This window comes from Tyto alba, unplaced genomic scaffold (assembly GCF_018691265.1).
Source record: "Tyto alba isolate M040663 unplaced genomic scaffold, T.alba_DEE_v4.0 Super-Scaffold_32, whole genome shotgun sequence".
NCBI classification, from domain to species: domain Eukaryota; kingdom Metazoa; phylum Chordata; class Aves; order Strigiformes; family Tytonidae; genus Tyto; species Tyto alba.
In genome coordinates, this window is record NW_024881307.1 from 5,238,645 (window position 1) to 5,310,733 (window position 72,089).

Below are 72,089 nucleotides of genomic sequence, written 5' to 3' on the forward strand. Positions count from 1 at the left end.
GAATTGAAGGATGCATGCATCTGAACACCAAGAACAATGAAGATGAGAGCAAGCAGACAAGCCTCCCTTGGGAAACCCTGTTCCTTCTCCCTGTAGTGCTTCAAGTGGCCATGAGGAAGCATCGACAGGTAGGGCTGAGCTCGCCATATACTAGTGCTGGCACATGCAGCAGTGCCTGCTGCTTGCATATGGTGGAAAAATCATGATGCGTCTCCAATTCCTCCGGGCAAAGAAGATGCTGTAAATAGCATGGCCAAGTTTCAAGCTCTCACAGTACAGTGGGAAGCAATCCAGGCTTTTCTGGTGTCAGGAAGGAGAGCAAAAACGCATTTTATGCATCCTTGGGGGAAAAGAGAAGCAAAGCTGTCCCAGCTGGAGTTGTTAGCTCTGGGAGGGGCGGCCATTTGGCTCTCATTAAAAGTGGCAACATCTGAAGCAACAATAGTTCCCGGTTGGATCTTGGTGAACGTGCGTTGGTGGGCTCTGTCGTTCACCCGGGGAAGGACTGATGCCACGCCAAAGACTGTTTCAAGTCTGTGCCTTAGGGCACAGCTTACTGGTTAAACAGAAAATGTGGGCAGCATCCCAAACCCCAAGCAGTTTCTCTGTCCAAAGCTTGTACCCTTCCCTATAGGGTTTTCACTTATCCAGGCTTTCCCCAGTCCTTGTCCTGACTCACAGATGCCTGAAGGAGACTGTGTTCTCCTCTCTCTGTTGCTAATGGTCCAACTGGGAGACATCTGATAGCTTCTACGCATAGGATACATGTCTTTTTTTCTGCTCCTTTGCAATCCTCCCCAACTCTTTGCTACTTAAAGGCCCCAGTTGCAGAGTCCAAAGGGTGTTTAAGCACATCATTCCCACCTAAACTCAGCGTGGACTGTTACCTCGTATGTCATCCCGAAGTTCCAGCTGAATAGTTACAGGTAGGACTGATCTCAGTTTCCCTCAATGAAATCAGGTAATCCCATGTCAGGACAGAATATATATCACTGATCTCATCTTGAGGTACAGACATTGTAGCCTTGACATGCAGTGGTCCATATAGTTTTCAAATAATTCACAAGAGAGAATAGTTCTGTGGACTTGAATGCCCTGCATGATTTTTCTTTCAAGAAGAAAACTGAAGGTAGAGTGTTTTCCATTTGGACACAGGACTCGTCTGAAAGCTAGGCCAACGCTGTGCTAAATAAATCATCGTGCCAACCGCTTATGGGTAATTAGGCATGAAGGGAATCAGCAGTCTGCTCCCTCCGTTGTGACTCACAGGCGGCATATTTGCAATGTGCCTTTAGCTTCCAGGGCTTCAGCACTGTGGTACTTGCAAGGAAAATGGATCCTGAGCATGCAGCAGCCTTGAGGTACTCAGCAGGTCTCTCATGAGCGTTGCGGGGAGGAGACCTGCAATGGTACAGCCTGAATACCTGAAGCAGTTCATGCAGTAGTTCCCTTGTAAGTGCCAGGGAAGGCTGAAAGTGCATTTTGGGGGCAGCTGTGGTGTTCACATCTTACTGTCTCTCTAGCACGTTACTGTCCTGGAGTCGTGCCACAGTGATGAAGCACACATGCATGCTCCTAAGGTGCTTCAGTGCCCTGTCCATTGGTTTGGCTCTGACTTCTGGTGGCAATTCAAGCTCCTGGGTGCCACGTCCAAGTGTGTATGTGCCCTGTTCATCCAGCTGGGCTGCAGAAATGGTCATGAACAATGTAGGGAGACATGGCTGTCTAAAACCACCACAACTGTTTCCTAAGCGATCATGTAGGTTCATCAGTTCAGAACTTTAGGGTAATTCTTTTTCATCATGAATAAAATGCACTGACTACCTGCTTTTGATGTCTCAGGCTCAACAAACACCTAATAGGCTTAGTTCATGGAACAGCCAGGAAAAGCATCTGAGAGATGGTCCAGAAATGGTTCAGAGATAAAATTCCAATTTAACTGCCTGTTAGGAAAGTCCCCTGTTAGGGACTTTCCTGACCAAAGGAAAACTTTGGGATATGAAATGGAAACATACCAAAGGGAAAAGTCTTTTTGTTGGTGCATTTGGGTTTAATTAGCTGAACATGGCTGCTTCTCCAAATCTGCAGGAAACTTTCTCTGGGAATTTCCAAAATCTCTTCAAGTTCAGTACGCTAGAAATACAGCACGGCTTGCTTTTGTCATGCAGTTTTGGGACTTTTCCTTTTATGATCTTGAATGAAACCAGGAAGAGCAGGGATGTGTGGGCAATGAAACTATTTAAAAAAAAAAAATGCACTTGGTTGCACTTAGGAGCAAAGGACCCACAGTGATTCTGAAACATATCCATGTGAATACAGTCCCAATGTGCACTATTAAAATTTGCAATATAAATTGGGTATATATTCTAAACATCTGGGCCATTTGGAATCCAGAGATTTAATCTCTGTCATGGTCTGTCCTGTTCAAATCAGGACCCACAGCCTTGTGAATTCTGGAGTTACTCAGACACTGAGGTCGCGATCAAGTTCTAACCTATTTGAAAATGCAGTGCAATATTATTTATCTTAGAGGTCTTAGAGTGATAACAGCCCAGCCAGTTGTAATTCTGATTAGTGCTCCTTACTCTGACGATATTATGGCTTTAGTTATTTCATTACAATTCTTACAACACTTTGTGTTTTTAGGAAGGCTGCGATGTGGCAGTCGGGGCCAGCACAGACTTCATTACAAAAAGGCTAAATTTTTAGTCCTATTGTGGAAGAGAATTGAGATGTGAGAGCTAAGTGTAACCTCAAGGAAAAATCGGAAAGCAACTGAAAAGCTTGAAATATAATGAAATGCTTTAAAAATAACACATACAATTTTGTAGAATTGCCTTTCTTCAGCAACTCCTGTGAATTTGGTGAGGAGCGGTATTTCTGCTGCCCAGTGTTAGAACACAGACATGGCAATATTGTAAATTGCAAATTGAAGTGCCAAAACCAGTCTGGCCTGTACAGGTCACTGAGGTAGACACAGCTCTTGCCTGTAAGCATTTGTAATCTAAAACCCCAGCACTATTCCCATTGAAGGTAATGACAAAACTCCATGTGATTGTAAAGGGAACAGGATTAGACCTTAATGAAATAAAAGGTGCTTTTTTTTTTTTTTTTTTTTTTTTTTTGATCACCAGATACTCCTTACCTATGACAACTTCAAATAACTTTTGTTCAGGAATCTAATGACCTAATTTTGTCTGAAAAAACTTCTTTATGCAGCGTTCTTTCCTCACTTTAAAGCAGGTTTGGAAAGGCAAGATTTGAAAGAGAATTCCCATCTGTTATTGAAGCATTTAATCATTCTTTAAAAGCCAGTGCAGTTTTATTTTCTCTGGGGAGTGAGTAGCATTAGCTGAAGCATAAAGCAAACTATACCAAGTGTAGAAAAAACTCACCCTGATGTCCTGTTTGACAAACTGACCTGCAGGTCACAACCTGAGTTTATTGATCTGTGGGGCCTTGTCTGGGTGTCGGGCATGTTTTCTGGACTTTGGTTTCAGCTGCATTCCTGACTTCTGAAAGAGTAGGGGGTGTGGATTTCTACTAGGAGTAACCACTGGGAAGGAAGTAATGTTCATTAAGTGTGCAGGCAGTGCAGGACTAAGCATGCTCAGTGAAAAAGCTTTTCTCCCTTGCCTGTCAAGCCCTATGTTTGAACTCATTCCAGAATGCCGGATTTACTTTTCACGAAGAAACAGTACCTGGCTGGACTGCATTTTTCTTTCCCTCTTTAGTCACCGGAAGATTGGAAACAATATTCTTTTGATGCTCAGTGCACTCTCAGTAATGCAGTGTGCCTGCATGCAAGTGTGAATCTTGCAGTGGAGGAGGAAGACAAAACTTTGCTACCTGTGAAATGAAGACTTCTTAGGTCAGTAAGAGGGGTGCAGAGAAACTAACTTTTCAAGCAGCTTTTTACTTTTAACTAATGCTTTTGTTTTCTGCCCTGCTGTATCCCTTCCCAGCAGAGCTGAACTTTTAGAGAAGTTTAGCAGCTTTCTGATTCTTCAGCCTCTCTGATAAGGTAAACTTGTTTTAAGTGAAAACTTTACGAGATTTATGGGAGCTGAAGTTAGTTTTTAAAAACTTGAGCTGCTGGTAACACAGAGGTTTGTTTTCTGTACTTTGCCTTTTCTTTCTTCTTTTTAGTAATTCCTATAAATGCAATCCTTTGCTTCCAGTGTGTGTGTTTTAATAGACTGTTCCCCCTTCTCTCCCCGCCCTCTCCCTCAGAGCTGAAAATGAGACTTGTTCTTGAATAATAAACTCTGTATGTTATCAAGCAAATCTTGTGGCTTGTTCATGTGATCATTTCCAGCCTGAGCATAGATGTTGTGCCTTTTAATACGTTCACAGTTCTTTCTGGAAAATGAATTGCAAAACTGTTAGCAGAGAGGTGAGAGAAAGTGATTTTGCTTGATAACAACATGTTTTAATGTAATAGACTATTGTGCTTTTAAATTTTTAAGTGCTCTCTACTTTTTGGTTTTAAAGGCATGTTTAGAACTCCTATCTCTGGAGGGTTTGAAATATTCCCAACCTTGGAAGGGGGAAGTAGGATACATTTTTTTTGAGACTTTGTGTTGCCTAATGGAGATTTTTCTGAACATAGGCCAAATGGTTAAGAAACAAAATGACCACTGATTAAGAAGTGAAATGGACTCAAATAATTAGAAACTGTCTGTAGTTAATTAGAAACTGTCTGTAGTTTGAAGTAGGTCAGAAAGATTTGATAGTTTCTGGTGTTAAATTTTGTTCTCTGATGTTCTTCATAATGGTTATATTGCTTATCAAAGGTTAGCATTTATTTTGGAAGTGTGAAGAGTATATATAGCCTTCAGTATTTGAATTACATTAATTTTATGAACTTGTAATAATTGAAGAAATACAGGCAAATGTAAAATCCTTGTGTTTAAAAGCTGTATATTTATTATTTGGTTATTTTAAACTGGAAGTTGATCTCCCATGCAAAAGGTCTCAGTAAGAAAAAAAGGTAGCAGGTTATTCATGATGCATTCTACTAGTTACAGCATTAGAAATGTATAATGCCTTCGCAAACTACAATAGGTTCTGCTGCTGCTCACCACTCTCAGCTGAAAACTCTGCAGAAAAAAACTTCTCAGCATCTCTTCTTTGCAAAGGGTGAGAGCAGAGCAAAAGTAGAAGTGACTGGGCTACACTAGGTCTCTCGCTTGATTCCCACCGGGATTACCTGCCGCGTGTACGTGGAGCAGCTAGGCCAAGCAGAAGGAATCTGCAAATGACCAAAGCTGAAGCTCTCTGATCTTTCCTTACATTTATCCCCTGAGATGCAAGGAACTTTCTGATGAGAGAAGGCTGGGAAAACGTCTTGGCTTTTTTCCTCCTCTTTGATTTAGCAACCTGGAGGGGATTATGGAGGCAGTCAGGGTTGCGCTGCAGATGGACACGAGCTCAGTGTGGCCACAGCCTGGTCTCGCCCCTCTTTGCATGCAATACCTCCATTTCCTTAGCTGTGAAATAGGGAGGGTGATCGGGAGGGCCTTTTGTAAGGTACTTTGCATATTTATAGAAGAAAAATGCCTTGTACTTTCAGAGAAGTGGTAAGCGCAGGCTGCAAAACTGCACAACCTGATTTGAGTTTTGAACACTAACTTTTGGACCGCAGGTCCACAGATTTAGCTTAGATCATTTTAGTGACAGTGAAAAGTCAAAATATTGTCCTTGTCCAGATGCAAACCGCATGACATCCCCTATGCTATTGTTCATTTTCAGGTATCCAAATTGGGCAGTTTTGTATGCATCCACTTCACGTGCAAAATATAATTAGGGACAGGAAATGTTTTTGGATTATTTCATTTCCCCTCCTGGCGTTGAGATTTTGCAATTTATAGGCTTGCAGAAGTTATAAGTGGAAAACAACTCTTAGGCCGCGGAGCCCAGATCTTAACAACCCTACCAGTGATGTATAATAATAAAGTCCATTAAATGAGTATCAGCAATATTTTGGCCAATAAGCCAGTTAGGCTCTTGCCCATCTTTATTTTCATCCTTCATCCTCCCAGACGTTCCCAAAGCAAGTCCGCTACTGTTCACTAATTGAATTTAAATCCTTCTTTATTTTTAAAACAAGGAATTCCATAGTTCCTGGAAAGGCCCAGGTCTTTCTAAGGTTTCATTTACCTCCAGCATGGAGCAAGCTGTTGCAAATGTGTGTAGCAGTTTTCTGTCTGTCTGTCTTTCATTTGTGTGCCACATCCTGGCTTTTTGAACAATTTAAGTGGGGAAAAACTGATGGTGCGTCTCTCCTCTCAGAGTTGTGTGTGTCATCTTGCTCTTTGAAACGGAGGTGTATCTTCTGAAACCACCCGTAATCAACAGACAGAGGTGAAGTTTGAGTAGAGAAAGAAGGAGGTGCAGCAATGGGATATATTGTATCGCCTTGAGTTGTAGGTTACCTTTGTTTTGAGTCTGTTCCTGTCCCGGGATGCACAAAGTAGAAGCAAAATGGTCTTGGGTTTCTGGAGCAGTGAATTGTGGCAGCTTCCTTGTTTCAGTGCTTACACAGAGACATCCCACTAAGGCCTTTTTTGAAGATGATTGCTTGGAGCATTTTGAGTATCAGGATGTCAAGACCCATCTGAAACACCCTGGCTAAGTCACTCAGGAAAGCAAGCCAACTGGTATCCAGCACTGCTGTAGAAAAACAGACCCCAAATGGGTGTGTATCTAATGGGTCATTCTTGACCTGCAGATGCTGAGTGTGATCAGTTCAGATAATGTACCCTTGTGATTATTGGAATGTTCTCCAAAACCGGGCAGGACTTTCCATAGCGCTAAGCGTGATGAAGTATAAAACAAACAGGATGATTTATTTTAGAGAAAGCTGCACTAAATGACATTGTATCTCTTTTGAGGAAGCACAGAGTTTGCACTACATGTCAGAATGCACAACTGTGTTTTTTCATGTCCAGCATAGACATGCAGGGCAAACGCTGATGGTGGTACCTCAGGCAGTATTTTGGAGCATCACAGACTGTAATGTGGATTATCGCCCTGTGCTTTTGTCCTGGAGAAGAACCAAGGAACAGCAGGGCAAGTCATTGTAGGCTGTTCTGTCTAATGTTTGCTTTGAGGCAGATGATCTTGGTCATTCTTGGGAAGATCTTGGAAGTGCCTTTCTTTCCACAGTTTCCCTGTCCCCAAGAGCAGCATGTGCGAGTAGCTGCAGGGAATGAGCCATGCAGGAGCTGGAAGCCTCTGCTGTAGCTAAAAACGTCTTTACAAGTTCATAGTAAAACTGATTCCCTCTCCTGTAACTTCTGGTGGATGCTGCCTGTCTACAAGTAACACCTTTTCACCAGTGGAGTTGTCTCAGCTCCACCGCTCAGGAGGAACCACACCTGAACGTGTCCCCCCAGTCTCCCCCCGCTGCGGTCTGTTCCTGAGCCAGTGACAGCCACACGCAGGGTGTCAGTGCCTGGGATTTCTGTTGGGCTGGCTGAAGAGCCTGGGCTCGGCTCTGCTGGAGAGCTCAAGTGGTGCCTCCTCCTCTCTGCTGACCAACATGAAACAGTCTCTTTCTTTCCTCTGTGCACTGGTGGGTTCAAGATGCAAAGGCCTTCAGAGCAGAAGCAACAAAACATGGATGATTGCTGAGGAACACTTTTCCGCAAGGTGTTGATTTTACTCTGATTTTTCCTAGAAGGCAGAGAGATGCTGCAGGTACTGCCACATCGTTGCTACGTGTTTGAGATATAGGACAGTGTCTGTAAGCAAAAGACAATCCTTTAGTGCAGTGCAGTGGTATTAATGGTGAATTCCTCCATTTATTTTTACAGGTAGCAGTGGAAATCAAAACAATTTTGTTTACGATATTGTTCACAGACTCCACGAATGTAAGTACAAATATAGTTCAAAACTTCACTATATTTCACCATAGGTGGAAGTGTGAGTCTAATGATCAAAGAACAATATGCATGTTAATGTTGTGTGGGTTTTATAAGAGCAAATAAACAAGGAGGCTAGGAGAACGTTATGTATTTGCCATTCTCTTGCTGGCTTTGCACAAAACCAGGGTTCATTTAGATCCTGCTGTATTTGGGCCAAAGTTGTCTCTGGAGAAGTCTGGGAGGGACAGAAGAGGAGAAGAGCTCTTAGCTGTGTCTATTGAGAAACCTCCTGGGTAGCAATTTCAAAAAATCCTGCGGGACTGAGGAGTCTAAGTCCTATTTTTAGAAGTATTGTGGGAGCTTAAATCAGTCTTTAAACCTTTTAGGAACCTGAAAACGCAGGTAGGAACCCCGTGGGATCTGTGAAGTGTCTGAACAGGTTATGTGCCTCACTCTGAGAGTTAATACTTAACTCACCATAGAGGCGTTAGTAAAAGTCACTAGACTTCTGCATGTATCTTCATATATTCCATATCCTTATAAATCTTATATCACCTCATTTCAGAGGAACTGTGATCCATAAATACTGAAGCCTGTGTTTAAGGTTCTCAACGGATGTAAGTGGTTTTGAATATATTATCCATTGCTCTGAAATCACAAGTGAAAATAATGAATGCAACACATAGTAGTAGTGTCTGTTGGTGCCTCCTGGATTCTTTTCTGTGTTCGCTGACATTCAGGGGATGTTTTGTTCGAGGCTTCAGTTTCTGCCACTTGAGAGGTTGGAGAGTGCTGCTATATTTAAGCTAGAGTTCAGTGCAGATTCTGGTTTCTGTGAAAGTTTGTGGGAGTTGCAACCTGGGCCAGAATTCAGCATCTGGATCTCCTTCCCAGGCAGAGATGCAAACAAACAGAATTTTCTGCATCGATATGCAAATTCTCCAAAGAAATGGGTGCTTTTCTGAATTGCCTCTGTGTTGCTGTTGGGGTTCAGGTGGTTGGAAAATTGAGCTTTGTGCTCACAAGGCAGCAGGGACTAGGGTTTCTCCAAAGTGCCTTTGTTTGGGTATATGTAGAGCTATCAATGCGTCATTCTTTCTGCTTCAGCTGTTAGAGACTCCCATCTTCTCTATTGATTTTACCCAGAATGCTTACTGCCCTTGAAGGTGTGACCTGTACCTCAGGCTAATTTATTTCTGTCATGGCTGCAGCATTTTTTAGAGGGCAGCGGGGGTAGGAGAGAGAACAATGAATTCAACATGGAATATAAATCCCAAGTCTGTAGCCTTTAGACATTCCAGTACATACCCTGCTCCATTCTCCCATTTGGCATTCTGCACGGTCTTGGATTAGAAGAAGAAAAAAAAAAGGCAGGCATTTGTATAACTAATCAGGTGAGCCATTCTGGGGTAATCCCTTTGGTCACACATACTGGCATGTATATTAAAATTTTGCTAGGCTTCTAAACCATTTACAATGACGTTCTAGTTTATAAGCCTGAATGAAAAGTCTCACCTTGATGGCCTAGAAGTGTCTTGGATCTGAGCACTGTTGCTTTAGTCTATTGAAATTTGTGTTGTGGAATGTGGATGGAAAAAGACTTTGTTTTTGTGCTGAAAACTCAATTTGGACCATAGTGGTGGGGAATGTGATGGGTATTTTGTTTTACATTTTATTTTATTTTATTTTATTTTATTTTATTTTATTTTATTTTATTTTATTTTATTTTATTTTATTTTATTTTATTATTTTATTTTATTTTATTTTATTTTATTTTATTTTATTTTATTATTTTATTTTATTTTATACTGTATGGCATATTCTTTCCTGTTCAGTTTTTACAGACAGTAATGTGAAACTGAAATGATGTGTAAGCACAGAAGTTTAAACTACAACTACTGAGCCTAAGCACCTGGCCCCTTTCATTATTCTACTGAAATAAGTGGGTTTTGCTCTCATGACCTGCCTGTGTAGCTGAAAAGGCTTTCCCTTCTGCCCCAGGCAGTTCATCAGTAGGATAGGATTTCTCTAGGGCGAAGATGTTTCTTCCAGATTCCCCCAGGAAGGCTGAGCATCGTGTGCTGCAGCGGGTTGTGGAGAACTCTGTCGGAGAACTTTGTTGTACCTCAGGATGTATGCGAGCGCTGGGATAGATTGTGCAGTGTTTCACGGGCCCCTTCCTCCCATCAAATATCAAAAATTGGCTTTTTGATCAGTAGCCACTGAGGCCTCTGAAACTGGAAGCACAAAATAGCAAACTGGATCTCCGGTATGATGATGATGATATTGAATGATTTCCTGGACTGACTGGTTGAACTCTGCAATTCAGACCAAAGTCTGGTGTTCAGGTTTGAGTTCATTGAGTTCTCCAGCAGAGGAGAGGCAGCTTTAAGGAGCTACATCAAAACACGAGCTTCGCATAAAACAAAGTTACTGCCTTCCTTGAAAATTTAGGGCTCGTGCTTCAGGACGGTTGACCCGGGAGTACCTGGCCCGGGGTTACTGCTGTGGGTCAGGGCAGTGAGGCCAGCAGGGAAGGTCAAGCTTCAGAGGAATGCAGAGTGCTCTGGAGTTGAAGCGTATGAGTTTTGCAGGTGATTTGCTGGGAGCCGCTGCCACGGAAAGCACTAAATTAGCCTGGGATAACTGAATTTAGTGAAACTTCAACCGGTCTGGCCTGAATTCCAAGTTTATAGTTAAATCTTCTTACTTGCCATGTGATTTTGGTTCCAAATGGGTCCATGTCACACAGCCATAAATGTTTATTTTAATTCCTCCAGATATTTTCTGCAGTGAATCACTCAGAAGCATTTCTGTAGCACCTGCTGTTGTAGAGAGGAAAAGTGGAGCAGAGGATATCAATTCAGAGGAGAAATGTGAATAAAAAGAAGGTTTATGATTTGTGCAAGGGGCAAAGGGATGCTGTGCCATAGGAAATTAAATGGTCCATTGGGATAAAGTGTATCGCTGTGCAACTCTACTTTCTGCATTGTGGCAAATGTACATATGTGACCTCCTCCAGCGTATTGGTTATTACTCATGGAACAAAGCAGCCAGGCCTGGGCATTCAAGCATGTAGTCTCCTTGTATCTTGGCATCTTTGTGTTTATAGGTCTCACTCTTTTTACTTTGCCCCTAATAGCAATAAAGTAAAACAAGATCCGGTCTTTTCATAGCATTGCCACTCTCCTAAAACAGAGGGAGGGAGGAAAAGAAAGGCAGTTCCAGCACAGAAAAGACCCTGTGCTCCTGTAAATGATTTCTTGGGCCTCCAAGGAAAACCTGAAAGAGAGACGGAGAAACACAAATGCTTAAGTGAAACATGGTAGCAGCCACCCTTGTGATTTAGCACAATGCCTTAGGGTACAATTTATCTCTCGCTAGTAACTGATTCAGAGACTAACGCTGGATAGAACCCACCTTGTGGGGTTTTTTTTGGTAGCAAATCACTGGAGAAGAGTTGCCAAAAATGTTATTTCCCCATTTTTTCCATGAGGGTTGCATTTTTAATTGCAATGGGAAAATATTGGGTAGTTTACAGCTTGGAGGGAAACCTTAAGATTTCAGTGTTACTTCCTCTCTTGTGTCACCACCATCAAAACACTATTGTGCTTCAGGTAAACATCAATGTGTGCGGATTGGTTATGGTTGTGTGCCTGTCCCTCAATGAAACTCATGTCTTCACAGAGCCCTTCATTTTTTACTGCAGAGGGGGGTGTGGGATAGGATGAAGGTTTCTGCTGTGGACAACTTTGGCTTCTTCTGAGTCTCAGTTTCATTTTAGCATTGTTACGGTCTTTCGTTTCATTTGTGTTTTCTCCCTGCCGTGTGGGATGGCACCCACTGGGCAGGTTTGGAAATGCAAAACGGACAATATATTAATTAGAATGCCTAATACCCTCAGTTGAGTTTAACCCCTCACTGTGTTAAGTGCTGTATGTACTGAATAAGAGTCCATGACCATGAAGACATGGCAGTTGGGAGGTGGAAAAAGTGAAATGTTATTGCCAGTTTGCAGATGAAGAATTGCCCAGCAGGACTGATCCACACTGTTTTGTTGCCAATGGAGTGAGGGAGGGAAAATCGGATCTCAGGTAGGAAGATGTCTAGGTTTTTTGGTTTGCTGTGAGCCTGTAATGGGCCACCCCAGTGTTGGAGTCTGCAACCAGGCAGTGTTGCAGCTCAGCTTTCTCCTGTGAGTTTTCAGTAGGAATGTGCTTGTTGTCCTCTCTTGAGTCACTGGTGGTGGCAGTGCCTTCCTGAGGAGCTGCTTGACAGTAGGAATTCTCCTCCTTTGGTTTTAGAAAGCCCTCAGAGCCATCAGCACCCAAAACACATCTGAATCCAGTTCACATTTGCTTCATGTCTGCTTGCTCCTCTAGAAAAATCTTGTGTTTTTTCATCTTTTACTGTCTGTCCTAGAAAGGTATTTGTGTGCCCAGTTTAAGCCCAGAGGCAGCCTTATGTCAGTGATGGTAGACATGAGTCCCAGGGCTAATGGCAGAAACAGAGAGTACTAGCATGTCAAAGAAATGCTGCAGATAAGATGTATAAGGTGTAGTGAGAGATTTTAGGAGTGAAAAGCATTCCAGTAATGCAACTGGGTGGTTATTATTTAATATCTTATAAACCAAAAACATCAGTCAAATTTTTCAGCGTGCAAATGAAGGAAAAATACCTAAAGCTGGATCTGAGAGAGATGCTTTGCAAAATAATTTTATATATGTGAAGGCCTCTCATATGCTTCCCAGATGTACAATCCCATATGTCTGTTCTGTTAGGCTGATTATGGAATACATGCATTTATAGCTCAAAGCAAAGGGAGAATTGATTTCTTTCTAGAGTGGTGTGGATATCACTGTGTTCAAGATAATTAAACATTAGAGCTGAAATATGCATGCACAGATCCACCCTGGTGTTTTGGTGTGAGAGATTGTGAATGAAACTTTTGGGTGTACGTAGTGTGCACGTGAGAATGCATTGCTTGTGATGCCAGACGGCTTAAGGTTTTCATTTGTTGTATCCAGTGCTGCAGGTATGTGTGTGAGCAACTTGACTCACAGGAGTGAAGGCCACTTACGGCTTACATGCAGGAGCTGTGCACATCTGAATCACAACAGATCCTGGCCTGTGTGTTGTATATCTTGTACGTTCAGTAGAATTGCTCCAGAGACCTCACTGTTCAAACCAACAAGACAAAAGGGATATTATTACACATATATATGTAAAGAACTGTGAGCCTGTCTACACTAGAATAGTCAGAAGTTAATTTGTATTAAACTAAAGATGCATACATAAAATGCATTAATTAAACCACACTGAACCCCTTTGTGGTTGCTCTTGTTCAGGGTGAAAGTGATTTCTTTTTGTTTAAACTTGATTCGTTTCCGAAGTAAATTTAGTGAAACTTATTTGAAGCCACTTCGACTGTGAGGTAAAAAGTCTATATGGGGATTTAAACGGTGCTCAACTAAACTCAGAAATTAATATGGTTTAATTTTTTAGAGTGCTCTGGTGTAGTTGTTATGAGTTGTCCAAACTCCACTTTTGATTTTATCGTTTGCTTCTTGTTGTATTTGGATTTTTTGCCTTTAAGACTGAGCTCCAAGATAATGTGCTAATTTCAGCTTTCATAAAATAAAAAAGGCATGATTTGTTGCAGGGAATATCTTTGAGAATATTAACTCCAAAGGTGTCAATATCTGAAGTCAAGTAATTTTAGACTAATTTTAAAGGTGTACTTGCTTTTGAAAGTTCGGGTTTGTAAATGGTGAAGATTATTCAGTACCCTGGAGGGAATGATGATATTGAATTCTAGTCCATGTCATAACTGGAAATCGAATCTCTGTAAAATCGAGCACATGGCTTAGCACTGAATTATTCCATACATAGAAGAAAAACAGCTTGGCTGAGCCATATCCATGGTTATGATGAAATTCAGTTAGGAGTGGGTTTGAACCTGTCCAAGTCCAGCTGAAGCTCCCAAACATGAACACACACGGGAAACTGAGTCCAGAGCATTTGGAAGCTTAAGCTAAAAGTAAAAAAATGGAGCATATTACATGGCTTAATGTGAAACAAACTCTGTTCCATGCAGTATACAGGCTTTGGGCTACAGGAAGTGGATAAGCAGTGGCCCCTTCCCATTAATACATACCTTGAGCTTTAGAGGCCGCATGGACCCCTTGAGCCAGAGCTAACAGGCTGAAGGCACACAGGACATGGCGATGAGTGTTCCTGGCTGCAATTAAACCATAGAAATGTGTAAGCCTGTGTAATGGATACCTAAAGTTTTGCTATTACTACTGTATTTAGAAATGGAGGTATTTGACAGACCTGTGATGGATGGGAGGTATAATAATTTTATATAGATTGAGACCAAGAAAAACAGAAGTGTGTTGGGTTTCATTTCCACTCGTGTTGCTGGCTTCCTCTGTAAGCTTAAGGGGCAAGTAATTTAAGAGCTCTGTGTGTCTCAGTTTCTTCACCTGTCAGTTGGGGGAATTACTTCACAGGGGGATTGGAAGTATCATTATAATGATACTTGCAATATGCTTTCATATGCTAGGTAGAAGAGTGGGAGCGTTAACGTGTATAAGAGAAAAAGAAAAAAGTAGGCTAGCTTGTCTGAGCTTGTCATGCTTCTACTGTGTCAGCAAACTCAGGGAGACAAGAGAAAGGAGAGAAAGAAAGATCAAAAGAATATATTAAGTTAAAAAGTAAACAGAGAAAGTTAAACTTAAAGTGGCAAGTAAGGAGTTGCATCGGACCTATTCTGTGCTTAGCTGCATTAACCTTGCATTTCTGTCATATTCCAAGATCTTTGTCATCAACAGCACGCCACCAAAATTCACCAGGCAATCCATGTGTCTACCATGTGGTTTTGGGCTCCCATCAGCTCCAGTGAGCTGGCCGAGCTGAGGCTGCTCTGCATGGGAACAAAGGCCTTTTGAGCAAAGTGGGGGATTTCTCCCCTGGAGACAGAGAAAGCAGAGATCCCTCTCCCTGGGCTGGTGTGGGACCAGGTACCGCTCAGGTGCTTGGAGAGCTTCCCTTCCCTTTTGGCAGGACTGTCGTGTCTGTTGTTTGTGGCACATGAGGATGTGATGTGCAGCTGCTCCATGTTGCGGTGATGGTGGCAGCAGGAAGGTAAGGATTGAGATCCTGGGTCCTTGCCTTGTATCTTGTCACTGGCAGTGGTGAGTGGCACGTGTGTAGGGAAAAACTGTGTAAAAGGGGGGTTTATAGGTCCTCCCACCTTTTAGCAATCTGTGCTTTAGGGACTCCCTAAAGCACAGGCTGCATCTGGTGTGATGTGTGAGGCTAATGTTGAACTTTATACATTCTTACATCTATCAGACGTGAGGGAGTTAATTTACCTTTCTGTGCTTGCAGTGATACTTCTCTGAAAGCTGCTACAGTTACACAAAGCAGCAGTATTGGGAAACCCTTTCAGAGTCTGCATTTTTTTCTTCCCTCTCTTGGGTGGGAGCAAAAAGTCTCTGTGCGGGATAGCTGTTTCCTCTGAGCTTTGTCAACACGTTCACACTAGGTCGGGCTTCTGCACAAATGTTTCCATCAGCTTCAAAGTCCATGTGTGAAGAAGGCAGCTCTGTAATGTGGGACTGTTGTGCATCATGTTGTGGTAGCTCAAGAAGTGGTGCTGTCTCCTGTTGGAGGACAGACCAGGCAGATTGATTTGCTGCCTCCCCGTTTGTGTTCCTACAATATGGATTCAGTTTTGGAAGTGGTGAATGTGTGTTGCATTCCTTCAGAGTTGCTGCTGTTTGGCATCTTTTGCGCTCTCAGCTGTTTGGACACAAGGAAGAGACACAATCTTTCCTTTTTTGTCCTGTCCTTACCCTGTTTGTTTTGAAGGCGCAGTCTCTTGGGTAGTTAAGATGACCAGGAATAGTTTTGAGCTGTGGTTATATTCTATTTAGTTTAATCTGTTCTGTCTGATCACAAAATAGGCCAATGAGTCTTCATCTCCAGATCTATAATATGGCAAATTGTCCACGTAAAGTAGACTGAGAAGAACAAAAAGCACATGGGGGAAGATTCTTGACAGTCAATATATGGAGGGTTAGTTATATTTTTACAGAATTATAGGTCAAACACTAGGCTGCTGAAAGCAATCGTACCAGCTGTAATCTTCTTTAACTGTATCCAGTCAGAAAAAATGAAAAATTGTTTTTCTGCCTTTGAAGAATGGAAATATCTTTTTCCATAACCACTTTGACCTGTTTTACTGTAACAGATTCTGGATCCACTCAGTTAAATCATCAGAAGCAGAGTTTGGTGGGAACAAATTGTGCCATAAAGCTTATCCTAAAACTCTGCCTTTTACACCTTCAGCAGCTGGGTAGTTTTTGAAGAAAAAGTGCTCGATTTGCATCCTAAGCCTGCTCAGACTGCCTTATCGGTGGCAAAGCTGGACTACTTGGAGCCATGGGATGTGTGGTATAATCTTATTTTTACACATGGTCAGACTGTTTTACTGTGTGTCATCTGAAATGCACCCTTCCTTTTTGAAAACCACAAGTAACCACAAGCTTCCGCTAAAGTGCCGGAGAACAGTAAGTTTTCAAACGGACTGATGAGTAAATAAAAAAGTGGCAGGAATGTACAGAAACCTCTTGGAAAACAAAGGGGAAGATGGCATCTGTCAGAGACATTATTAACATAAGTGCCTATTCCCCAGCCAACTGAACTGAAAAACACGTATGCTGAGATAACACAACCCAAATGCAGGAAAGGCAGCCACTTTAAATGTGGAGGGCAGGACTTGAAGCACACATTTTTCAAAGACATTAGGAACAGAGCATGGAAAGTGCTATTTGCTTTGTGGTCTGCAAAATCTTACAGCATGGGGGAGAGGAGAAGGGCAGCAGAAACATCAAGCTGCATTACAGCAGTTTGTGTGTCACTGTCAAAGAAACAGGGTATTGAAAGGTAGGCAACTATCTGTATTTATGTTTTAATGCAAATTGAGACACTTTTTTGTGTCTTGGGCATGTTTTAGCGGATTTTTGTAGTGGTAGTGGTGAGGACTTGGATAAGGTCTGTAGAGAGATATAGTGATGAAGTAATGGGATACCCCTTCATCTTTCAAACCTTGCCATCTGCAAAAGAAGGCTATTTCACCTAATAAAACTGTTTGGAAGGCATGGAGCTTCAGTCAGGGTAATCCAAGTGTGAGGATTTTGCACACTATTTCTCTAGATTAGAGCCACAGGACCTGATCAGGTTAACCATCATCACAGACACCAGTGAAATAGGGAGATTAGTTTGTACAAATGCTCTTACTGAGATAACTTTTCATCTTCTTGCCCAACACAATGGTCTTTCTACATCTTGAGCAATAGCAGGGTAAATCATAGAATTATGGAATCACAGACTGATTTGGGTTGCTGCCAGGGTGCTCCCAGCCCCGTCCAACCTGGCCTTGAACCCTTCCAGGGAGGGGGCAGCCACAGCTGCTCTGGGCACCCTGGGCCAGCACCTCACCCCCCTCACAGGGAACAATTTCTGCCTTAGATCTCACCTAAATCTGCCCTCTGGCAGTTTAAACCCGTTCCCCCTCGTCCTACCCCCACCCCTGATCCAGAGTCCCTCCCCACCTTTCCTGCCCCCCCTTTAAGCCCTGGGAGGCCGCTCGAAGGTCCCCCCGGAGCCTTCTCTTCTCCAGGCTGAACCCCCCCAACTCTCTCAGCCCGGCCCCCCAGGGGAGCTGCTCCAGCCCCCCCAGCATCTCCGTGGCCTCCTCTGGCCCCGCTCGAGCAGCTCCGGGTCCTTCTGCTGTTGGGGGCCCCCAGCACTGCACGGGAGGGTCTCACCACCAGCTATTTGTCAAAAGTTATGGAGACTATGTTTGTGTTAAAATATTTCACTGAAGGCTATTAGCAAGTATTAGAGCCAGCTTTAAGGAAAAATAAAATGATGTGCCACTGGTGTGCATTAGAAGCAGTAAGAGACATATTAAAAATTATGTCTGTCCAAGTGGCCCAATTTTTTCTGGTAGAAAACTGACTTACATACAGTTTTAATTGCTGCCTTCATGGTGATACTAAGGAAACAAAAGTTGTAAGATTCCAGTGTATTTGCAGAGTAGAGTAACCCCGAACTAACTTAGGGTTCCTCAGCAGGGTAAGCAAAATTCAGTGTTGCCATCTCAAGGGTTTCTAGCTGCTCTAACCATGAGGAAGGGGCAAAGCATGGATGAGGAACTGGGAAAAGGTGTGGTGTGAGGCTACTTACTCTTGCTGCCCCAATTTTTCTGTCCATTCTTCATAGTAGACTTTTATTTCTGATACTCCTGTAGGTTGTTTCTTATGCAGTAATATAATAATAACAACTCTGTTTTGATAGTGTGGGTATACTAACAGCATTACTTAACTTGGGAGTGATGAAGAACCAGTACAGCTGTGCTCTTCTTGTTCAGAGGCTGGCTTGCTGCTAGCTGAGGTGCTGTTCCTGGTTGTACTGTACAGACACATGCGATGTGTAATGGAGCTCGTGTTAGTCCCTTTTACTTTTGTCCTAGTCATCATAAAGAACGGTTTTAGAAGGGGAACTTTAGAAGAAGGTTATCCTGAGAAAAGGGCTCTAGGGAGATAAAGGGGACATATCACTTGATACAAAACAGATGATTAATGGTGAGGTTTGTAACTCCTACTTTGAAATGTTAACATTTAATGCAAATGTGAGCTATATCAGAGAAGATAATAATTTGACTTTTCATTCAGAACTGCATATGGCAAGTCAGTAATATCTACTGTATAAAAGAAAATTGGACTTATTGAGACACCCTCCCAGCCTCTTTATTTCATGAATGTATTCATTATAGTGTGCTTAGTTGGTTGATTGTTAGTGATGCTATAAAACAGAGGCTATCTTTGGTGTTTACAGATTTGTCCTGGTTTCGGCTGGTATAGAGCTCATTTTTCTTCTTAGTAGCTAGAACAGCTAATAAGACTTTTGCTTGTTTTCGTGATTCCCTGTTTATGCTATATATCTGCTTACCCTTCTTGCCATCTTGTGAGGATGACAGACCGTCATCAGTTGAACAGCCGGGTTCTTGTTTCTCTTAAAAGACTTTTTTTCTCTTCTGTGCTTTTGTGCAAACCAAATAGCATCCACTTTCCATTTTACTAGTGGTACCTAAACAGTAAGGAAGGCTGGCCAATAGCCAATTCATTTAAGTCTCTAGAATAATAGTTTGCTCTCTAATGAATAGTCTGGCTTTAAATCTCTCCATTCAATTGTGGTGGCACTCCTGAAGTTGACAGGTACTTATAAGACACTGAGGAAAGGTCATTTGTTGGGTGTTAGTTTCATTGATTTGTCCAAAGAACCTTCTAGTCATTCCTCTCCACTCTTTGAAGGAAAAAAAAAAAAAAAAAAAAAAACAACAAAAAAAACCAGGCAGAAAATTAATTCATTTTCTCACATTTGCTTCAGAAGTCACAAATAATCCATCCTAGGTAAGCAGTTTCCTTCTCTTCTGCTGTGAAGTCCAGGTCTATCCAATATGACGTGTACTGGTGGCCCTTTATTTGTATTGCTAGTTAAGCATCTGAATTTGGGGCTCTATCAGGTCAGTATAGAACGCATATCCAGAACAAGTAATTTTCTGGCCCTAAGAGCTTGTAATACCAGAAAACAAGGAACGATGGATTGTTTTTCTGTTGTACAGATGGGGAAAGATTTGATGATTTGCCCAGGCTCACACAGGGAGTCTGTGGCAGAGGCGGTAACAGAACAAAATACTGCAAGGGCCAAAACAATGTCATAACTGTAGGACTATCCTAATGCCTTTGCTTTGCTTCTCTTGTATGTATCCTAGAGACATACTTTATATAGAAGTATGTTGCTTGATAACACTGTCTCCATGGATTTGCTTGTGAGTACGTGATTTTATATTTTTATATCTCTGCCAAATATAACAGGATTCAGCTTCACAGTTAGCAACATCTTATTCTGAGCAGGGAAACTGAGGCACAGAGCAAGGACAGGACTTGCCCTGGACATCAGATATATGTGCTAATCTTGGACTGGAATCTGCTAATCTTGGGTCTGGTTTGCAGTGAGCTGGAGTAACACCGCTGTTACTAGATTTATTGCTTACTTCATCCTTCTTCCCCTGTACCAATAAATCAAATGCTACCATTTTCTTCCTGAAGCTGGAACTTAATGAACTTAAAAGCAATCTGAGGAAGGAGTCTTGTAGTACAAAAACTGGCTGTGCTAATGCCCTGTTCCATTTAGAAAAGAAAACCAAGAGCAGTGACAAAGTTTTTTACTGTAAATTTAATTTACTTTAGACTGCAGCCACTCCCAGGAGTTGTCAGTCATATATATTTCAAGAACTGTCTTCCTGATGCCCAGGAGAATAAAGCCTAGTGTGACTTAGATATTTCTTAAATCATGTTGGTAGGGAATGGCTACTGTTGGCTAGCAGTGGACAAGAATGGGCTTAAATCATACAGTTTTGGGCCTGTGGTTGGAGAAGAGTAACACGATCAGTGTTTGTGCAGGAGCTCCAAGCATCCTCTAAGGGAAGAGCAGTGAAGAATAGAAACCTGCTTGTGAATGTGGAGCTCCAGCTTCTGCTCATGAATCACTGGAGTTGCTCTTGCAAAGCTCAATGTATATGAGAAGAGAGTGGCATGCTGTTAGAAATACGGCTTTGAAACAAGGCCCTTAGCATTAAAAATGTGAGGCTGAGTGAAAGATCCTTTATCAGAACTGGCCACCATGGTGGAATCATAGAGCTCTGTGGATGAGCCACTGCAAGGGAGAGGATGGTGGTAGAGAAGAAGACATGGAAGTCAGCATAGGAGAAAGGGACAAAGGGGTTAGATGATGTAGGGTGAAAGCTATGGCTGAATTAAGAGGGAGTAGGAAGCTACCAGAATTAAGGGTGTGTGTAGACCTGCAGGTGAGGCTGGGAAGTTTGAACCTGAAGAATAATGCAGGAGAAAGTCAGTGAAGCAAGGAGTGCTGTGGTCAGAGTGGACCATGAAGGGAATGGGAACATTTCCCACTGTAGATAAGAGGAGAGCGTGCCCGAGGTGAAGAGTTCTCAGCCCAGGGAAGTTATTAAGTGTCTGAATTCCTGGCGGCTAGCCTGAGGACATTGTTAAAAGAGGAATGAAGTCAAGCGTGGACCCCCACTATGACTTGGCTGAATGATATTTAATATTTAAGCCTCTTAAAGTGGAGAGAACTGCGTAGGAACACCTCTTAAAGAGGAAGGAACACAATCTCTATTGATGAACTGTGTGCATTTTCCATGATTTTTGTTCAAAATGATACTAGCAAATTAGCTTAGCCTGAATTTTGGAGAATTGACACTTCTAATTACTCCTTCTCTTTCCTCTTTTTACCCAGTGTGCTTTTACTTTTTGCTTTGGTTTGGTTGCAGCCAGGGATAGCAGAGTGTGTGGCCCTCATGGTGCTGCATGAAGCTGATCAAAAGCAAAATAATACTTTTTTTTTTTTTTTTCTGTAGCAGTTTTACTTCCTAGAGGACAAAGCATTCAGTGTTATCCCTGTTTGATAGAGGGAAGTGAAGGACTGGGGAAAGGAACTGACTTGTCACCCAGCAAAATGATAGTGTAGGCAAAAATGGAACCAAGCTCTCCTCTTGATGGAGAGAAATTGGTCAGACTGCAGCATTTTCTCCAGGGTACAGAATGGAAAGTCTATTTTAGAAATTGGGCATTTTAGAAATCAGACCGTACCGGAAACTGAAGGTTATTTTGTAAGGAAACAAAGCCCTGGTCCAAAGATGACTGAAGTCACTGGAATTCTTTCCATTGCTTTCCATGGGAGCAAATCTTTATTTAACAGGGTTGGTAACAGGCAAGATAACACCCCATGAAGTTTCCCATCTCGGACCTCAGTCTCTGCAATAAATACTGCTCTTCACTTAGAGCATCGTCAGCTGTTAGATTTCCATACATAAAATGGTCAATTGGCTTCTATTTGAAGGAGGAGAGAAGAAGAAGTGGAGGTAAGGGGAAATTCCAGCAACAGGCAGCACAAAAGTGAAAGAAGGAGGAAGTAGAACGTATTCACTTCTCACCTGCTCTGAATTATCCTGCAGCACAATGGCAGCAGAATGCAGTGAGGAGGAGGAGGAGGAGGAGTGGTGGGACAGGCGGCGGTGCAGCCAGCGTGCCAGGAACAAAAGGCTTTTCTGTCTCGAAACACCGTGCACCAAGGTGGAAGCTCCATGCTCACGCTGCAGCTCTGTGTTTCTCAGGGCTTTGGTTTCACCAGACAGACGCACACTGTGAAGGGGTTCAGAAAGGCTGGCCCACAAGTCTGGGGGATCTTTTGCTCCCTAATGACACTCAGGCTGTGTCCTGCTATTGCTGGTCAGCGTTTTGCTTGCAGGCTAATGTTACAGTTGTACCAGAACTCATTCCATATTGGCGTTTGATCCTGGGAGAACGGGAAAAATCTGGTCAATACGGTTCTCATTAGCCAAAAAAGCTGTAACATGCTGGAGTCATTAGTAGTTTGTTGATTGAGTTAACCGTGCAAGGCGGGCTGCAATTGATCATCTACATTCTCATTAAATATGCCGCAGTCTAGGAGAGTTTGTTATGAAACTATTTGGAGGACATGAGGAATCTTGGTTTCAGCCAAGAGCAGCAGTTTCAAAATATCTTTTGGCTTAAAGCTCAAACTATATAATTAATATCAGAGATGGGACTGAGGTGTAACATAAAAATAATCTTTCACAAAAGTGTCACCGAGCAGGGTCTTGTTTCAGCTCAACATGGGGAGAGAGATCAGGGTTGAAACTTGAATCCAAATCTAAACTTTCTTAATGCTGTGAGAGGCAAGGGAAGTGGTGAGGGTCTGTGGCTAGAGGATTTCCATTTGGAACTGTCTAGTGGGGATTTGAAGGAAGGAAGCATTGCTGTGCTTCATTTAAAGATAATGAGGTATATTAAACCCTAACCAAAAGTCAAATTCACTTCATCTTTGCATTGCTCATAAGACAGTCAATAAGTTAAAAATATAGATATAGACAGAGGTGATACAATTTCACTTTCAAGAAATGGGTGAACAGGAGTTGCTGAAGAGTGTTACCTTGAAAATATATCATGATCACTTTAAACCTTGTCTATGTCTTTCAGCTTTTGAAATGCTGAAGATCACATCTTGAGGGAATTTGTTAGAGCCTTTGAAGTATTTTTATGTTAGGCCCCTATGGCAGAAGATTGTACAGATCAAGAAAGTACCGAGTAGATTTATTCACAGAAAATGCATTTAAATTACCCAGCAATACGGGCACACATTCTTCATTTATAGCCTGGTGTCTGGTCTCTGAAATCCTCCCAAGAATTGAGGTCATAGAATTTGAAAATGAGCTTCTGTACACCATACTTCTGGCCTTTCAGATGTAATGTAGTCTGTACTGTGTGGTAAATTGGACAGAATTCAGAGAAGAGCAACAAAAACGATTAAGGGAGTAGAGGAACTGACTTACATGGAAAGATTAAAGACGTTACAAATTTGTGGCTTGGTGAAGCAAAGACTACTGCAAGTCGTTGGAAGTTTCTGGAGACAGGAATGCAGCTTCAAAATCCCCAGTCTTGTCTAAACCTGTTTTTGTTTGTGTGTTTGTTTTAAAGCAAAATCTTTTTAGAGCAATATCCTCATCTGGTGTAACTTACTACAGTTCCAGTGAAAACAATGGAGCTAAGGGATCTGTGCCAAATTACACTGTCTAAAAAAGCGGCCTTTGCGCTTTTAAAAAAACAGCAACAGCAGGAGTGGAAGCAGTAGTTTAGGGAGGCAACTGGTGGTTTAACTCCTGCAAGTTAATTCCCGGTATATTTAAAATGCAGTGTGGTTAAATGCAGGAGATATTTGGACATCTTCCTTCTGTAGCACCTCTGACTTTGCTGATGTCTGTTCTGGGGCAAGAGTGCTAATGAGCAGAGCTGGTACCAGAAAGCTTAAGTTTTAGTTTAATGCTTCAGCTGAATATTGACAAAAGGGTGGACTGAAAGGACAATTCTGTTAACTTTTTCTTCACATGCTCTTGCAGAAATACAGAGATCTTATAAGCCAGTAGAGAAAAGTCTAGAATAGACCCAGAAAATGGAGGGACATTGCCATGAGAAGTACTGAGAAGCTGCAGGTGGAATCCACTACTGAATGTATATGAGATGCTTCGTTCTGTGCAACATTTGCACAGAGGAGCAGTCTATAAATACCCCAATTAGTGAGCATAGTTAGTTGGAGTAGGGTATAGCAGCTCATGTTTTCAGCCTTAGAAACCCTGAGTTCCATCCTTGCTGAGTTGATCAAGATGGTGGCCGCTGTGCAGACACAAGGAATGAATTGTTCCTGATGGTCCACAGGGATTGAATTACAGTGAGCCTGAGCAATTAAAAACGTGGGCTGACTCTTGGGAAAATTAAGTGTGAAGCCAATTGTACTGCGAAATAGTCTCAGAAGGGAAGTGATGGAGGCCCTGTTGCTTGGGATGTGGTACTTTCCGTAAGGATGGAGTGTTAATTGAAGCATTATGGCCAAATTTTAACCAAGAAGTTAATTTCTGGCTTCCTTGCATGCTCCTTGTTCCAGCTGGGTAGGGAGTTATCCTGTCCCAGCGCTGAAGTGCAGTGTGGCTTGGCTGCACATGGGGTTCAGAAGCTGCCACCTTTCACATAAGTGATTGCTTTTATGAGGTGGGTGAAGCTGCCAGAAAGCAGAGGAAGGAGATGGGAGTGCGGTAGTTTCTGGATGGAAGTTGCTACAAATACCAGTTTCCGTTGCAATTCATGTGTCATCTTCACTAAGGGATGAAAGCGGCCAAACCTCTAAAACATAATTAGGACTAATCTTCAGTCTTGCCATTTTCACCAGAAAACCAAAATCACCAAGCCTGTGGAGTCTGTGCTGCCCTGTTGCCTTCATCCTGATTTCTCTGGGTCAGGAGTAGGGCACAGTGACCTGCCAGATACCTCATTGTCCCTGTGATATCCAGCTCAATGGATGAAAAAGAAGAAAACATAGCCCTCCTGAAATGAGTGGAAAATGGGGATTTTGAGTGTGTGAATGAGATGAACAGTCAGACAGGAATACCGAATGTGGACCGAAGATGCCAGGGGAATTGTTTCCATAGAAACACAACCATGGAGGCTCACATGGCTCCCTCATCTCAGACTTACAAATTCATATGATTATCTTAATGGTCAACATAATGGATTGAAAAGAGGTAGGTGATTAGTAAAATTTGATCCGAGTTTGTTGCAGATGTAGGGAGCATTGTGCTGAAGTCTCTGTCTGATTGCAACTTAGAATGGCTCATATGCTGAGTGCGTATCGCTCTGATTTGCTGTAGTAAATCAGGATTAACTCCTGTGCAGTGAATGGTATCCTACTGGTGTCAAACAAAGGGAATCAGACCTAGTTTCTTTTAATTAGCTTGAAGAAAAAAGATCTACATTTGGTTCTTGATGCATTGTTCTTTCACCTTTGTCGTCCAGTCCTTTTGCATGGCTGCAGACATAATCTTTTGCATGTAAATCAATACCATTCAGAAATGCCTCAGGAAATACTGTTCTGAAATGTACTCAATGGAAGCACATGCCTTTCTATGCCAGAATTTATGAGGGGCCCTGGGAGTCTGTTTTCTTCATTTGTTCATGGAAATATTTCTCCTTGGAAAATCCAAGATGTTTAGGACTAATTTATGTTGCTCCAGCCCCTTCAAAGAAGGTGACACCTAAAAGTACTGGTTTTGCATTGTATTGGTAGGCTTCTGAGTGTAATTTGGATGATGCTGTGTTTAAACCAGTAAGCTTTTGTAACATTAGCGAGCGGCGTTTAATTTCTATGAAATGAGGGGGGCTTTTATGAGTGGCCTTTCCAGGGTCTGTGTATGATCTGTCTTCTTGAGTGCATGGTGTTTCCAGTTGAGTTTTTTGCGAGGTACTGTTGACCAGTCCTGCACAGGCACAAGCAGAGTGGTTGATGTGATGCTTCAGGAGCCACTGATAAGACGTTACATCGGACATGCTAGGAATCGGGAAGGATGAGCACCATCCTGTGGGAATATCTCACCCAGGGATCAATCCGGGATTCCTCACCCAGTAATTGAAGTGTATCTCGATAGCTCCCATAAACCCCCAAATGCAACACCCATATAGGAGTCAAAGTTCATGTGGGAGAAGAGGCTAAACCATATAGTCTAGGTCTGAGCAACCCCAATTGAAACTCTGAGGTTTCAAACCATAGTGCAGATGTGTGGCTTGGGCTCCTCTCTGCGAAAACTCGTGGTGGCCTGGCCATCTCCTGTGATTCTGTAGTTTAAGCTGGGCTGAGCTAACTTGGTGTGTCTGATTTTTAAAGCAGCCAAAACTTCGCAACCCACAAGCTTCATCTTTAATGATAGTCATTTGTGCTCTTTTTAGAAGAGACTCTGTCGGTGTGGAGGGGGAGAGAAGAGCAGGAAGTGGAGACAGGACAATTTTGTACATGGTTTCCAGCAACTGGTGTTTGTGAGGAACTGTCCCATTATCCAAGACAGTAACGGCTCTACAGCCAGAAAAATGTGGTGTTAGCTTTCTGGGTGCATACGCAGGGAGAGCGAAATAAAGGCTAAAATTATGGGGAAAAATGGCTCCCATCTTTCCTCCTGGTTTCCCCAACCTCTCAGAATTCTCAAGAAGTTGCTAAAGACCCACAAAGCCTTAAGACTAGCCCAGCTCCAGGATGGTCTCTTGATAAGCATACATAATGCTTCTGCAGCTCCAAGAGGAAAACATCCGAGGTTTGGGAAGGGTCAGCCAGAAATGACATAGCTGCAAATATGAAAGGAAATCAAAGAACTGCAGGGTTCCGCCCAGGAGAGAGGAGAGCACGAGAGGCAGCTGGGCCAGCCAGCACCGACACAAGATTAACAGGAAGAGACGCCCAGAGAGAAGCATTTTTCTTCCCAAACTTCGTGTGTGTGAATTCAGTGCTAACCTTGACTCATGCTTTCAATTGCCTTGTTTTGAAATGTCCTCCCTTGAACTAATTAGTGAGACTGCTCTTCCAGAGCTCCTAAGTTGCTTGTTTTTGTGGTGAATTGAGTAATGTTTGATATTTTTCTTAAGGAGCTGAATTGTAGAGTGACAGGAGTGTGTCAGTAGTGTTGAGGTGCTGTAATTTCACTTGGAACCTCTGAATGATACTAAAATTAAAATAAAACCATTTATAAAGGAAAGTAGAAGTGTTTCTGCTTTTCCATGCATGAAACCTGTAAAGTGTTGTCATGCACGTTAATTCCTTGATGGTGTTCCCTCGTTCCTCCTGTACTGTGAATTTCTTTTCCCTACTGTAGTCTTCTAGGACTCTCTTCTTACTTTGCTGACAGCGGGGTAGCGTTTACAAGAGCATGTAAATGACTTGGATTTCCAAGTCCTATTTTAAACAAAAACAGTGCTTAAGAGCCAGAATTTGAAAGGTATTCAGTTGATAAAGACAGGGGTAGGTTGAAAATGAGATAAAAGCAAACAACAAAAAAAAGACTTAGTGTCTAGTGTCTCTTGAAATAAACTGGAATTCAGTGTTTCCGTATTGCAGAAGATCCACTGAGGTTCCTAGTACTATCTTTAGGAGCCTAAAGGCCTTTAAACTGCTGGTGACTTGAAAACCTGTGTAAGCATTCCAGGCTTTTTCTATTTTCTTCCTTAAGCTTTAATGCAGAGGTAGTCAGCTTGCCTAACTCAGCGTGTACGTCAAAACATCCCACGTCAGGAGTGCCACTGCTGTGCTGTCGGCTGTGCTGGTTGTGCAGACACCCTGAGCTCCTGTTAGCCTGTACTTGGCACAAGGATGCCCAGCAAAGCTGCGTCCGGTGGTGTCATTTGTTGGGGACACATTACAGATTGAGGAGGGGAGTGTGCCCTGCCCTGTGCCTGTGCGATGTGTGGGTTGGGAAGTAGTGGGGACCACTATGTAGCCATTCCTGGTTTCCCAAAACAAGGAGAGAAAAGGTGCAGCCTCTACCCAGGCCCTGTCTCTGAGCAGACATCCACTCTATTGTAAACATTATTGGTAAGTAGAAAGTTGTTAGTTTACAGAAGGTTTTTTCCCATCAATTAGTGAGGAGAATAGCTTGGACCAACTTTGTCAAGCTTGTAATCTGTGGAGACTTTCTGTTGCTGAACTGCCTCTGCATACGGAATGTAATTGGTTGCCAGCTCACACTTCCCTGACCCATTTCCAAAGCTATTTCATTTGATTGTGTTGGGTGATCTTTCTGAAATTATTTCTTGATTTTTATCTGAAATCCATTGATAACAGTTATTTAAGCTCTTTCTGTGCTATCTGGTTGTTTTAATTTCAGGGAGTACATTGAGGAGTTTAAGTATGTATTAGTTATCATATTGATGGATCAGCCAAGCAAAGAACATTTGGAAATTCACATATTCCTTTTCATTGACCTATGATATTTGAAAGATAAGCCTCTTGCATGCCATTAGCAGTTTGAACATCTATAAACATTTCTCAGTATGTTTAGATTTTGTTTTGGAATAGTTTGAGCATGTACATGTAGATTTTTTCCTTTAATCCATCCAAGAATATTAATTGCCCATTTGGTTTGCTGTTTGCCATTTATTTAATACTTTTCCTTTAAAGTAGTATTGGTTTAGTTTGTGCTGAATCAAGTACACTGGTGAAAGCCAGTAAGATCTCAAGACTCACCTTAAAGCTGTGAACTATTGTGGTCTGTGATTGACACAGTCATGATTTGTGTCCTGGGTCAAATCATGAACCTGTGCATCTCACTTCATGCAACTGTAAAAGGGTGAAAGTAGCACTCCCTCCTTGTGAATGTGCTAAGTTTTAAATAGTGTTGGTACAATATGATACTGAAATTGTAGTGCTTGAATTTTATGAATGGCAAGGTTTGGTGCATTTCAGGGATGATTTTTTGTAGGTTCTCAAATGTGTGAGTTATTATTCACAGCTTTGTGCTGCTAAACAGTTAAATTTCTTGTCAGAATTGGGCTCCAATGCATTTGAAAATCTTCAGAGGGGTAGTGATCCCCTTCTATTGCTGGCTCATGTTCACCTCAGGTTTGAGCTAATCATCCCAGATTCATCTCTCAGATCAGGCAGTGGAGGCACAGAGGCTATCCTGGGAGCGCACCTCCCCTCTGAGTCCCGTGCATGGCTCTGCAGCTGGGTGACAAACCCTTTGGGCTCTAGGTAGACCAAGTGGGACCATCTGCTGTGGATTGCTTTGGCTCATTAGAATCCCTTACATCTATGCCAGGTCTTACCCTGTTGCGTTGGGATGCATGATCAACCTTCAAGTATTTGTGGAGGACAGAAACGGGTTGGAGGGTTGTGCTCTGATGTGGCAAGTGTGCAGCTAAAGAGCTTCAGCAAGGTTCACGTGCAAGTCCTGTAGTCTGTTACCATATGGTGAATCAGCACAGAAACCATCTCAGTTTTGGTTTGTGCAGTTCCACTAGCTAAAGCTGAGGATGTGAATTGGCAGACTAGACATCTCTCTGCCACTTTGAGATATGATACATTATCTTGTCTATATACCTCATAAAAATAAAATGAAGTTGGTAGGCCTAGCGTTTTACTTCTGCTAAGGCAACCCCATTGATGCCGACTGGGACAAATCTGGTGTGAAATAATACCCAGTGGAAGTACAAAGACCATCAATACTTTGCTTGTGAGGCTACTTGGGACTGATACTCAAAGCAAATGAGGAAAAGGAAAAACTAACTGTGATTAGAATCACCAAAACTAGGTGTGGAAAAACTTTGGTCACTTAATTTGTCTCCACAAGCAGTATAGCACTTATTTATACTGAAAATTGTCCCATGGATGTGTCTTCCTGTCAGTGCTATCTCATACCCTTGTGGGTAAGGTCCGTGACACTGCACTGGAGTTGCAGGTCGGTGCTGTGTTATGCTGTTCTCCCCATGGGCAGTGCTAATAGTGTTGATTCCTGTAGCAAATGTGATACAAAATTTCTGGAGCTGCTGATATGTAAATGGAATGAATTGGGCTAAAGTCAATAAGCTCTGAAAATTTTTGTTTGAAAGAATTTGGCCCTGAGTATGCTATGTGGGTATCTTGTGGCATGGCATTTGTTGCTTTGGGACAATGTCTGTCTACCTATTTCTCTATGGGTTTTCCATAGGTACATCAGCAGACTGTAGGATGGGTCAGTTCCTGCCTTTGCTTCTAAATTGCTGATATATGTTCTACTGTCCCCAAAATTTTCTTTCTTTGATCAGATGTACTCTGTTCAGTGTCTGTTTCTTTGACTGAGACTGTGCTTTCAGTATGTGTGATTTTTCCACTGTCACCCCAACTTCTCTCAGATGTAACTCAGTTAAAATAGGTTGAAACTGGTTAAAACTTGCTACCTTGATGATGCATGAAAATCCATGATCCAAGGAGATCACTTCAATCTTTAACTTAGGTGATCCAGATGTGGAATCAATAGAACTACATTTACACCCTCTCCAGGAGCATTGTGAGGCTTAATTCACTGAAGTGTGCAGCAAATCACTTTGTGATTCTTGGATAAAAAAATAAAATGCAAGAGCACAGAGCTCTAGGAGTGGTAAAGAATATCCTTCTCTTTAATATTTCACAAGCATGTAAGGTCTCTCCTGCAGTACGTCTCTAGATTCCCAGTATCTGCACTAGGGAGTTAGATGTGGTCCTTAGGCAGAGAATGAATCTGGATTCTTCTTACAAAACACATCTCTCAAGTGAAACTTTTGCCTATATTTTTCCCAGAAGATTCTTCTCTTTCAGTCCAGAATTTTATCAGCAATTCTTATGCTAACAGGGGTCAGGAGATGAGATGTTTCTCACGTTACACTTGAAGCTTCTCATGAATAATGGCCTGTATCACCTCTATTGTCTGTCCAAAACATAAGCAACCAGACATAAGGCCAGAGGAGAAATTTAAAGAGTGTTGAATAAGCCAGCAGGACAGACCAAGAACTAAGATAGTCAGAGAGTGAAACAAATACAAGGTGGAGCAGATGGTTATTTGGGGAAATATCTGAGCAGATTAACTACTAGGCAGCTAGAGAATGAGTCAGTCCCAAGTTAAAAAGTACCCTGAAATCTTCAGAGTGAGATTAACAGAAGCACAGATGAAGATCACTGTAGCCAAAATAAATTAGAGGTCATTATTCCCTAGTGAAATTTCTTAAGTGTTAAGCAGAGCACATCAGGCTTTTCACAGAGATCTGAGGGGGGTTGCCATACTTAAGACTATCACTTGCTCCTGTGTAAGGGCAATCTGTCCATTTTGAAGCATTTCTCTCATCAGTATTGTCCTTCTCTTCTTTCTCAAATTTGTTTCTTTACCTTTTTGATTCTCACATGTATGTGCATGTGTATTTTGTATAGAAAAAAAATAGCTCCAGTTTGAACAGGATGATAATCTCAAAATACGTGGCATTGGAAATTGCAATCATGAAAATTTTAGTTCCCCCCTAGCCCTCCAATCTTTTTGTTTTTCTTCAGCAAGACTGCAGCTGCCATCTGATTTGTATTTATATATGCTCTTTATAGATATTAATGCAATAACAGATTAAACCTAAAGTAACTGTTACTACACAGAGAAATCTCAGGGTCTGATCTTGCAAACACTAATGCCTCTGAATAACTTTAATCTTGTGCATTGTATATTTAAATTTAATGGGGACTCTTACATGCCAAAGTTTCTCACATATGCGAATGTTTGCTGCAACTTCAGACTTTCCCCATATGTTGATGTCAATTTGTTTTTGCAACCTCAATACGGTTTAGAAACCTAAGTCTCTGATCACGGTTTGTATATGTTTTTTCAGTTCTGCAGGCTTCATTGTACCAGATTTTCAATTGAAAAAATGGGTCAAACCCTCACTACTGTTAGTGAAACCACTTCTACATAGCTAAACTTGGCTTATGAGGGGTTCTTTGGCTTACAAGGAGTTCTTCAGGCATTTTCTTTGAGGTCTGCGCAAGCTCATAGGTAACACGAGTTACAGAATGGTATCACTGTTTTTACAGTATTCTCTTCCCATCACACATTCTGAACGTGATTTCGTAAAATAAACTGGATTGTAAAACTTGGAAAATTGTATGATAGTCCAGTACCCAGTTTTAGTGATTGCATAATTATTTAAAGTGTCCAGGAAACAGACCGTGGAGTTGTATCAAACTTCTCTAGTGTAGTTGGCCTCTGATCTCTGCCTACTGGCTCAAGGTACACTGAAGAGTTGAGACTCACTGTCTTTGTTCTGTGGGATCATCTTTTCTGTGTAGGGGCTTAGATGCCAAAAACTGTTTAAAGGATATTAGCTTTATCAGGTTTCCAGTAGAATACAAAGTTTTGATAAATCTGCTTCAGATCAAATGTGATTGGTCTCAGGATACTTTGCAGGGAAGCAAAAATCTGTTTCTCTTGAACTCTAGTACATGGGTATTTAAACACATGCACATCCTCCAGTGAGCCAAAGCAGTATATAATCCTTATATTCTGCCTTTGAAGGTATGAATCATACTCACCGTGCACGGTCAGCCTGTTGTATTGTGCTGCAGAAGGCTGCTGAGTTGAAACACCAGTGGTTAGTTTTGAGTTCAATAATAATGGTAATTTTACAGGCTAATGTAAGGGTAATAAAGTCTTCCGTAAAGCAACTACTGTGACCATCAGGAAAGTTCTATTTTTCCAGGTTCAACAGTTTACATGTGACTAATGTACTCTTGGAGAAGAAGTGACTTCCCTTTAAAACATGCAGCAGCTGACTTACAAGAACACTGATATGTCTGTGTTTGCAGTTAAGACTCACTAACCATTGGCATAAATCTGATAAGCATGTGATAGTACCTCAAATTATTCTACTTCTCAGCTTTTGAGTGAATAAGACTTATTTCTTAGCTCACCCAAATGTAAATAGACTTTTTTTTCTTTTCTGTGTCCTGGCATTAAGACTAAGCTCCTTTTTGTAAGAGTTATTTCCATATCTCTCAAGACCAAAGATATATGTATATGTGTGTGTGTATGTATACAAGTGTAGCAGAGGTAGAAGAACAATAAGAAGGTGAGAACCAAGGTAACAGAACGAAATTATTAGACACTTGAAATTAAGAAGAGATTTGCTTAAGTAGCATAAATAACATTGTCCATAATCTCTTTCTCAGAAGTTTTCACTCCTGAGGTATTAGAGGAATGCATGAGACATATTAATCTGTATATCAAAAAGTTGTGTGGAACAGTCGAGATACTGGCTAGGGCTTTTGAAATGTGTTATTTTTAAATGACAGAGGATATTCAAGAGTTTTATCAGTTTTAGGCTGCTGCATCCCTGTAAGAAATCCCAATGTTAGTCATACAAGGGCTAGACACTTTGGGGAGGATTAATCTTGTCTAATTTTAAATATCTAAAAATTAGTAGTTTAGGGCTATGCTGGTCAGTCAGGATGTCTCTCTAACCAGTGGAGAGAAGGGGGCATGTCCAGAGAGTGAATCATAGGTATTTTAGATCCTGTGTTAGGAAGAAGTGAATTGCCTATTGGAATTGTTGCTCTTTCCATTCATTGTAGAGGGAGACTGCATGAATAGTTTCAGCAACTGATTTTTTATGTCAAAAGTTATGTGGGTATAGTGTCAGCCCTAGACACGAAATGCTGATATTTTAAAAGCTGTGTAGTTGTTGAAAGATGCAGATAAAGGCCCGGTGGGGTTGGTTGGTTTGTTTGTTTGTTTTTGGTTTTATTTTAAATAGAGCCCATTTATTGAATATTTCTGAAAATCTTTATAGCATCTGTAAGCACTTACACAACTCTTGAAAGAAAAAAAAAAAAAAAAAGGGTGCTCGTTCCTCTTTAGAAACAAGTTGGCACTGCTGAATTACTGGTGTTAATGAAATGACTGAGAAAACACCCCTGATGAGGGAACAAGAGCTAATTGTTTCTGTCTGGGTGAGGATGGACTATTGTCCATTCCTTTCTGAGCTGGGTGGGACTGGTGGGTGTGTAGGGTGGTGGCTCTTGCTCTCTGCTACGGGGCAGCCTCCAAATTTCACTGATTTGCAGAGCAGCCGGGAGTCCTGGTATGGTTTATTCTCCCACCTCCTGTGCTCTACCTCCAAGCTTATACCTCCAGGAGGCGCAGTGGAAAAATAAATCCATTGGAGAACTGTTCTCCCCAAGCCCCGTGGTTTTGAGTGTAGAGATCCCAGCAGGGACATCAAGAGAGGCCAATTAATAAACTCCTTTCTGTGCCTACTCCCTCCGTGTGTGTTCTTCTCCTGTTTCAGATGGGCCTGAGGACTGGAGCTTGTCCTCAGGACACCACACGTACTAGAAGCTGCATTTTTGTATAAATTGGGAACAGAACTGGCCACCAGAGAATGAAAATCTGGCAGGCAGAGATGATTAGACATGCTCAGAAGAGCTTGCAATTTCACTGCTGTGTACCCTTTGGGCTTGCAGTGAAAAACAAGGCTGAGCGCTGCCAATATTTGTATATGTGATTCTATTGTTTTATCTGAGGATGAGATCAGTTGGTGGAGAGCGCCCAGAACAGAACTAAAGTGCTCTTTTTTATTCCATGGCATCATGAGGAATGTGAAGCTGGGATCACCCCCCACCCCACCCTACTCTGATCTTTATGATACCTAAACCAGTGCTCCTCAACCTTTTTTTTCATTCCAGTGGCAACACACTGTCCTTTCAAAAGGACCCCATGCCTCCCTGTGTCATTTATGTGCCTAGGAAATGTAGAATTGTCCTGATATACATCCTGGTCTCTTTTGGAAATCCCCACCCTTACTTGAGATTTTAAATCATGTCTGACCTCTTCCAGCCTTGTAATCTCATACACATCCTCAAAATGTGTTTGCACCTAGAGATGATCTTTAAAGGTCCCTTCCAACCCCAACCACTCTTTGATTCTATGATTTCACTTACCTTCAGGTTTTCCTTTACTTTTCTTATCTACCTTTTAATAATATTGTGTTGCCAGATAATTATTTGCAAAATGCAGGTACTGAAATATACTTACTTTTATTTTGATGGAAACGATTGCAGTGCAATGGTTTGAACGGGGCTTTGGAGAAAGCTAAGGCTAGGATTCCTAGATAAGGAGACACAGGGGAGTTTTTATAGGTGGTGGCTGACTAGCAGCATCCTTGCTGAATTGATTGTTTTAATGCTGAAATTTAATTGTAGTATTAATCATGTGCTAGAACACCAGGAGCATTGTGAAGGTGTCTTTTTAGTTATTATTACAGTATAAAGAAGGAAATTGAATAATGGGTATTTAAGTGTTGTGATCAGTAGGGATTGAACCCCTGGACCTTGGTGGCTGAATGTCTGTGTTTCTGCAGTCAAATTTCTAGAAATGCATCCCACCATGTGGGACAAGGTCTGACTCTCACAGCTTAGATGTGATCATGACTTTGACCAGTCCATGTGGGTTTTTTGTGTGCCTGTCTGTACAGCCACAAGACAGGTAGCTGACTTTTTCTGTTGACAGGGGCTAACAGAGGCTCCACAGCTTTTGTAGACAGATGCATTACTGCAAGTCCAGATGCTGCTGTTGCCCCAGCCACCAAACAAGACATACAATTACAGAAGCCTTCTCTTTATTAAATTAATTTGCAGTGGTCACTCCCAAAAATCCTTTGAGAGAGCTGAGGAAAGGAACCCTGAGAATACCTGAAAACTTGTCCAAACCCATTTGAAAAATAAAATAAAAAAAATATCAGTTTGTAAGTCTGTCTGCAGCTACAGCAGAGGGAAGCAGATGTAAGCAAGCCTGCCCGTGCCTCCTGAAGCTCTGTTAGTTCCTGGAAGGCAGCCAGTGCTGAAATAATGGCTTGAGGCGGCACCCCTTTCTCCCCTCTCCCTGACCTACTATCAGACAAGACATTTGTACGTTATTAAGTTGTGGAGCACATACTGTGCTTTGCAACTGGACAGTGCAGGGCTGTAAATCTCCAGTCACGTATTCACTGTGAGAATCTTGTATAATGTCAGAAATATCCCCCCCTCCGACTCCTGTAGCCTCCCTGGGCTTAGAGACAACTCCCTGGGTATAGATGCTGACATATGCACAAAAAGTAGTTGGGGTTGTTGTCGATGTAACGTGTCCCGTAAATCAGGAGAGGTGATCGGGGCTGATTTCTAGCCTAAGTGGCTGGTTGTGCCTTGGAGGTCACTGAGGTGTGTGTGCTGCAACTGCGCGCTGAAGCCGGCTCTTCTGAAATGGAGTGGCATCCCGAGACACCTGTGGTTTTGTGCATTTATGTGCTTTATAGAGACAGGGCAAGATACAGTGACAAGCAATATGAATAATTTGCATTTGGCTTCCTGGTCAAAGTTCCTTTCAATTCTGTGAAATTTTCTAGGTTTGTCATCCTAGATTTCTTTTTTTTTTTTTTTTTTTCAATTTCTTTAGCCTGCATTCAACTCTCATGTTTTATTTGTAAATGAATTGTCTTTGCTTCTACATGATTTATTTATTTATTGTTCTGTGACTGCCAGTGAGTGGGCAACTCTCACTATGCTTTAATCGCAATTATTTGGCAAGTCAGCTCATGGGCATTGTCCCATTTCACTTTTTGCCACGGTGTTTTCAGTTCCCCTCCTAGGCCTACAAGCTTACAGACTGTATCTGACACCACGTGTGGCACGGATGGGTACATTCAGATGCAGCATTAACAAGGCTTTCTTCTGAGGTGCTCCTGAAATTCGGAATTGCTGAAGTTTGATTATAAAAGGTGCTAAGAGGCAAAGCAGAAATGATCTTTTAAAAGCACTCTTTGATATTTGAAAGGATTGGTGAAGTGAACCTTAAAAACCTCCCTTGTTTTCTGTTGTTCATTTCTCGTTTTCCCTTATGAAGATTTCTTTTCCCTTTCTGAAGACTTCCAAAACACACAACCTCACTGAAAGACTATTGCTCCCAACAGAAGGTCTTTTTGTAGGTTTTGACCTGGATCCATCTCCTATCACAGCTGCAGCTTCTTTCCTTTGAGGTAAAGCCAAAGCTGCTGAAGTAAGTGTCAGCGCTAGAGACTGAAGGCTTCATCTGATCCAGAGGAAGGGGTTAACATTGGCAGGGGCAGTTCACGTCCAGTTTCCTGTCCAAGACAACACAACAGGATCTTTCTGTAGGCAAGACGTGTCTCTCATGTCTCTCCTTGCCTGTGACCCACCCTTGGCTCGTGGGAGGTCCTCCAAATCACTCCTTCCTTCTAAGCAAGGTGGTAAATAGCCTTTTGGTTTGAGCTTTTATTTTCCTGCGTGACCCAGAAAGGAGAGACTCGGTAGCTTTTTAGGAAAGGCGTGGCTGCGTAATATTCAAAGAGAGAGGGTATTTTGCAAGTCAGGCATTCTAAGGCCAAAAAGCTACCTTTTAAAAGAGAAGACAATTCGGAATTAAATCCTCTAATGAAGGCAATGTTCTGGTTAATGGCAGTTTCTCTTTCCTGTTGCGTTCGCCTTCTCCAAACAATACCCACAACGTTTGCAGTAAGGGAATTGAAATGTGCTTGGCAGCTCCGTTCTGCAAAGCCTCAATAATTTTTGTCATCGATCCAAAATCTTATGCCAGTTCGCTGACGTGAGGTCACTCTAATTTCATCCCGTGGTTGCTGGTAGACTTTTTTGTCCCAGCTGCCCTCACCCCCTGCCCAGCTCTCTCCCCCACCTCGTTTTGTTGGAGGTTAATCACTGCGTGAGGTAACTCCATCCTTGGCATGTTCTGTGATCTGGAAATTTTGTCGCTAATTACTGCCTTCGCACCGGAGAACGAGTCTGCAGAGTCCTGCCCTGTAAGCGACAGCACTCCTCCATGGCTCCGATGGCGTAGAGGGCATTTCTGGCTAACAGGACTCTGGTGGGGTTGACCAGTCTGAGCATGGAAGAAAAATGGACTCCTCTTTGTAATCTAGAGTGTCTACCTAGAAAACACTTAGTGCTTCGTGTGCTTAGCAGCAGAAGAGAAAATACCTGTCTGGAAGGGAGACTGTCCTGCTTTTAAACAAAAAAGCCTATGTGATTTTCGCTTTGAGCGTTCAGGTCCTTGGGTGAGACAGGAATGTAGAACTGAGGCTTGTACAGAGTGGCTTAAACATCCCCAAAAATCTTGCTAGGAAGATGAAATTTTCTTTTTTTTTTTTTTTTTTTTCTTTTCCCTTTCTGGTCACGTTTTACCACTGGAGTTACTCAGCGAATTAATAGGTATAGAAATGCAAAGCTCTTTTCTTATTACACGCCATCGATCTGATTGCAGTGTCATTAATTGAAAGACTCGGGAAATGTGATGGATGGTTCAGTTCAGGATTCCACATTCGTTTTGGCATAGCCCTGCAGGAGAAAAGCTGCATGAAGCTGATTGAAGGGCTCTTTTTGTCTGACATGAATTATTCTTTCATTGTCAAACCTTGTAACAGCATTCAGACATAGGGAGATTTACAATGCGAAATCCTAAATGGGGTCTATTCTTAAAATAAAATTAGAAAAAAAGAGAGCTTTATCTTGCAACGTTGAAAATAGCTACGTTTAAAAAAAACCCCACAACTATTTCTACAAATTAAATCTCTTCTGCAAAACCCAAGGGGCTGATGTTTCTCACTTAATTTTAAATTATTCCAATGGTAAGGCCTTAAATGAAAAAAACAATTGCTTTAATCACATAACTGTTGTCAACATTTTTATTACATTCAAATATATTTGTTTCTATGAGAGCATTTGTTTGTTCTTTCCACTGCTGTCATTTACCTAGCAGACCGATTTGTCCGTTAATCTGTGAATCCTGCTTGTCCTGTAAAATAAGATGAGGTTTTCTTTTGCTTTGGGGAAAACATTGGTGGACATTGTTTAAATGCTTGTTTTTAAGGAAATTGTTCTGCATTTTAGAAAACATAAAAATATATCAGTGTTGTATGCCAACAAGTTTTCACGTTTTTCCAGTTTGTGTCTGAAGGCAGATCTTATCAAATAGCTTGTGGTTTTAATTTTTCGCTGTTGATCCTGGGCAGTTGTGTTGTAAAATTCCTGGTACTCTTTTGTCTGTTTAAAAATTTGTGCCTTGTTTGGAGAATTGTCTGCAACATTATGAAATGTAACAATTAAAAAGTAGCAGAAAGGTGCAGATCAGCTTTGTTTTACACATGATATAATTTAAAAAGTTGATGAAGAGTTTAGAATGCAAAGTAGCCACCCAACTTGTAGTCTCATTTAAGAATAAAATACTGAAATAACATTATGTGACATCTGAGTCAATGTCATGCCTGTTACAAATGCTGGGGCTGGTAGAATAGCTAGATAACACAGAGTAGACAGATTAGATGAAGAAGAACATTCTATTACATTACATCTGATTAGTGCTGTCTATTCATCTGTTGTTTTTTTTTTTTTTTTTTTTTTATTTGTTTGTTTTGTTTTGTTTTGGTTTGGTTTTTTTTAAGAAAGCTGACTTATTTTTTCAGAACATGGTATGTTTGAAGGAGCAATGGTACCAGGACTCAGACCAGGAGTTAAAAGAATTGGATATAAAATACAGTAGTAAAAACATCCAGCTCTCTGATTTAACCACCCTCCTCCCTTAGCTACCTTACCATCTGACAGACCTGCGTGCCCAAGTGGTGTTAGTAGATATATAGCCACGGGAATGATTACAGTCTTTACTATTCTATTTAACTACTTTTCAACCCCAGATAAGTATCGAGCGATTAGTTTCTGTTTGAACTCCTAAACAAATGCCCCTTTTCACCTGAGATGTACATTTGCAGGCAGGAGAGTGGCCCGATAAAAGAGATGAGTAATTCACATTAAAGTGGGAAACAGCCTTTTCAGACGCTAAGAAATAAAACGCATTGATGGGAAATGTTGTTCTCATCCCCCCCGCCCCTCCCCCTGCCTATTCTGCATGTAATACCCTCGCGTACGTATATTTTAAGGTCTCATTGTTCGGCGAAGGGCGAGATTATTTTGTAGTTTTTGGTATGCTTTTGTCTGCCTGTAGGACCTCTGGCAGCGGGACCGCGAGCATGGTTGTTTCTGGTGGAGTTGCAAAGCCGGCCACTGCTCCCCGTGTTGTGCTAGTCCTCTATGCCGTGCCTTTCTTTCAGAGAGCAAAGAGCCTACGATAAACTCTGCGCTTGGCATGTTGGAAATCTTCTGTCTCCATAGCGCCTGCAATTCCCAACAGCTAAGTTTTGAAATGAAACTGCATGGCGGGTCAGCACAACACCCATTTAGCACTGTTTCTTTTCAAGCCCGTTACTGCTTGCTTTTATGCTGTACAGTCAGCTCTGGGACGCTTGCACTCATGGCTTCTCTGGGCAAAGACATTGTTTTACTGCAGCTTTTCTTTAATCTTGCTTCATTGTGAGCACCTTCTATGTTGTTAGCAGTGGCCGGCTGTAATCTTCTAGCCACTAGCCTGTTCTTAAAAGGTGAGGGAGCTGGGGAGTTATTTCTTTAAGGAGGTATTTCTGTTGTTTTAAATTTCAGATTTTTATTTATTTATTTATTTATTTTTCTCCTTTATGCCATCTAAAGCTTAATAAACTTGACAGTTTCTCGGAGTCCAAAATCGGGAAGAATGTTTTTCCTCTGGTGTCACTAATTAGCCTCCCATGGAAGCTGATATAAGTAGAAAGGGAGCTAACGATAGAGGGTTATGCAGCATGCATCCCTACAGGACTCTGTGAGCATATTGTACATGAGGAAAAAATGCTTACTTCTCAGCAACAAACTCTTTCTGTCAAACTGCTTAATTTTCGGAGTTCCTTGCACTTCGAAATGTGGGGTATAATTTCTGCAAATTAAATTACCATTTGGAGCCGTAGTCGCTCGTATCAAATCTGTGTAAATAACATTGTCCACAGACTGTGTTGTCACCTTTGAAATGCTCTCTGCTCATGGATAGAAACCTAGCTCTGTCTTTTCTTGTGGTGGAGTCAGGGTGGTGCTGGATTTTGGAGCTTTTTCATTTTATTGTTTTTTATTTTGTTCAGGGCATTTTAATTTTTTTTTTTTTTAGTCTGTTTTTACTCTTACAGTTTTTAAAGGTAAGGCTCATTTTTTGAGGTTAAGAAGAAGGAGAGAGTAAAAGGTACCGTATCTTTCTTCTTAATTGTTTGGCTTAAGTCTAAAACATCTGAAAGAACACCCTTAAAATGATCTTAAAAGTAACAGTTGCTTAATTTAAAAAAATAGTAACAGATTTACCTTACCCTCTTTATGGACTTAACTTCAGGAAATTAGGCATCCACTCTGTCTCCTCGGGAATAATCAGTTTCTTATCTAATATATATGAAATGACCAAATACATCTATATCATATGCAACTTTAACTCAGGAACAATTGATCAAAAAATGGAAGTACTGAATCTTTTAGTTTAAAGCCTTTAAGTCACCATTTATTTCCATCTAGTTAAGCTTAATTTCCTTTTATTGTGTTGTTCAAATGAAAATATACAATGCCGTGTCTAATTGTGTTACTATTCACATTAATAACCCGTAACTTTACATAACAATGAGGAAGAAGCATCGAAAAGGCAGAAACAGATGCAATTATTTGTTGCTAGCTAAGTTACTGTACGTGACCCAGGTGCTGTAGTACTATTTGCATGTGTTTCTCACCTTTGTTCACCCAGACACATGGGGATCTCAAGCTATTGCTGACTAATTGATAGTTGTAGTAACTGCTATAGGCTCCTTAGATTAGAAATGCATGCAGACGTGTGTCTTGATTCAAACATTAAGGAACACACACTCTCACTTACTTACATGGGCAGAAAGTCTTCATACTATTAGAGGTGTGTGATGGAGATAGCAGGACATAAAACAGAAGAGAGAGAGACACAGAGAGAGAGAGAGAGACAGAGACAGAGAGATGGCATGCAGCATATATACCCCTACAAATAGTTCTAAAATGCGTTTGCAAATGCAGAAGTCTTCAGAACCATCCAACAGTTCAGCACACCCTTTTTATCTCTTCTCTGCGGGACGTCTCCATCCAGATTACTCGAAAAAAGCGGAAAAGGTGAGAGCTCTGCCATCTTAGCTCTGAATTCATCTGATTTCCTTTTTTTTTTTTTATCCCCCCTCTCCCTTGTATTCCTCATGCCATTGTCCATTCTTATGATGGCAGCCGCCCTTGCTCTTGAATGCAAGTGTCACAGCGGGAGCAAAAAGGGTTCAGGGCTGCATTGTCAAAGCCATGGTTGCCTATTGTTTCTTAGCCTTTCACTGCTCTGCTTTTCCGAGCCTCTTTCCCTATCAGTGGCCCCTGTCAAGGGGAGGAGTAGGGAGAAAATTGCAAGAGTTAGTCGTCCTTTTTATTGCACACTGTTATGATAAACAGCCCAGCAATACATCCCACAAAATTAGGAATTATAACGACGGGACGAGGGAAAAAATTCTTTGTAGGTTTGCGTTTGTCGCTGCCCTTATGTCAAAAGCTTGGTTTCTTAGGAAAGACTTTTGTATTGGTGTTTTGCCCAGCAAAAAATAGAGGCAGCTGCAAAGTGAACAGTGAGCTATTTAGCCACAAGGTAAAAATTTCCTGTTGCTATTTGGATACTGATGCTTTTCAATTTTAAGGGTGGGGGGGGAGGAAGCATGACTGAAAGCATTTCTCTAGCTGTCCATTCATTCATCCATCCATCTATATTTTATGTTTTAAAGCAATTGAAAATTATTTTTAAAAAGGCCAGGGAGACTGTTTGCAACTTGGTTTTATTTGAAAATATCTCAGTTTAGAATGAGGTTTGTGTTTCATATGATTGAATCTTGTACTGGGAAATGAAGGGGGAATGACTGTCCTGCTCATGCCAGAAAGTGCTGGTTTGTCAGGTCATCTAAAAGTAAAATCTTGTCACAGTTCTTCCTCTCATGGGGGGAAAAATATATATACAGGACTTTACTTGACATTTAAGTATCTGTTTGATTGTCTTGTGTGAACAGGCCAGCTTTTCTGGTGTTCAAAACTTTGGGGAGGTTACAAAGTCATGGCCTCAAAAGTTTTTTGTTTTACTGTATTTGATATTAAATTGTTTAGAAAAAGAAATGATTTCTAAAATATGGCTTCCAAGAAGAGTACAAACATATTTACGTATTCAAGTTGTAAATTATCTAGTAATTTCACTTTCAGTATTTTTTTTTTGTCTTAGAAATCTAACAAAGTAAAAGAGAAGTAAATGCAATGTGGTTTATGCTTTTAGCTGTATCTGTAAATATGAGCATCTTTTCAACCCTTAGATTTATACTTACTCTCCTAACTGTACAGTATATTTAGCAGTTTGGGGATTCATTTAAAAAAGTCTATTATTACATTATTTTGACTGAACTATTATATTATCAGAAATTATAAAAGGAAAACACTACAGACCATTCAAATATGTGCTTCTTGAGTCTGAATATCTAAGTCATTGCAAACGTCTAGTGCTATTTTATCATGTCTAATAATAACAGGCAGAGTGATTTCACAGATGTAAATATGGTTTAAGTCTTAAAGAGGCTTGCAGAGAAATGCTTCTTAAACTGCTGAATAGTTAGGCTCCTGCTTTGCTTATGGTTAAGAATATCTAGTTGTCTGAGTCTCCAAAATGATAAATGTTTGTTGTGCATTTACTTTGAAAGAAACGGGAAAAGATATTTCACCTGAATTCACTTTTAACTCTCAGAACACTGAAATATAAGTGATTTGATGAACAAATTCTCTTAGTCTGTCCTACAGACAACTTGCTTTGCCTTTTATTCTCCGTATTAGTCTTTTTTACACATATATATTGTCTTGCATTGCCAAGTTCTAGGTCAAGTATGTGCCTGTTTGGAATATCTTTAGAATTGAAACTTTTTGAAAAAATGATGAAAGAACTCTGGCCTTGTTTTAAATCAAACTCTGAATGCAGCCGAGGCCACCCTGGGAGCACAATGTTTAATTTCCATTCGACATCTGCCTTATATTTACCATTGCAGACCAGTGTCTGTGTGGAAGGATCACTTATCGTTGATAAAAGTTTGGTATCTCTTTTGTCAGAGGTTGTCATTTCTGTTCTCTCAATCTGGACTGTCATTTTGTAAAATCTTTTGTCATTGGAGGTGAATGGAAAACCTGGAATCTGTAAGAGATTAAAGAAATGGGGAAGTGGATTCAAATGTGTAGAGCAATTCTGGCTTGACTCTCTGAGACAGATGGTGCCTAATCCTGATTTTCCTTACTCCAGTGTAAATACCGAGCTGTCCCACTGAAACCACGGCTGAATACTGATGCAGCATCAGAATCAGGCCTGGCTCATTTCTTTGCTTTTTGAGACTGTGGGCTTTTCTTGCAGTGCTTTCTGCATGCAAAGCTCTCATTTTACACTTCTGATGATAGATGCCCACTGAGTGACTTCATGCCGATTGCACACACATGGGTGTAAATCCTGAGTTTCAGTCATTACTCCTGACTCATGCTTGTAGAAATGATACCAGCCTGACCTTCTAGAATCTAGGAATAAATATTTGAATAACTTGATGTGCTTTCTTTAGGTAGGTGTGGGTAGGGAAATATTATCCTCTTCAAAGAACTGGGGTGGAATTTTGCATGTCTGGACATTCCACAGTGTCAGTGGGTATGTGGTGGTGGTGGCTGAGATGTTAGGTTTACCTGGGAGGAAAAAGAAGTTTATTCAGACCACAGGCAGAAACACTTGGCCCCACAGATGTATTTTGCTGCAACAAGGGGGATTCAGGGGGATGACTGGAGAACTGTTTACAGCCTTGGGATTAAGAGAGAACTGTTTCAGGTAGAGAAGGGAAAACTTTGTTCTGTGTTTAATTTCTAAAATTACTTTTATCTCCTTATTTATCAAGACAACTTGTGTTCATGTTGCTTTTAGTATTAGAAAATGAAAAAGGCTTTTTTTCCCCCTCAGTTCCATTCTGATAACCTGAGGTTGAAGTGCTCTGTGTACAGGGTCAGCTCAAGACCCGGGCACCTCTTTAACTTCTCCCTGTGGGATTTCACTGAAGCACAACCCTTATAGTCCTGCTCTACATAGGCATAAATTTATCTCTCTTTTTTTTTTTTTTTTTTTTCTTTTTTTTTTTTTTTTACTTCTATAGGAGTAACTTTTTAACTTCAGTGGGAATTGCTCATAAACAAGAAAGAGAAAGGGTCATCTGGATTCTTCTGAAGGTAAGAGTCAGGGCCAGAAGTCTCCATGAAAGGCCTACCCAAGAGACAAGTAGAGGATCTCACCAGTTGCCTCTTCTCCAGCAACTCCATCCTGTATTGAGGTTCAGGCAAGTATCATTTTCTCCTGATTGGAGCTTCACTGGTAAGTCCTTAGAAGTGCTTGCTTCTCACACATATAAATTTTGTCAGTGAAGTTTGGTAATGAATTGGAGAGCAGGTTCTTGTACCCCAGTGTGATCTTTCACACCCTGCCACTGGCCTATGTGGCATTACATACGTATGAATATGGCAGGTTTATATAGTCAATATGCAAGAGGATCTAGCCCTAGTGAGTCATGTCAGGAAAAACTAAACCATCGGATTATAAACCTTTTACTAATTCCAAATCCATATCCAGTTGCCACCTGAGATGCACATAGGTAGAGCAATATCACTGTAAATCACTGAGTAGGTAACACGCTGCATTTACTGCCCTTTTGAGTTTTGCAAGCCACCAGAACCAAGCCTTTGTAATGAATTTTGTGTCCATGACATGCGAAGCCTAACTGGACAGCATCTTCCCCAGGGCTTGTCACTGGTTTCTGGATGCTTGTTTATAGAATTAGGTGTTATTCAATAGGCGCAAAGTGATTTTGGCTTGACAGGTAGAGAATAGGATGGTAACAGCCCTGTTAAAAGTGGAAGCATCTGAAATAAGACAGGGAAGAACACATTATCTTCCACTGGGAAAAGCCTGCTTGGAGGGACTCATTTAGCCATGGGAAGCTGGGAGAGAAGTGTGGAGTGTAGGACTAGCCAGGCAATTATTCTACTAATGGGTAAGATTATGTTGGTTTTCAGTAAATCAGTGCAAATCTGTGGTTAACTATGTCTGTTGAAAAGATGCCGAATACAGAGAGTGTAAGGGGACAGAGCCTTATCTGATGAAAACTACCATAGTGTTCAACATCAACTGGAGATACACTTCAGCTGCAGGATGTGAGGCAGATTGAAGTTCTTGTGTAAAACTGTCAGGGACTCTGTCCTGCTTGGTCTGGTCTTCCCTGAGCTTGAGACAGTTTTGTGCTGGGAGATCTCATTCTTCCTCATTCAAAACATGTGACATAGTTTAACAAAAACAGAACTTTGAAAGCCATTAGTATGTTAGCACAACAGAAAACTTCCATGTGACAATATTGGCAAGAAAGAGAAAAGAATTTTTAAATAATTGTTGCTTTCTTTCTAGCTCGGGGCAATTGCTATATTTTCATGTTGTGTCAGAAGTGCCTCATATGCTCAAATATCAGTCTTAATTCACATTTCAGAACATCATTTCAGCTGTGCAGGATATCACTTTGCCACAAGGTGATTTCAGTAGGAAAATTATTTGCGGTATAACTTCATTTTATTTATACTCTTGAAATCTACTCAACTGCTTTCTCCAACCTGTGTGGGGAATTCCCACTTCTATTTCTGTGAATACATTTTTCTGAACCAGGCTAGTCAATGTGGAAATGTGCATGTGATGAAAATCATGGACATTATTTTGTTTCTTTACATTGACTTTGACTACAATGAAGGAATTAACCTGTGTGTGAGCTCTAGGTTTAAAAAGGGCAATACATAGATTTTGTTTCCACCTGCCACTAGTTCCTTTGGGTTTTTGGAGGTTTTTTTTTTGGCTTGTTTTTTTTTTTTTTTTTTTTTTGAGAAGGGATTGAAGTCTAATGGAAGTCACTTGTGACCTTGGAGGTCCTGGTCTATTTTTTTTGGTTGCTACAGAATGTGCAGTCATTTCTGTAAAGATCAGAGGCCTGTTCAGGCTTTTATCAAAGCAGAAATCAAGCTCTGCACTGTTAATAGTTTTGCTGTCCTTCACGGGTTTTCATTGTCTTGTCCAGCTTCATTTTGTATTGGCAAAATGATAAAGGAATGAGGTTAGGAGACTACAGAATATGCTGTGTAGAGAGGAGGTATAATAACCTGAGAAGACACTAAATGCAGGTGTGATCTGGCCTCCAGTGCCTAAGGAATGTGCCAATGTTAAATTTAAATGCTGAGAGCGCAATAAGCCAGTTGCAAGTCATGTTTTTCCTACAGAATTTACCTCCGACTTTGTTTCTGGTTCTGTCTCCCTCCATTCTGCTGATACTTGCCTTGATATCCATCTCTGATTCATATACCTGTCTGTGCATAGAAAATCCTTCCAGTCTTTGCCAAGTCATCACCTTCTCAACATGCAAATCCCTCCTAAAACCTAATTTCTGCAGTATTGACCACATGAAATGATTTATTCTTCTAATATATCAGCATATTTGTCAAGGCTGTAGATAGATTATCTGGACAGTGGGCACATACCTAAATGAACTGCATGATATTTTCACTGTAACCATAGTTCTTTTCCCCTCGTTTATTTAACTTTCTCATTTTGCTTGTTTTGCTGTGAAATAAGCTGATAAACTGCTTGAGTTAGGACATCGTGTCAAGTGATTTCACTTGTTCTTGTTATACATTTAGAATTCTGTATAAATAATAGGTAAGTGGTAAAATAATTAATTCAGGTACAAGCTGTAGCTCGGAAAAATGCCCAGTTGGCATTAAGATTCAGCAATACGCAGTGGGCAATGGAAATCAAACAGTGGTGGTGATTACCAGCAGAGGATTATGTCTTGCTGAAAGCAACAGGGTGGACGAGGGACTGGATAAACCCCTGAGTAACTTGGTTTGATCTCAGAGCTGATCCTGCGTTGAGCCTGAGGTTGGACTAGAGACCTCCTGAGGTCCTTTGCAACCTGAATTATCCTGTGATTTGGTGGATGTAGGTGGCCTGATGGTGGGAAATTATGACCATTCAAACCCATTAACTCAGGCCAGGGGAAGGAGCAGGTTTCCGAAATGTCGCCTGTTACAGAAACAGGCGGTTTTTACCTGCGAGCAGTGAACTCGCATGTAGTGCCACTTTTTCTACTGGCAGCTCGGTACTGCTGTGCACGGTGTTGGGCAAAGACATTAGAAGCAGCCACGAATGTGCTATGAGACAGATATTCAGACATACTCAGCAGCTCCCGGTGCGTGCTGGAGTCGGGTCTGGGCAGAGGATAACTCCAGCAGCATCAGCTGAGGTGGGGCTGAATTGTTGCGGCATCTTGGTGTTCGCTGGGCTCCGCGTTGATGGACGTGGTAGGTGGGTGACCAGCCAAGGCTGTCGTGGGCTCTGTTGTGGGAGTCTGACTGGGGCAGGGCAGAGGAGATATTGTAGGTTGAGACCAAGCCAAGAAGGGGTCAGAACCTTGGGTGGAGTAACCTGTTTTTTTTGTTGTTGTTGTTGTTTTTTTTTTTTTTTCCCTCTTTGGACAGTATTTTCATATCTAAAAGTCCTGAAATCTGCCTTCTGTGCAAATGTCACACTGCCTCTATCTGCTTATTTGATAAATATGCGCTTTTCTATTTGCATATTTTATCTTTTATTAAGTTTTGTTTTTCTTTTTTAGTTACTGCATGTGTTCCCTCTGAATTATCAGGCAACACAGTAATATCTGCTAGAACAAATAATCTACCAAACATTAGATGTCTCAGAGAATCTCTGTTAGAGGTCCTGTAGGACAGGCTGTAGGTTCATGGCTCCTCCAGGATGAAACATGCACAGTCTTCCTCTTACATGATCTATTTTATCCATCCCTACTAAATCCTAATAGCTGGAGCTGCAGAAGGTGTCTTCTGCCCGTACTTCTGTGGCTAGTGGGACTACAGCTTTTTGCCACGCAACATAGTGGCACGTATGAAAAGCCTGTGGTGGGGAAGAAGAAGGGGTCTCACAACAAGACTGTATCTGTCAGGTTGTCTTCTTTTTTTTCGAGCTGTGCCTGGTTGTATAAATCACGTGTCTCAGTCTGTCTTTGATGATTGGCCTGTGCTTCTGGAGCAAAGCGTTTGGATTTAGGTTTCTGGGAGACTTTGGCTGTACAAACCTCACATTTCTGACATAAAGATGGGCTTTAGGATATAGGTCTAGAGCACGGAATATTTCTTCATTGTAATATCTGCCTTTATAATATAGCCTCTTTTTTTTTTTTTTTTTTTTTTTTTTCTTTTCCCTTTTACACCTGAAGAAACTGTGTGAAATGAGAAATGATTTTCCAGTTTTTAGCAGTGTATTTGGTGTCAGTCTGTGATAAAAGCTAAGACTTTCATTTGAAGCAAAAGCTGATCAGGAGATCAGGAGTTTTTCAGTAATACATTTTTGCATTGAAAACTATAATAGGTTAGTGAGTTAAATTCTGTCAGAGACATTTTTTAACAAAGGAAGGGAGGAAGATTTCAGTTTTGATAAAGTTTAAAAAATGTTGGGGGAAAAGCAAATAATTATGTGTTATTTCATGTGTTTTAAGATAGTTACATAGCATTATGTACTTTCCAGGATTGACTTAACTGTTGTAGGTAAAGTGGGTAAAATTCTATAAAAGGAAAATTTGAGTGGGGAGAGAGAGAATTGAAGAAATGCAAGTTTAAATACAGTAATTAACTGAGTATATAGTTTAAATCAGTAGTTAATAAAAATGTGTTATGAGTGTTCAGCAATTAAATATGTAGAGAAAGGTAACTCGTCATATAATATATACCCTTTTTCTTGGTTCCTGATGAATGGGTGTACTTCAATGTTTATATTCCATATATTGACTGATAGTTTCAGTCATTAAGACAATACTTTGTTTCTGAGGACACAGATCCCTGTCTTGGAAGCCTCCATCCAGAAGGTGATAGAGAAATCTAAACCTTGGTAAATGATCTTTTGGGCCATCTGCTTCTTACTTGTTTAGAAAGCTGCATTCAGAAGAGTAGCTCAGACAAGGGACTCGGTGACAAACCTTCATTGTTCTGAGGTTTAAAATAAACTTGTTGCGGCTAAAGATGACAGTGTTAGTTTCCCAGAATGCATGTTGTCATTTCAGTGCAGTATGCTTTATCAACCAAGCAGTGATTAATTGCAGCAGGGCTGCTCACAATTTGAAACAGACATCAAATGCTAATCTTTCCCTTAATGTACAGATCATGGGGGGCTGGCTATGCACACAATTAGTCCGTAATCCTACAGAAACTTGTGCACACGTGTGACTGTGCTCATGTGAACAGTCTGGTTGAAGTCGTTGGAACTACATGTGAGACGAGTTCTGGAAACACGTGTTTGTGTAACCCACTGGTATGCATCTGATGTGTGTCCTGTTTTACTGGCAGCTTAATAAGTGCTGCTGACCTCTGTCTTGCCCTTTCACGCACTTAAGCAGGCACACAGAAATACTAGTTTGTCTGGCCTGTTGATCAGCCAGCCTCCCCAGGGACCAGATTTTCTGCCTCGTGAACTGGATCTGGCCCCTGAACTCACCAGCTGGCTATTCCACTCTTTGGGTATCTGTAACATATAGAGAACAAACTGCAGACGGGTTAGTTCAGATGCTCAAAGCAGGACCAGCCTGGCTGATGCAGAGGCTAATTATGTCAGGTTAATGTGGCATTATATTTTTTAAGTCCTGAGCTGATCTCTCGCCCTGGAGCTGCGCTGAGATACATAGGCATCACAGGTCTTTTGGAGTTAGCTCAGGTATGTGAGACAGTGCTGCTAACGGAGACTTGCTTGGAGGCCCCCAGCTCTAGGTCAAGCTAACATTGTGAGCTCTGGCCAACGCTGTAGTCATCATAATTAATGAAAGCTCAACAGAGATGCCCCAAGCCAGTCTCTACTGTTCAGAGAAGGGTGTATAGTCTGTTGGTCAGTGTGTATTGTGTGTCCCTTGAGTGCCCAGGTCTCAGAGGAACTGGGTCTGCCTTGGCTCTTAGACTTTGTCCCTGCAGCTCAGGCTGTAAAGAATTGTTGGTTTAGTTTTGGAGATGCTGGCTGCAGTCCCAGGGTAGCTGGGCAAGGTAGCTATGACAAACTAGCCATCTAAAAAGCCCTAGACTGCACATTTGTAGATAAAAAGCTTATGCACTATTAATATAATTTTATTCCTGTGACATTACAGCCTGACTATAAGAAGAGAAGAGGTGACTTTAGATGTCTTCATGAACTAATCCACCATAAAGATGGGCATTGATTATGATGCTAACTGGTTTTATTACAAGAGAAATAGAAACAGTAAACCTAATTCTCATCTCTCACTGCTTTGTCTCTCATTGTAAGACCATTTCAATTCAGTGGGATTCTCCACTACAGGCTATTAAACAAGGATATTAGAGTGGTTGCAAAGGAATGTATGATATTATGGAAAGTGGATCACAGTGACACACAACCCCCCTAAAGGTTGTGGGGAATTGGAAAATAAAGAATCAAAAAGAGATGGGATAGTTGTGCAAAGTGGCATTTGCCTAAGTAGGTTTTAAATCTCTGCTCTTTCAGCAAGCAGGAGTTTTATAAATGCATTCTTCACTGTGCTATTACTGAATCCTTCAGTTAAAATGCAGTGCAGATTTTGCTCTTCAGTTTACATGGCTATGCTTGCCACTTGAACTGTCGAACAAAACACAAGATGCTCAAGTTATGAAATTACTGTAAGTTATGAATCTGTTCTTGATGTCTCCTGGATGGATTTCAGTGAAGTCCAAAGCTTGGTGTGTTTGTTGGGAACTGATTTTGGCTTTAGTAAAAGACTGACTGACACTGGCAAGAAGTGCAAACCAAAAGTAAAGAATGGGAAATTGATGTCAAGATCTCTGTAACGTACAGTTTGTTAAGATGTAATGTTCCAATAGGATTGCATAGTTTGTGGCAAAAATTCATCAGCATTACAAAGTGAGAGGGTTGGGCTGGATCTTCACCCAGGATGGCGTGGTTGAAATCGTGGCTGAACACAGCTGACAGTCTGGTCTATGTTGTGATTGAGTGGAAGGACTCTACTTTCCATATGTGTCAGTGCTGCCAATAGGACTGTTCTGAATAAAATAACAAGAGATTTGATATTCTTTACATCCGTCAAATCTTGGTCAGGTCCAGCCAATCTTTACTAGAAAAATTACTTCCATCTTAAGAGTCTTAACTGAGTAGGGTTTAACTTCATGGAAGCTTATTCAACAGCCAACAAGCTGGTAGGAGTCTTTCAGGGAGCTCCAATGAATTTTGGATCAAACTCTTCCAAAAATGTGGATTATCCTACAGCTACTTATTTACAGTGGGTTTTTACCACTCTAAATAAGAAGCTGCTGGCTGAAATTAGCCACCAAATGGTACAGTAGACAAAAGTGACTCTCTGTGATACTCTCATTGTTTTAAAATGCACTGAACTCTTTGGACGACTACTCAGTAAACTGATACTGCATTTTGCATCACTGTTATTCAGTGAGCCTATTTCAGCTATGCCAGGAAAGTCATTGTCAGGTCAACAGCATTCGTTTCCTTTGAGTTTTCCTAGAGAGTTGAGACACATTTTGATTTAGTCCTCAAGACCGTTCACAGGAGGAGATACAGAAATACCTTAGCCTGTTCCCTGAGTTAGTCTGGTCCAGACAGATGGTGGTTAATTCACTTAGCACTTAACTGAAATTATGAAGGACCTTCTTATTATTTTATTTAGTTTACAGAATGATCTCGGTGCAGATAATCCTCTGAGCTCAGGGATGATGCTGATTTGAGCAAAAACCCCTGAGTACCACAAATGTCCCTCCTTCCCCTTTACGGTTTCTTCTAATGCTCTTCTGGTCTCCTTTGACTCAGCAGCTTCCATATTCTTCAGAATTAAGAATTAGCCGCGTTGATTTATTTCCATATTTCAGTGGCACTGGAGACAGATTAGAGCAGCCTGTTTTAAAAGTTAGAGAAGCCGAAGGAACACAAAAGCAGAATTTGCTCTTCATCAACTTGCATATCTCTTCTGTTTTTCTGACAAGCAAGTTAGCTATAACCGTAACAGAAGATACGGATACAACATAATATTTATAATATAATTTATGTTCTCATTATAGTTCATATTAAAAAAAAAGACAATTTGGAAAAAAAAAAGTCCCTAACTAATCAATAATTATGTTAGTTTGCAATCACTTGATAGTTTTAAATAGGGTAGAAATGTGCTTATTATTCCTTGTCCATGATGTCAGTCTTGGTCCAGGACCTTTACTCTTGTTGCCAAGGCTTGGAGCTGAAGCAACTGAGATCTGGGTGTGACAGCACTGCAGTGGCTTTTCTCTGTGACCATAGGTGAATCCCTGAAAGCAGCAATTTGAAAAAGAGATTTAGGAACCTACTCTGTTCTTAAAAATAACATATGCTTCAGCTCCAAAGATGGTATTAATTTGAGGCAATTAATTCCCATTGCTTTCAAAGTTGTTTACTCTTTGTTGATTTGTATTTACAGAATGGGTCATAGGACTGTGTGCTAATTTTGCAGGTCATACTCATTGCCTGCACTGTAGTTTGTTCAGGCAGAGATGAAAGGCTAAAGCCTTTGCTGTCATCAGATCCTGCGTCTCTGCTTAGTCCTCCTGCCCTGCTGCATGTTGTACCTGTGCTCACAGGTATATAACCTTCTTTGGCTTTCCCCTGTTTGCTGTTTTAGCTTCTACTTTCAGGTATTCAACGTGCTTCATGGAGTTACTTTTTTGTTCTACATAACCTGATGGCAAGGAGACACCAGCTTGGGCTTGAAAATGGCATTGCTATTTTAGTGGAGAAATCTGTCTGAATCACTAAATCCCTTCTCTCTTCAATGTTTTTAAATCTGGCTTGGAGCTCCTCCTAATCAGTTATTCTCCATCCACAGTGTACTGGGCTGGCAGTAGGCTGAAATTTAGTCTGGCCTCAGGTGCCCAACGTAAACTCAAAACCCTCATGGGCTCTTGTTGGAAATGGCACAACAAACTGCTGCTGGAGCCAGTGACCACTGCAGAGCATCCCGGAGGGTCACTTTGACTTCGTTCCAAGAACAAAAATGTCAGTGGAGATTTTAAGGACAAAAGGTCACTGAAATTCCCCCTGCACAAAGAGTCTGGGAGAAGGGAGAGACCCATACACCACTGTCACAGCTCACTTCCCATTTTGTTGATCCAGGTCTCAGGTGCCTTCAGCTGCAGAAGGTGGAAGGAGCTGTGAAGAATGGAAATCCTGAAATAATATTTTCCTCTGCTTAAAAGCCAGAGAGAGAGAGAGGTTGTTCATTCTGATATGCATCCAAGTTGTCTCTATTGGCACATATTAAGTGGCTGTATTTGCTATGGTTGTTATTTTAGGTTGGTACTGTCTTTATATATACAATGGTAATTTGTATATAAATGGAAGGCATAACAGTATCTGTGGGAATGAGCAGATCCTGGTTCCTGCCCAGTGATAGCAGTCTAACCATTTGTAGCCCTGACTCCTGCCACATGAAGTGCTCTTATCAGCACTCTTGTGCATCTCACTCTTATTATATAGTGTATTAGTGATGGTGGAATTGGGCCCACAATATTATGTCACAAAATAGAAAACACACGACCCTACACCAGCTGTAATAGCATAATAGGATAAATGCGAGGGAGAAACAGCAGGATATAATAGGTACTCAGCTGCTTCAGAGATGGGGCCTCTATATTTACCTAGATAGGAGAAAGCTGGAAAACTAGGGCAACATAAGAACGGAGTGACAGTGTAAGTGCTCCAGGAGGTGGTTGTGGGTGAATTGAAAATGCAGCAATATGGGATGTTATATAATAAATAATAACAATAATATCTGCGCTTAGTCCTGTTCATCCTGAAATACTTCACCCAGCTGCTTTACAGAGCTCAAAGTAGTGTTGGGGCCTCTTTGGTATTAGCTTTCCTAATTCCTTCTCTACTCCTGCTCTATAAAAGCCTCTGTGTGATGTTTTGTGCTTTATTATGTCTAGAGTGTAGAGAAGCATTCATCTACCTTTCTGTACCTGAAAGTCCTGAATTTCACTTGCTTGTGGGGTAGAGAGATGTGCATGAATGACCAAGGCCAGCCATGCTTTGTGATAGTTGAGAGTGGAACTGATGGGGAAATGGGAAATCAAATGGGGGAAATCTCAACACTTTCTGCCTTGTCCTCTTGACAGCGGTACTCCATCATATCCTTGCTGTCTTCCACAGGAGGTTTTTTCCTGCAGGTTGCAGAAATCTGTTTTTATGTATGTTTGCTATGACGGTAGCAGGCCTCTATGTTGAACTCTATACTCTCTCAGGCCAAGGCATGACTTTCTGGCACTCATTAACATATTTAAGATGTGTTTTCCATGCCACTCTTTGATGTATACATATCTCTGTTCATGGCTTATCTAAGTTACCAATTTTACTTTTAACTTATTTGCTGACTTGGGATAAGAAGATCCCCCTGCTTAAGTGATGAATCATTTTTACTTGCATAAAAATTTGTGTTTTCTTCCACAGAGGCACTTAGGAACAGGTTAAATGAACCATTTAGATGACTGAGAGAAAGATGCCAGGGAAAGTGGTAATGTGTGCTGTGATGGTCTTTTGTTACTCTTTGATTCAGATTACTCCTATTCAGTTACTTTTAGATGTGGGTTGCTGAGTAGTGCCTCCCTCTACATTGCCTCCCTTTCCTCTATTTCTTGGTTTGAATTTGTTAGAATTCATTCTTGTATTTTGGATTGTGGTTTTCCCTACAGTGCTGTGCCATCTGACAATGAAACTCACATTATAGTTCCAGGAATTACCAAGGTGGACTGAACTGTTGAACACGCGTGGAAAGGTGCACATAGCAGTCTTTAGTAATAAGAGATGAAGTGTTAAAAAGTAGAAAATGAAAATTCTAAATTTGTATCCTTTTCAGACTTTCTCAACTGGAGCAAGTGGTTTTAGAAGAAAAATCTAGTTTAAAAAAATCCCGAAGTATGAAACATAATAAATTCTAGAATTTTTAGAATGTTTCCAAGGGGCATGTAGTCTTCTCAAAGCTTTATGTGATTTATTAAGGGGAAATCAATGTTTGGTTTTTTTTAAGTATACATTGGTGGAATTATTGTGGTGAATTACAGGTGGTCAGACACGTTACTAAGTGAGGAGCTGAGCTTGCTTCCCTGAGGGATATAATCTGAGTTTGAATCCAAAGTGAGGAGGGGATATTTGTTCTTGGTGTTATCTTTGAGGACAATAGTTAGTATATCACCTGCCAATTCAGAATGAGAGGTTGAAATAAGTGAGCCATTTTGCATAATTATGCAAAATCATCTGCATGCCAAGTCTGCCATGGAAGAAGGGAAGAACCTCTAGAAATATTAGCTGATATGAGTTTGATACTTTCCTGAGTTGTCATTAACTTTGAATAAATTATTTTTAAATAATTGGGTTAAACCATATAATAATTCTTGTCACATAAATGTAGGTTCTCACCTGGCCTATATTTCTGTAATATCAGGGTATGTCCTATTTTGCTAACGTATTCTTCTCACAGCATCCCAAAGGCAGAATGCGGTGGTGGTGCCCTGTCTTACAAATGGGAAACTGAGGCACAGAGGGGCGAAGTGACCTGACCTAAAGTTAAACCAAGCATGATGGCATTTTAGGGACTTGAATGAGAGGACCCTTCCAAATTTTAGGCTCAGACCTTCCTGGTGGCACAGTCATTTCTACTTCCCACATCTGTATTGTTGGCTGGTTATTGATGGATGGTTTGGGTAGGAATGTGCTTCTTCTATGCGTATGTGTCAGTGTACACATGCAAATGCACAGACAGCATTTAGAAGCTGGAATATACTTTAATGGTGAGGGGGTGGCTTGGAAGTGGGGTTTGTTATTAAACAGCCTCTTTGCGTGGGCAGTATGTATGTGTTTCTAAAAACCCAGTGTCTCCTTGCTCTCCTCCCATTTTAGGTCTCTAAAAAAAGATGGATAACAAACATCCATATTCAAACCTGCCTTATGCATGTATCAAGCTTGAAAAGACATTTTACCGCAGCTGTGGGAACCTCAGACTGCCAATGCCGACGTGTCACATGACGGGCTTCAATCAGATTTCGGTCTGCAGTGTGCGGAGCGCAGAGCCCATTTTAACTGCATTTGCACTGATTTGCTTCATATAGGAGACACTGAGTTATTTAGCATTATTGATTCCTCTTGACTTATTGGGTGCATTAGTTGCCGTTGACCCTGGCATCTTGCTGGAACAGACTGGCCCGTCATGTGATACCGTCTGGCTTTGTCCTTGTTCTGAGTCAATTCCTGTTTTACTCAGCAGATGTCTTTTGTTCCTGACAAAGATTGCTCATCCGATTGTTCGGGGGTTACCGGGTGTGCCCTGTCCAGCCTGGGGTCCTGGTCCCAGCCCTTCCTGGGCCAGGCTTAACCCCCCATCCCGGGTCTGTACTGCAGCTGCTGTGAACACCAGAAGGAGCCTGGTTTGCTTTTGCTTTTTTCTCCTTCTCCCCAGCGCTCTGGCAGGATTATTTCTGAAGCTGGCTTCTTTCTTCTGTGAAAGTAAGCCTGTGAAAATAGATTTCACTTTTTGGTAGGGTTTTTTGGGAAGCACCCGGGCCCCACCTTGACTAAATCAGCATACATCCCTCCTTGGTTTTGATTTGCAATTTGGCCTACAATGTCTAAAGAGATTTTTTTCATTTGCTGCATGGTAATGTGTTGCATCGACCTGCTAGAAGGGATGGGATAACATGATGGAGTATGACAGCTATTTGTGTGGCAGTCTATAGGATTTGGGTGTGGGATCCACTTCTCTCTTATGCCAGCATCTGCTAAATTAGGCATGCTTGCTCTTCACATGAAAAAACGATAAATCACTATAAACCAAAGTGAGAGCCCTCTCTGTCAATATGACTGCAATTCTTTGGGTGCCTTTAGGGCATTGGAGCACCTTGTGGGTACGCTGCTATCATGAGCATTTCAGGGTGTTTGGAAAGGCAGGGATCTGGCTACTGCCCAGCATCCTGGCATGTCTCAAGTTTTGAAAGTGTGTGTAGGGTCAGGTGATGGACAGCACAGAGGGAGGGAGAACTCATTTCAGCCAACCCGATACCTAAAGAACAGCTCATGAGTCCACAACTTGGGGCAGGAAAAGCTGATAAATTCTTTATTGTCTACTAATGGCTTTAGAGTTCAAGGTTTTTCCTTGAATTCTAAAATTTCTCAGCTCTAACAGTGTATTTTAAGTCTTTCACTGCTTGTGGGGTACATGAAGTCTGGGCCAGTCCAGGGATTGGGTTCTTCTCCACCTCAGGTAGTACTGGTAAAGTTTCTGTTCAGTTCCTTCTGTGTGCTGGCTTACCTTTACTCTCAAAAAAAACTGAAGAAAAAGATCAGTAGGTCTGATTTCTGCACCAGTTTACTGCAGCTAGGCTCTGTCAGCATTGTACTACTTCTTCGTAACTATGTGTGGAACCTGAATCAGGTCCATAAAAGCTGCTCAGAGGCCCATTATTTTCCATTACTATTACTTTTTGTTCCATTATTACTTTGTCTCAGGAGCTAAATATTTCTAATTTTCTCTCTTTATTTAGTGTGGTTTAACTTAAACCCACACTTTTCCTACTATAAAACCACAATAAATTACTATGTTATCACCTTACCTCGCTGACTGCAGCTTTGTTCACATGGCACTGGGAATCTTGGAAAGGAGGGGTTTTTTTCTTACTCTTTTTCTGTCACCAGTGGGAATTGGAGGGGGAAAGGGCAAAATTAAATTAATAAAAAAATCTGTTAAAGGAAAACTGATTCTGGTGGTAAACTCACCTTTTGGTCAGTACTGTATGTGATCCCCCTCTTCTGGTAGTCTGTGGAATTGGCCACAGAGGAGAGTTGCAGACTAGCACAGACAATAGGATTTTGGCAAATCTGATTGCAGGGGTATCATTTTCATTATCCCGGTGAAAGACCTTTTTGGAATTACACAGCGAAATTACATTCTGCTTTATATCAGATTCACCCTGGCATAACTCATTTGCTGGTGTGAATTTGCAGGCAGCACAAGGGAGCCGAGCTGGATCTGCGTGCAGCCGGATGCAGCTCAGCTATATTTGGCGTGGCTCTTATTTTTAGTGCGTCTCTCAGGACTGACAATGGAGGAGACTGGTTGTCCCCTGTCTGGCACCTGACATCGTCGTTTGTGCCTACGAGAAGTCAAGGTGTGAAATGCTGCCGTCCTGATTTGGTAGTGCTTTAAATTTTATTTGTCTAGATAAAAATCATGATGGCTAGAAGGCAGTTTAGAGCCAATCCTAGAGCATCCTCAGGAGGGGTTGTGTGAGGCATGAGTAGACAACGGGCAAAAAAATTCACATCAGGTGCCTGATCTGTCTGCCACGGATAGTCTTGCTAGCTAAGAGCAAATCCATCACAATATATGGGGGTGAGAAAATAAAATGGGAGACCAGGTTTGAAACTTCTGGGCTGGGAGTATTGCAGTATTTTACTGGGTGTAGATACTGAGATTTTGTTTGGCTGAAGGCAGAGGTAGGAGTAAGCAGCCAACTTTATATCCATATCGAAGCTTCATCTTCCAGAAACTGAATCTAATCTTAAAGGTCCTTGAGCTACAAACATGTTCCTGACTAATTGTCTGACATCTGCCGTCTTGCTCCATAGTGTTCCTCTTCCTTTTTGCAGCAGTAATCACGTTGGAGTTTATAACCTCTACCCAGACATTTTAAAGGAGGCAAGAAAATATTCCGGGGAAGGTATTGAATTACAAACTGGGTTTAAATTGAAAGAGAAAACTAAAAGTGAAGAGAGATCTCATAATGCACCGCCCCCCCCCCCCCCCCCACTCCAGCTTGAGGAAGTAACATTCCCTTACTGCTACCCATCCTTTCCAGGGAGAGTGATGAGATCAACAGTCTTCTCTCTTCTTCCATCCTTCCTGGGCTCAATTTGCTGTAATTCTTGGTTGCACATGGCAAAAGAGATTGAACATAGATGTTGAACCCACTGTTGCATATGAAATGAGCCAGAGAATCTTCCCAGAGCCCAGATTCTCCTGGAATAGAAAAATATCCTTTATTTCCTAGGGCCCTAGAAATCCTGACGCTGAAATGGAGCCCTATCATAGAAGAAGGTTTCTTCTGGCTTTCTGTGTGTGCTCCTGTCACACACACAAGTACAAGTGTCAGACAAAAGTTAGCTTCACAGTTGTGTCAACTGGGGGAGACATATTTTCCTTACCAGAGTGGGAGATGATTTCTGAGAGATATAAATGCCAAAGCATCCTGAACATTGCAAGATAACTTTGTTACACATGTCCATGAAAAGGGTCCTCTTGGCCTTGGGTAGGAGGAATTGGCTGTGGGCTACAGATTGGTAAATAGTTTGACTCAGAGTGTCTTGGTTTTGGTGTGGATGATGTCATTAGTGAGTTTTAAGTCACCTCAGCTTTCTGTTTCTCCTCCTCCCTTTCTTCTTGCTGTGTCTTGCAATTTAAATATCAAAATTGGTGTAGTATGATGGGGCCTCCATGTCAAATAGTGCCTCTGGGAAATGCCATAATGCCAGTAATGTTCATGCGACCCTTCATGTTGAACCTGCTGGTCTTAAATCAGGTGCTCTCTTACCTTCAGGGGAAGCACTGTGGAAAGGGATGAGTCAAAAACTGCGGGGGGGGGGGGCGCTGCAAGAGATGTCTGACTGAAACCCTGGGTTCTGCCATAATGGATCCATCTCCCTTTCTGCTAGAAAGTTTCCAAGGAGTAATAAATTCACTCTAGGTCTGCACTGAATGCAAAATTGATCAGACTGCAGGAGCCACGGGGAATCAATTTTGTGTGTGTGTGTGCCAGCGCGTGCGCTGTCGGCAGCGCAGTCTGTGTGTGCGCTGCATATACATTTGCTCCCTTTCTCTGCTTCCTCCTGCATTGGCCTGCGGATGCCACAGAAAATTGATTCTTTATGAAATAAAAAGGTGAACCGTGGCATTAGGCAATTCTGAGCCATCTGTCTTGTCAGGACTCTTGTTGGACGGAAGGCACACAGGATGGTTATTTAGAATTATTCATTAAAAAAGAGCCACATAAATTGCAGCCAAAGATGTATCCTTCTGTGTGAGAGAGAAATTTTCTTTTGTTTTTCCTACAAAACCCATCAATAAGCACAGGTTCTCTTTCCCTTAAAGAAAAGTCAGCAGTTGCAGCACATCCAGTTACATGCATGCTTTCTTTTCTTGCTATCAAAGAGCCTGATCCTGCCAAGGTGCTGAATCATTCCTGAAATAGTCAAGCACCTGCAACAATACCCCACATACAGGGTGACTTGCATCTTCCTAGAGCCTCTGAGATGTGCTCATGTATGTTTTTTAAACTTACCCAATACAACCATCTACCAAAACAGAGCAACAGATGCTGAGTTGTGATCCAGCACTTTTGTACTACTCTGTTTGCTCAAAGAAGCTGGAAATTGGTTGGTTTTCCTTTAGCTAGGGAAGTAGGAATGGATAGGATGGTATCCAAAAATATGGAGGGCAGAATTAAGGTGCTTTTGGTAACCTCTGCAGGATTTGTGTTTTTCAACATTGGTATCTCATTGAACATAGATATTTTTTTTTTCCTCTCCTTTGCCTTTTTCATATTAAACTGACTCAGTTATTGTTTTTTGCTTTTCTTTGCTTTTTTATCTTTTTGCTGCAATCTACAGCCAAGTTCTCAGCTTCTGCCAAGGTAGAGGACATTTCAGAATCATACCATGTGTATAAACTACTCTGAAGTTAAACAAAAAAGAGATTACATTGTACTCCTCCTTTATTTCACTAACGTTCACTATCTTGAAGAAATCACAAAGTTTCTGGAAGAGATTCGACTTCCAGCCTGTAAACTGTGCTATTTGGCTTTCCAAGGGGCAAACTGCATCTTCCTTTTATTATTTCAATATTGTATCATGCTGAAGAGCCACTGTTTTGAGATCATGTCAGAGATTACAAAGCCCCAGAACTCTCTTCTGTCCCCGAAGAATCAATCAACCTAAACTAATACTTTAATGACTCCTTTTCCTACCAAGGAAACAAATTCAGGCACACACACACACGCACGAACAAAAAAAAAAATTTTTTTTTCTTTTTTTTTAAAGAAGCTAGAGGCTGAGGAGGACCTCGTCTGGTCAATGAAAGAAAGAGACGGATGTCTGGTGCCATGGCAATGGAACAGGGATTACTTTGCACTGGAAAATAGGTTCTTTTTTTTTTTTTTTTTTTTTTTTTTTTTTTTTTTTTATTCCAGTGTTTTTTCTCAGGCAGCTAAGAGTTGTCACTGAGTCTGAGAGGCCCATTTAGAGGAAAACGAGCCTCTGAGTAGAATTGAATGCTTGCTTTCACCGGCTGCTGCTTGAACAGTCTGCTTTGCTTTTCGGGGAAGTCAGGATGCAAACACCCATATTTGTTTAGAGCACTTTCACAATCACAGTGTGTGTGCATATGTGTGAATGCATATCTATATAAAATAAGAGTAACTGGGTACAGACTTGGGCTAGTAGGAACATACATTGGTAACAAAACTGTGCAAACATTTGATTGTAAAATATACCTTACATGGCCAGATATATTGTGTATGATTCTCTGAGAATTTATCACTTCACTGGCAGGGATATTGTGTCTTATTGGGGGAGTATATAGCATCTTATTGCCATTAGGCTAGATTTTGACTGGGTTTAATTAATTCTGTTTAATGCAGGTCAAGACATTTTCTGACAAAAGGTATTTTTTGGTGGAAAATGCTGGTTTATAGAGACTTTTAACGAGAAGCAGTTTGGGTCTGTGCTGCTTCCTCCCTACCCCCAATTCTAAAAGTTTTTTTGGAAACAAGTTACAAAATTTCAAACTGAAGAAAAATATTTTTGGTCAAGAAAACGTTGTTTTGAGAATTCATCTTATTACTTTAAACATTTTACAAAGAAATTGGCCAATGGAAACATACCAAAGTGACACTATTTCAATGAGATTTTTCTTTTTTAACTGCGTTACGAATTTCTGAAGTTTTTAGAGATTTGGGCTTTTTTTGCCACCTCTTGTGGTGAAGGAAAGGCTTGCTTGCAAATGTGTACCAGCCAAGAGATGGAGATGTTCTCTGATCTGACCCATTTCATAGTGAATCCACCCACCAGCCTCCAGACGAGGAGGTACTGAGTAGGCTATTTACAGCAGGTAAAATGAAATTCAAGACTTTTATGTGACTTTTCTGGACTGACCAAGGTGATACTGGCTTGAAGCTCTGTGGCACCTGGGGTCCCCTTAGTGGCTCTTGCCCCTCTGCTCTGCTGGATTTCCCTCTATTTACCATCCCAGAGGACGAGAGTGTTTCTTCTCATCACACATGGCAGATACAACCCAGAAGTTAGTTCCACTGTAAGGTGTGGCTCTGATTCTTTAGTGCTTTGGGCCTTCCCTAGCCATGGATTTTGAGAGAGCTGGGTTGTTTTCTACCATTTTAAGGACTAGTCAGTGTATTAACTTTGCAGTCTTGACTGCTGGGTCATTTAGACACACATTTCACTGTCATGAATGATGGCACAAGTTGCAAGATATTTACTTTCTGCTGATATTCTGAGATGTTGTTGCTTTTTACCGTAGTGAAATTGCCTTAACATATGAGCCAAACTATGGTTTTAAGCTATGTTAATCTTCTTCTATACGTGCCATGCTTTTTGCATAGCAGGGCCACATTAAAGCTGTTGAAATCCTACTGTAATGTTTTGTGCTATCTGTCCTTCCTGGGCTGAGTAGATGTTATAAGCTGTGTTGTTGTAAATGGTATGTGTATCTCCTCTCTCATGTCTGGAATGAAAAATAGCTTCTCTCTTTGATCTTCCCTCATTTGCTAAAAGTAACCAAAAATAATCCTTTTTTTTTTTTTTTTTTTTTTTTTTTTGTCGGGGGTAGGTGGTGAAATGTGCCAGGATTTAAAAAAAATGTGACCCTCCTTTTCACTGATTACTAACTGTGAAACATAAAATCTCTGTCCAGGTAAAAAATTTGAGTTGTCATAGCAACAGCAGGATGGCTATTTATTTTTGGATTTCCATTTTCACTGATTTATTTAACACATTGACAATCCATTTATAATGAAGAGGAATTCAAGAGGGTTTTTGTTTCTGGCTAGGTTTATACTAAACCAAGGTTGGGTTACTTTTCTACGTAGAAAATAAGCAAAGATAAAAGAGGTAAATAAAAAAGAAACCTTGTGGCTTTCAGGGGCTTTTCTTGTAGACAAATACGGGTGCTGAATGGTGTATGGGAAAGCAAAAACATGGCTTACTTGTTTGTTTATGTCTTTTAGAAGAACCTTAGCGTTATGAAACGGAACAAAGATTTAAGTCCAGTGCAGCTGTGAGGCACAAGAGCCGTAGAAGCTCCCCTCCACCTGCACACACTTGCTGCCAGGAAGGGGTCACGGGAGCCGTTGCAGGGGACTCCTGCTGCTCCTCGTCCTTGCAGAAGTCAGGCAGTGCCCCAAGGCCATGAACAAAACCCATCCTCCTCGTTTTGGTTGCGGCCGCCGGGGCTGTGCTCAGCGCGGTGCGGTGCGGTGCGCGCTCAGGCTCAGGTTTGCCTGCTCGCCCCAGTGTGTGTGCAAGCGAGCGCCTGGGCCGAGGCTTGGAAGGAGCCACAGAGCAGCCTGGAGTTTGGGGAGCCCAAACATGCCCCGTGCTTCAGCGTGGGTTGGGTCCCAAAACGGTGAAGATAGCCTTGTCTCATTTTGGGGTGCTTGTGTTAAAATGGGCTGTGCTCTGTTTTCAGGAGCGTTGATCGTCTGCAAGTCCAGGTGAGGCCAGTAGCCCTTCAGGTCGGGGATATGTCAGAAAGGTTTCTGTGTCTGATGACTTAGGCCATACCTGGACACAGTCAGCTTTGGATTTAAGCAAACAGGCACCCACAAAATCGGTGGTACCTGGGCATTTTCATAGCTTACAGCAGTGTCAGTCAAAGCACTTTGACAACAGTGAAATGTAACAAAAAGCCCAATACATTACTGTCACCTATCAATTCCTATATATCTCCTTCCCTGGAAATTTCATTTCAGTGCATGCTTTTGAATGCCATCAAATTTAACTGCCACACAAGCCAAATCAAGATTCAGTGTTTGGTGACTTTTGAAAGCATCACAAAATTGGGAAGGTTCAGGCAGATTTTGCAGAAGCAAGCAGTGAAATCAGAGTGGAATAACACAGCAAAAGCAAACCCAGCAGATTTCTGCATGCAGAACGTGTCTGAGAGTACATAAATGAAGCAAATTTGTGCATGGGTTTTCTCACAGCCTGTCTTTCTGCAATTGCTCTGCAGATTGGTTCCTCTCTGGGATTTGTTTCCTGTGATGGATTTGGGTGACTAAGATTGATGGCTTTAAAAGAACTAGTATTGATGACACATTTGTAAGGCTCAATAAAAATTGTGAGCCTGGCAGATACTGGGGAAGTCTTCAATCATTTTCTTATATTATTGCTATTTGCGGCGTGAATCTGGACTGTTTTCAAGACAAGTGTGACAGGAGGCCAGAAGCTGACCAGAGTAAGTGTTGCACTTTCAGGGCAAACCTGTTAATTTGTGAATCACGGGCTTGGTTTTGGACCAGTCACTTCAGGAAAAGGTGAGCTTTGACCTGTGTGTTAGCTAAAATCAAGCATTATTTCTGGATGTGACCTTGGGCATACGGAGAGGTGAGTACTGTCCATCAGTCACTGGTGCTTCCACCATTTATCCTGGTGGAAGATTCAGCTTGCAAATTGTCTTTGGGGCTGAGAGTGGGGGAAGGGTGGGAAAACCCAAGAAATCAACTTCCAGACATAAATACAATATGGACAAGTCATAAACATTATTAAAGCAAGTCTATCCCTGCAGGGCAGGTTTTTCTTCATAATGCTTTCCTGATTACGCTTCCGCAAAGCTGGGGAAGTGAATAGTGGGCTGATTATCCATGGACCATGATCTACATCAGTGTAAAACTGTTTCCATTGTATGTGAGAAGAGAACTTTGCATATTTACTGGAAGGGAGTAGCCATCCTGCTTCTTATTCTGTCTTCAGATTCACAGTGGGCCTGATCCAAAACACAGCTATGTCAATGGGATTCTTTGTTTGGGCTCTTCTTATGTCCAACATTACCATTGCAAAACCTGCCCTGTTTATCATCTTAAATATACATGCCATAAATGGACCTAGTATTGACACGGTATGTGATCAAACCCCAGACCAATTCGTCAAGCACTTTGGAAAATAGGTAGATCAATGGATAGACAGCTAGGAACTAGTTCTGCAAAGGTTGAATATACGGGGGGAAATACCAAACAAATAAAAAATGACCGACTCTGTGACATATTAACAGAATTGTCTCCAATTGTTTTTTCTGAAAAAAAAACAAAACCCTTGAGAGAAATCCAAGTCCTTTTACATAATGCTTTCTTGGATTCAGACTCCAGTTGTCTAGCTCATCTTAAGTACCGCTGACTTTGTTAAAGATCTCATGTACCATGTGTCACTGCTTGCTGTGAGAGTCCAGATCTGATCTTTGGTCAATAGTGCGAAAGAATCAGACTTTGTATAAAGATTTGTGTTGGCAAGTATATCACATAAAAGGCCATTTATTCTGATACAGTCAGAGCAGCAGAGACTTTTTAAACACATGCACAAGGTGCATTAGTTTCTTTATTCAATTATGACAGAATTTTTCCCAACTCTTAATTAACATTCATTTACTAAGTATTAAACCATTTTTTCTGTTAAATGTAAAGATCAGTGCTAGGAGCTATACATTCTGAAAGATAATTGCACCGTGTAATTCTGGTGCTTCAAGAATTTATACTGAAATATTGATGGATATGTTCCAACATACATTTTCCCCTGACAAGCATATTTCATAATCTTTTAAATATCTCTTTCCTGAAAACTTTAGTATAAAGTACAAATCCTCTCATGTAATAGAAGTTTAATGCATCTGGATACTGCTAATCAAAAAAAAAAGCCTTTCAGACTGATTTCTATTTTCAGAAATAAAAGAAGCTGTTAACATAAAGTATTGTAAATATGAATTTATAAGGAATATGCAATAGCAGAAGGGCATGACTAAGGATTCTTGAAAAGTTAAGGGCTTCACTTTAATATTAGAAATATGAAGTATCTTTTCTGATTTTCATTAACATAACTAAGAATAAAATCCTTCCATTTTCAAATAGAAATGTAATGCTAAGTGACACTTTGCATAATCTCCTTCGGACAGTCACTTTGTGTAGTCTTACTGGCTGTGATATGGTTCTAGCATTGACCAAAGACTTGTATAATGAAATAAAAATGCAGTGAGGTTATACAGAACAACGAAAGAGTATCTTGGAGAAGGAAGCCTCACTTGTAAACAGTGGTTGCAACAGCAGTTAGTTCAAGTGGTTTGTATGTTTGTCGTGAAAATAAGACTTCGATAAAGCAAATGGAAGTTATTAATAAGTAGTTAGGATAAAGCATTTGGTAGTGAATTTATACAAACTCTGCAGAAAGCTCTTGCATTTACCATAGGAGGAAACTGTTGGAAGACTCAGAGTGCCGAGAGCTCTGCCTCAGGCTGTTGCATTAATTGACACAGAAAGGTTGAGGGGTTTACCTTGAGCAGTGCTATTGGTTCCTACTGTGTGAACAAAACATAAACCTCAGAGAAAGAGCTGTGAGACCTAGCAAACATTCCTTGAATTTGCTACAGTGTCCTGCCTAGTTATGTATTTACAACGCCGCTTTTTTTCCTGACTCTCTGGGTGTGTTATTGTGCTGTCCACTTAGCATGTCACCCCATGACATTTTTCAGCTTATCTGCAGTGTTTTCTTTCCTACCTTTGCCTGACAGCATTCTTTCTCTTTTGGGGCATCTTTCCTGCACTGTATCATCCTCTTTCTGCCTCCTGTCCCATCTGCTGAAGAATTAAGTAGGACTTGTAGAGGCAGCAACTCTGAACCCTGCTAGTTCGCCCCAGCTCTGTCCTGGAAAGTCCCCTCCACTGACAATGAGACATAGATCAGCCTTTCTTCCCATTCAGTCCTTGGCTTCTTTGGTAAGCCCACTAAGATGGATGCTTACAGTGATAATGGTGCTGACATTTGCTCACCAGGAATTGGAGTGAGACCATCATTTCATGTCATATAGGTCTCCAGCAACAATCAAATGCTAACGAGTGCCAGCCCATTAGAGGCCTGGCGTGCACTCCAGCTAGTGTCCTAAACTTGGTGTCCTTAGCCCATTATCCATTGTATCTGCTAGGTATCGCCACAGTTTGCCTCGTCAGCAAAGATGTTGCACAACCAGCTAGTGACCACCCAGGGCTATTCTGTTTAGGCTGGATGCCATCTTTTCTGGGCAAGTGTACAGATCATGTCTTGAACTGTGCCAGACACACTGTTTGTGGTTCGTTTTCTGCTTATTGAGCCTGGATGAACAAAAAAGGCTATCTATCTATATATATATGTACCAGTAGTGTTCATGTTACATACAATCTGACACCCGGTAGATGGTCCTCGGGGATTATAATGAGGCACCCACTGCTATACAGCATGTTTTGGCAACTGGGAGGGCTGGCAAATCCCATGCCAGTCTTTCTTTTGCAAGTCTTTGAGTTTCTTTTTGGCTCATACATGCAATGAAGCACAAGATGCAAATACTGCCAAAGCTTCTTGTAGAATAGATGACATTTATATTGTTATGCAGTTTGCTGATCTAAACGTACCATTGCCTTGCCTTGATAGCCCAGGGCAAGAGCTAATCAGCTTGTTTCGTGGGCACCATGCCATCTGAAAGGGTGAACACAAATAGAGACAGTATGTGGATCATCTAAGAGCATTGCAAGAACACGATTCCCAGCTGAGAGTATCGAAATGTGTCTGTCTCCTGAGCTTGCATGTTGGCATGTATAAGATAAGTGACAGCGTTAAATATAATGTATTTGGAATAAATCAAGGTTATATTCCTTAGCTGCTTCAAGCTAGTTTCCATTATATAGGTCACATTGTCAACTGATGTAAACTGGCATAGCTGCACTGAAAGCAGTTTTGATCTGCTGAGCATCTGGCCCCATATGACTGTTCTCCATGAGAAGCTCCCCTTCTCATTTTGCCCTCTGAGGACATCATCAAAGGCTGTTTAGTCTAAAAGGTAACATGTAGGATGGTGACTTTGGGTTCCTATATTGTCTTCACAGCTCTGTCACTATCACTTGATGCTGGGCAATTTGCCCTCTTGGTATCTGTGTGCCTTGCTTCACCTAATGCGTGTAACAGTACTTTTATTTAATTAGTCCCTTAGTACTAAGGACTTTAATCAAGGTTTCCTGGAATGGCAGGCATGGTGGAATAGTTCACGTGACCAGTGTTGCGACGGATGGATACAACTCTGACAAAGATGTACATGGAAAGCAAGGAAAGAGGGTTGTGGTTTGTGCAAAGGAGTAGCAGTGTGTGTTGGGAGCGTGCAGGTCAGGGTCGGAGAGGCCCACAAAGAGGGGTATCCTGATGGGTATCTCCTGTGAACCACCTGATTGAGAGGAAGAACTGAATGAAGCCTTCTTTAAGCAACTGAGAAAAAAAAAAAATATCATCTGTCATAGCTGCAAACAGGGGGAAATTGTGATTGGACATGGCGGGGGGTGTGGATGGCCCAACCCTGGGGCAGTGATGCAGCACCGGAGCAGGTGCCCAGTGAGACTGTGGGATCTCTGTTCTTAGGGATTTTCAGAGCTCAAGTGGACAAGACCAGATTCAGTTTTGAGGTTACCCATGTTTTGAATGGAGGGATGGCTTAGGTGATTTCCAGCAGTCTTTTACAATCTCCACATGAAGTACTATTTTTCTACAATTCTCTGTGACTCTCATGAGTTTGCTCTGCATTGGTGAACAGACAAGGTGCAGCCTCGCCGTCCTTGTCCTCACTTTCAGTAGCATCTGAGGTACCCTCAGGGCCATCTCCTGCCTTCATTTGGCTGCTTTATGTACCGCCCCTTCCTTCTTTCTGTGCTTTCATTTGCAGTCATTTCCTATTTGCTTGCTTGTTTATTTCTCAGATTGGATTTTTCTGGCCGTGTTTTCAGGAAAACATGATCTGTGGGTATTACATATAAACAATTACATTTGAAAACCGCTGAAGATGCACTGAAAGTGGATACTTGCATGAAATAACAGGGGACTTTGGATGTACAAGTAGAACTCTGATAGCTGGCTTGAATTCATTTTGGTAATCTGGCCCTTATCCCAGCCTTTTTGAAAGATAATCATTGTTCAAAGAGAGGTTTTCATTCACTATAGCGTACACTTTATATTTCACTATGTAATGTAACCTTCTATACACTCAGGGAAAACGATTTACAGAGCTAATTGCTGAACTCTGCAGATATAATACTTTAAATGGGTTATGTTAGATAAGAGCTTATGTTAAAAAAGAAGAAACATTCTAGAGGAAAATTATTGTTTAGGGAACATTGATTTGCATGAATTAATGTTTTCACTTCAGTTGATAGTTAAAAATGGATACTTAAGCTAAGCCACATTTTTAGTGTAATGTAAATGCTTCATTAGCTATGAACCTAGAGTGTGAGCTGAAGTCCATAGTTTGTTTGTTTGTTTTTGTAAGTCTTCAAACTTCAGCTGGTATTGGGTCAAGCTGGGCCAAAGATTTCTTTTTTTAATTGAAAAACACCCCCTAGATGGACTCAGAGATGGGAGGATGCTTTGGAGTTCTCATTGTTACTTATTCACTTTAGATAATCCTCTCCACCCTTCTGCCTCAGCCTACTTATCAGTAAAATTAGAGGTGGAGTTAATGATCCTACCCGATACAGTTATTGTAGAAATTATCTGATGAATATTTGTACAATAAAATATTTGTACCAAGGTGGTGTATCACTTGTACTGCAGGAGCAGCCATCTGTCACACACACGCATCTCAGATTTAAAGACTGCAATGAACATTTTAGGCTTGGGAAGTTAAGTAACTTCTGCGGAAATCAGATTTTTTTTTATTGTTGTTGCTGTTTTTATTACTTGTTTCTTATATTTTAATTCAGAATATAGCCCAATTCCGTAACTGCTGTCAGTTGTGGCTTTATTGGCCCTGTAGTTTGGGGTTATAGCACAAAGTATCTATGTGAGAGGTTCAGCACTGTTTAGGAGGTGTTAGTAATGAACTAGACATAATGTTGGAGTTTAATTTAAATTCTTCTTCTCCCATGTAGTTGAGTGTTGGTGACAGATTGAGAGAGAAGGGATAAACCCCAGCATTGTGTTTTAAAGCAACCAGTGGAACAAAAGGTATGTACATTTGTTTTCCATAGTTCTCTTTAATTAGCTTGTAACTTCTGTGTCATGCTTACCTTGACTGCGTTTAAAGGAAGGTTGCAGACTCATCTCTATCTAAAGAAGAGACTAAGGATGACTTTCACGTGAGCCTGGTCTTAGCCAATGAAAACAGAAATGTGGATGTGGAGCTGTCCTTAGCCAGGGGAGCATCGAGAGGGTGGATCAGGGCTCCGAGGCCGGAGTCCGGCTCTCCGGAGAGCCGCGGAGCCTTGAGCGGAGGGCTCACAGCTCCTGCACTGGGAAGCCCTGCTGCTCTGCGGGTCAGGTTTGTGCCTAAGGGCCGGCGGGTGCCTTGAGCTGCCGGCGCTGCTCGGCTGGTTTCCGCAGGAGAACGCTGGAGCAGGCGGCGCAGCTCGCTCCGACCTCGGGCGCTGCTTCGGCGAGAGGCTCTGGCTCTCGGGTAACTTGTGCTGACAGGCATGTCCACTGCGGTCAGCTGGACTCTCATGCACTTGCCAACGGACTGAAATACCTGAATTCTCCGGGCCTAGACTCACTCTCTTTTTAGGCATATATCAGACTTTCAGCATGCAAACAGAGCTGGGCTCTTCGGCAGTCAATGACTCATTAAATGTGGAGATCACATCTAATTCCACTACTGAGTGTGAATTTCCTTCTCTTTCAGGATATAGCAGTACTGGGGAAGTCCCTTCTGTGAGCCACACAACAGAAGCTGCTGTCCCAATTCACGGTCGCTCCTTCCCGCTGGCAAACAGCCTAAGGAGGAGCTGTTTATAGGTGAGATGTTCAGCATCCAGTCAACCAAAGCGATTACCTTTTTGCTCCTTTCTATT

At 41.4% G+C, this 72,089-nt stretch overlaps 1 long non-coding RNA gene across 1 annotated transcript; it reads left to right on the forward strand.

The window, feature by feature from the left end:
• The first annotated feature begins 3,625 nt into the window (after positions 1 to 3,625).
• LOC116962946 lies at positions 3,626 to 45,178 on the forward strand. The gene is made up of 3 exons (XR_004407887.1): positions 3,626 to 3,871; positions 7,821 to 7,877; positions 45,005 to 45,178. It is a non-coding gene; the product is annotated as an uncharacterized LOC116962946 (long non-coding RNA).
• The last annotated feature ends 26,911 nt before the right edge of the window (positions 45,179 to 72,089 follow it).